A 71,661-nucleotide genomic window follows, 5' to 3' on the forward strand; every position below is an offset into this window, starting at 1 on the left:
ACATGCAGTGACCCTCTTCTTCCCTCTCTATTCGAACAGCCCCTTAATCTAGCAATCTCCTTAGCCGAAAATTTTAACAACCCAAGTAAATTTCTTCTCCCCCCTTTCCTAGCTATGGCAATGGAGGAATAAACCAACTTTGGTTTCTCCTCCCACTAACACATTATTTTTATTACCCATACTCTTTTATTCATCTTTAATTCATTTAATACATTTTTTTTATTACATATTTCTCACCACTAATAAATATAATAATATTAAACCATGCATATAATGTCCATACTTATGAGCTTGGCCGGCCACTAGCATTAAAAGTGGCAAATTTGCATGCAAACCTACTTATTTGCATCATTCAATAATTAATCACTTAAAATAAGCTACACATATATTAAAAGCTTCTCACATAAGTCCTTTTTATTTAGAAACACATTCAATTTGACAAAAATCAAAGCATTCAAATTTCACACATGCATGATCATATATTTTAGACATAAAATATTATATTCAATTATTTCTGCGACTCGATTTAGCAGTCCCGAAACCACTTCCCGACTAGGGTCAGAATAGGGCTGTTACATAACCAATATGTCATTCAAGGTACCTCAATTTCAATCATCAAAACCTACCTAACATGTATACTTTACCACTTACCAATCATCAACTACTAATTCCAAAAACTTACTAAACATACAACATAAGGTAGCTCAATGACACAAACCATCCAATGATACTAATAAACCATTCTCATCCATTATCAAAAGTGGCCAAAAGTACTTTCTAAGCAAGCATTATAACCTATTATGCATGCATGACACCAAAACACAAACACATTTAGTTATTATTTACATATTCATCAAACATCACTTAAAAAAATCCTATATACATTTCAACCACAAATTCAGCTACATAAGTTTATACATGCCACTACCTCAGGAGATACAAAAACTATCAATATTGATGGATAGTGTGAGTCGAAGGTTTGATCCATCCAAAATGTCAGCAACAATGATCGACAAAACAATCCACAAGAATGAATAAGCTTATAGATCTTATTAAGAACATAGTATATCATTTAATCTAACAATAATTGAATACGATTCATATATTATTTGATTTAGAGTTACCCGAGTCTAAACAAGGCACAAAAGTGCATTCAGGGGTACCGAAGTACAAACAGGGGCACCTATGTGCAATTCAACAATAATCTTCTAAAAAATAATAATTAAAACATCATAATATAAGTCCACAAATAGGAATTCGTTTACATATTAGGACACTAAGAACTTACCTTAACGACTAGGACGTAGAATTATGATCGAGCTAATCCGTAGCTTTCACCTTTCCTTTATTTAGATCCGGTTGAGGTTTGTCTTTATCTAAATAAATACTTATATTCAATTAAGTATTTCATTTGATCTCAAACATTCAATTTAACCCATATTTCACATTTATGTATAATTACCATTTTGCCCTAAACGTTTTAACTTTTCACAATTTAATCCTTAAGCTTATAACATAAAATCTAACCATTTCTATCAAATTCCATGTTAACCAAACATGCAAGGGACCTTGAAACTACTCATATTTATCACATTTTCACTATAAAACCCTATAATTTATACCTTTAACAATTTAATCCCTAATTCCAAAAATTCATCAAAATCACTTAACAAAACTTGTTTATTTTTTAACAAAGGTTCATAATCTATCATTTAACATAAAAAATCATTCAAGAACATTTCTGCCATAACCCTCAATCTTTAACAGTTTTACAAATTAATCCACGAGCTAGCTAGGTTCAGCTAAAACGACCTCAAAAACATAGAAATCATTAAAAATAGGCTTAAAAATCATACTATGCAAGTGAAATTAAAAGAAAAGCTTCATCCCCATTTCAATGGTGTATTCAGCCAAGAAGAAGAAGAAAATAAAAGATGATAACCTTATTTCATCTTTTCTTTAAATTTTCATTTTAATTCCTCAATTATTATTTTAGCCTTTTTACTATTTATAATTTACAATAAAACCTTGCCATGAATATCCATTAACCATAATAATGGTCTAATTACCATTTAGGCCCCCTCACTTTAAAGTTTAATAGCTACTTGATACCTTTAACTAATAGAACTCTAGTTTTACACTTTTTACGATTTAGTCCTTTTCACTTAATCATGCAAACATTAAAATTTCTCAACAAAGTTTTAATACGACCTTACTAACGTCCCATAGACATTAAAATAATAATAAAATAAAAATTTACTTGTCAGAGTTGTGGTCCCGAAACCACTATTTTGATTTATCTAAAAACGGATTGTTACACCTATGGCCGCACATGATAGCACACTTAGATGAAGCTGCAAACCAAAAGGCGATGAGGGCAAATTTAGACCTTATAGAGGAAGTCAGAGAATTAATAGAAGTTAAAAACACAACGCGTGACCAACAGGTAGCTTACTATTATAAATCCAAGGTTAGAAATAAATAGTTTCAAGTAGGTGAACTAGTGTTGAAGAATACTGAGGCAAGTTTCCATAGTAACAAGGCAAGATGGCCCCCAATTGGGGAAAACCCTATAGAATCGTATAGAAAATAGGATATGGAGCGTACAAGTTGGCAAAATGGAAGGCTCTGTCCTGCTACGAACTTGGAACGCCCATCACTTGAAAAAGTACTATGTATAGTTTTTTACACATTAATGGAAAATGTTATTTATAGATATCTATAGTTAAGTTATTTGTTTACTGAAATAGCTCGCGGACCTACACTCTCAACTAGTAAACTCCGACACAACTCATGGACCTATGCTCCCAATTGATGTTTAAAAGTTAGCTAAGTTAAGCTTGCAACTCTGAAATAGCTTGCAGACCTATGCTCCTAGCTAATGTTTAAAGGTTAGCTGAGTTATGCTCACAGCCTTTATTTATTTGAGTTAGTTAATTTAAGCTTGTAACTCTGAAACAGCTCGTAGACCTACGCTACCAACTGATAAACTCTAACAAAGCTCGTGACCTATGGTCCTAGTTGATGTTTAAAGGTTAGCTAAGTTATGCTCACAACCTTCATTTATTTTAGTTAGCTAGGTTAAGTTCACAACTTCGAAACAGCTTACAGACTTACACTCCTAGCTAATAAACTTCGACACAGCTCATGGACCTATACTTCTAGTTCATGTTTAAAGGTTAGTTGAGTTATGCTCACAACCTTCATTTATTTGAGGGAGTTGAGTTAAGCTCACAACTCTGAAATAGCTCACGGACCTACGCTCCCAACTGATAAACTCCGACACAGCTCGTGGACCTATGCTACCAACTGATGTTTAAAGGTTAGTTGAGTTATGTTTACAGCCTTCATTTATTTGAATTAAGCTTGTAACTTCGAAATTGCACGTGAACCTACATTCCTAGCCAATGTTTAAAGGTTAATTGAGTTAAGCTTCCAACCCAAGTTATTTAAGACTATTTGAGTCAAAATTGGTTAAGAATTGCATAAATGAAGCCACTAGGCCACACTAAGTCAATTGAAAGCTTATGAGAGTGTGTTCAAAATTTTGGCCAAGTCCAATCTGTCATTATTAACAACAATATAATTGTGCAACAAGATATATGGTGTTCATAAAACGGTAAAATGGTATAACATTAACAAATAAGCTTAATTTTTTTCAAAACTCAAAATTTTCATTTCATATTGAAAAAATGAGTACAACGGTACACAAATTAGGGCATATCATTAGCCCCTTCAGTGTTGCTTGAGGCTTCGTTGCCTCTCACGTTTCTTTTTCCAGTTGTGCTGTTGTCACCTTTGTTGGCAGTAGCAACACTAGTTTCACTTAGATCTTTGCCTAATTAAAAATCTTTACAATTCCTCCATTTGGATGTGAACTCTTCCCATTCAGCTCCAAAAGGGAAGCGGACATCAAATTCCATTTGATCATTGGCAACGTCACAGAGAGCATCAAGATCAACTCTGCGTGCATTAAAAGGGCCACTAGCAACTTGCGTATGCGGCAATATATTGGCCTTCAGCTCAGGCAGGAAGTTGTTAAAATTTTGAAGAGTTTCATTCTTAAAATCTTTCAAAGCTTCAATATGCCTCTGTACTAAACTCACCATTGTAGCCTTCTACTCTTTAGCCATTTTGCTCATAGTGACCTTATGTTCTTCAACCATCTTCTTCATAGTAGCATCCACGCTTTATTTTTCTGTTCTTTCAGCCGCGACCTCCTTGGATAATTTCATTACCTTGCCCTCAACGATCACCAGACGTTTAGCCAAGTCCTTATTCTTCCCCTACATGTCTTGGTTTTCTTCATTTAGTTTGGAATGGAGCTCGCAAGCTCTCTTTAAAGCTCGCATAACATTCTGGTAAGAATCATCGAGCTCCCTCTTGTTGACTTCAACTTCGCTTATACCTTCCTTGAGACCCAAACCAACCATGCTAGCCTTAGCCAAAAGAACTTGTAGGGATAGAGCTAATTCTTGCAGAAAAGGCTTCTTCACACCACTAGACAAACCAACCGAACTCATACGCTCTTTAGCTACTTCTGGCACACAAATCTTCAGGTGGTTGGTGGCATCGTTGGGACTATAAGGGAATTCCATCATGCTCATATGCTCGTGCTAAGGGAACAGTTTTCCAATCTCACCACCTATTGTAACAAATTTTATAGGTGCAGCAGCTACACCATGCTCAACGATAGTGCTAAAAACTCCTTCATTTAAAGTCCCCTTCGTAGTTGGGGGATAAGAAAAAGGATCGACAAGGGGTGAGTTAGCAGGAACAACAGGTAAGCTTACATGAGCAGCAGAAAGTGAGCTCGCAACAGGGGAAATGGGAGTGACAACAACAATAACAAAAGGTCCAGAGCGGTTTGTCCTCTTTTTTCGGCACTGTTCTAATATTTCACTATCTTCTCCTCCTCGCTACTTAGCACAACATTAACATCCCCAATGTTAGTTCTGCGCTTCTTGCGTGTATCCAACATAGAAGCTCGCACGTCCACATATTCGTCGATTTCCCGTGACAAGCTAGTAGACTCCTCCAAACTATCTTCAGTATTGCGAGTTGTGCCTGCACCACCAACAATTCTAAGATCAATAGTAATAGTAAGCAAGTTAGGGTTCACACCACTTCCACATATGGTGAAAGTAGTGAGAACCAAGGGCGATGCCTCATTTTACAGAAGCTATAAAAGTAGTTCTTTGGTTCTTTGTATCCTAACAATATTAGTCCTAGGTCATCTTTGGCTCCATGTGGCCACGTGAACCTCTCAAGTTGCACCCTAACAGCATCAACTACTTCATTATTATCACCCTATTTCCATCCGTTGGGGCTAAATTTTTCCGGATAGTATTGGAATACATTCCCCATGGTCAGGACATCCTTCATATTTCGAACACGCCCCTTACGAAGCCTCTCTAATTATGCCCAACCCCCTTCTATCATAATGTTTCATTAAGTTAAGCACACATCCTTACTCAGCGGGGACCACTCAGTGTGAAAACCGAAGCCATCGACAAGCTTACATTTCACCTGATTATACTTGCTCCGATTCAAACGGAGATTGGAGCACTTATTGAAAATGATAAATTCCACGTCTTTACAAAGGGTGAAATAATATAGACCTGATGACTTCCTTCGATTGTGGGCCTTCAATTGGTATAGACGTTGAAAAACAGCGAGCAGTGGCATCTCATCGCATCGACAACAATCGATAAAGTAGGCCATCACAATCCATCAGGAGAACTCAGATAACTCGTCAAGGGCTATCCCATAATCCTTGAGTAGGTGGCAGAAGAAACAGTATAGATGCAAGTGGAATCAAGCCTCTATTACATGGAGGGGGAGCAGAATACTGTCATCGTTGGTATCGCTCTGTCGATGCGAACCTACAGGAATAAAAAAATCGCATGTGAAATTGGGAATTTTAATTTCTCGTGTAGCTAGGGCACGAAACATTTCCTCACTTTTTGTAGTGCAGGCATAGAAATTAGCCTCAGCAGGAACCTTCGTTGTACGCTGTCACGGTGGATAACTTAGAGTTACCCGACCACTACTACCTCCCCTAGTTTAGGCATGGTCGAAACAGAGGAAAAGAATACCCAAAGAAGAAAAAGTTTACATGGGTTTACCTTTGAAAAAAATGCCTCTCGTCGATCGCAGTTGTTGAGAATTTGTAATCTGTGATTTTTAGGGCTTCTAAAACCCCCCCTTTTAAAGAGTTTCTTGCCTTTGTGCTTTAACGATTCAAATAACCGAAAAGTATGGAATGGTCAGATGCAAGCAGATGTAATCCACTCGTACACGTGGCAAACTAAACGCTATACATTAGTGATCAAAGTGTGTTTAATAAGCCATATAAATTCAAAACATTGGCTATAAGAAATGCCACTTTATAACCCTTGGAGCCAACAGGAGGGATTATATTGTTATGATATTTCTCGTTATCAACTCAGAACTCGAATATAACTTAAACTATCGACTCACGACCTGAAAGAAGGACTAGCAAGCCCAGCTTGCGAGCCCTACATTAGGGGCTCACGAGCCTAACTAGCATGTCGCTAGTTGTTCACAAGTAGAGGTTATGAAGTCAAGCGAGTAGACTAGTGAACACGTGTTAAGTCTAAAATAATATACGTGCCGACATGCATAGAGAGTATCTAGAATGTCACATTCAATGAGTAGTAATCATATTTTATAAATATCCAATTCTCCTAACCTTGAAGGCAACCAAATTATCAAAAAACTTGTGACATTTTTTTTTCTTGCATTTCAATTATTTTTGCGGAAATAAATACATAATCGTTACTCTTATGATTTCGAATCCACAATATAACATTATAATAACCCAATCTTTGCACTCATTATTTCAAGTTCACATTTAACTTACGATTTCAATTTATTAATTTATTTGTCCTAATACATCTGTATATTTCTTTTACCTTAACAGTGAGGGTAATTAATGAAAATGTAAATTGCTTCTTTTTTTTTGAAATTTCGTTGAGAATTTAGGGATTTTTTATGCTCTAAGAAGTATTTAAATACTTTTTAGGGTTAATCACTTAACAGAATCCTTTATTTTGTTCTTTTGTAATCGACTATTAATAATATGATTTTTTTGGGTTTTTTTACAGTGGCTGGATTTGGCAAAAAAAGGGACCTAACTCATCTGAGAAGTAAGAGATCTACGTAGGTGAAGAAGGCAAGAAGCCTTGTTGAAAGCTTTGATGGATTTTAAGTCTTTGATTTCTTTTGATAATGTTTTTATTATACATTACTGGTTTCAAGGATTGGATTGAACTACCATTTTGTTTGCTAGATATTATGTGATATGTTATCGATTATCTTTAACGTTCTCTCTGTTAAGCAAAATGAATGAATCATCCGAGTCTCTGAAATCGAGTCTTAGAGCTTCATATATTAATTTTGTGATATAATAATGGCAGCTATTGCTTCAATTCGACAAATTAGCGGGCAATTACATTCTTTGTCAAAAGGTTTGCTCCATTTTCTCCTTTTTTAAAATTTTCTTTTTCAAGGTTTAATTTAGTTTACTGCATGCTCAAAAATGTATCAATTGAAGGAAAAGGAATATTTTGATTCTTAACCAATTTTCTTTTGACCTTGAATCTTGCTTATGTTGATCACTTTTCTTTTTCAGTTTTTTGTTTTTGATGATTTTGTGATTTTTTTATAGTTAGTGTTAGAGAACTTGAATGCTAAGCTTTACATGAAGTTTTCTTTCATTTGCTGCAATTAAGAGACAGAAGAAAAGAATTTTGAAATTCTAAGTAATTTTACATTCTTTAGTAACATTCAAGAGATATAAATTCTAGGTTTGAAAGATTGACTATAGAGACACCTTGTGAGCCAGTACGCTTGCGAATCCAACAATTCGTGAGCACAAGACCTTGTGAACCCGAACTGATGAGCCACATGTCTGACACGGATAAGATATCTGTCATTCAGATGGTACACATATCCATTCCTCAGACATGACAGCCCATACCTATGGCAATAAGTCATTAATAGATTGGCTAAATTCCAAGGAGTTTGGAACCAATATATGAGTGAAACATGACATCTTGAGAACTATCAGAAACAACCCCTTGAAAGTTTATTGGCATCAAAAATAGGGGCTAAAAGCCTAAGACATTCTTCCCTCTAGCACTCTCAACTCTCTCCTCTCTTCTCCAATTTTTTCTTGACATCCACATTCCGATTATCTCAACTCTCTCACAGCTTTCCCCCAGTGGGTGAACCGTCACAAATTGCCGCAACCTCCTCCTTGTATCAACAATATATATAATCAGAATTTTTTTTCCTTAGATAGAAATTGTAAACTCTAATATGTCAAAGTTGGTGACAAATATTATTTTGCTTGTTATTGCAGGGAATCTTTACTCAGGTTGTGTTGTTTTTGTCCAAAATGAGTCCTTTTTTCCTAGATCATGCCTTGATTGTATCACATTTACAAGCCAGAGAAGCTACAGTGCTGTGAGGCCTTCATTACATGCACTATGTGTAACCTCTCCTCCTGCTTTTTCATTGCTGGCGAAGCAGAATGTATTTCAGCTTCACAACATACTTGGTAAATGGTTGCATGCAAGATATTTGAGTAATGCATCAATTGAGCTAAAGACAGATGAGGATGTTATCAGGTTTTCTTTTAATAAGCTGGTCGGTAGATTAGCCTCCATAAACAGAAAGAGGAAAATGTCTAGAAAGGCAAAAGTGAATGAGCTTCGTTTCTATCGTCTAAAGGCCAAAAAGAAGATGGATTCACCAAATCCAGAAGTTAGGATTAGATATAAACTCGAGAAGGTTAGATAGCTTCTCATTTTTACTATAGTTCATATTTTGGTTAAGAGTTGTTATCCTTTTCTTGGATGTGAGGTTTCTTAGTAGTCACTAATAAAGTCTAACATGTTGGGTTTTTTCCCCCCTCGTTCTCTCTTTACTAGTTCATCTTCACTTAGTTTTATGAATTTATTCCAAAAAGATTTCTTTGATTGTTATTTCTGTAAGTACTCCAGGCCAAAAGAAAGGAAGCATGGTTGATCGAAAAGTTGAGAAAATATGAGGTTCCCAAGGCCCCAGCTGAAGAATATGATCCTGAAATTTTAACTGAGGAAGAGATACATTACCTAAAGCGTACTGGTGAGAAGAAAAAAAACTATGTTCAAGTTGGAAGACGAGGAGTATTTGGAGGTGTTGTTCTCAATATGCATCTGCATTGGAAGAAACATGAAACTGTGAAGGTCATTTGCAAGCCTTGCAAGCCAGGGAAGGTTTATGAATATGCTGATGAACTTGCTCGACTTAGCAGAGTTATTATGATTGACATCAAACCTAACAATACTATAATTTTTTACCGTGGAAAGAATTATGTGCAACCAAATATTATGTCTCCAGCAGATACCCTGTCCAAAAACAAAGTAATATTTCTTGGCTTTCTTTGGTCATCTGTTTATTGCTTATATATTTGATGTTTCCTAAATTCTCCTCCTTGAGTATTATTTGGCGGTAATTTGTGATTTCTCATTTCCATTCAGTCATGCTAGCATCAATGCATGGAACTACTAATGCATCAGGGTTATTTATTTATTTATTTTATGTTTTGTGTGTGTACAAAGTAAAAAGGTAGTTCGGCTCTGTTTGTGTTTGTAGATATTTATGCTTCAAAGTTATGACTGGAATTTTAGGCTGGTTTAGCATCTTAAGACCTGTTGTAGTTGGGTGTTTATTTGTACCATAGTGGTAAACACAATTCAGTGTTACTCCCATTGTCATATTGAAATGCATCTAAATAAATATTCTCTCTTTAGAGAAGTTGTTTTCTGTTTGACAAGGATACTGTAGTTTACTTGTGGCTGACTCATTAGGTAAACAGTTCATCAGTTTTTTATTCTGATGCGTGATATCAATATAGATTACCTTTTTCTACTCAAATATTGCTGGCTCTGGAAAAATACAAGTACGAACAATCTCTCGATCATACAAGTGAATTCATTGAGAAGTTGGAGAAAGAGCTGGAAGAGTACCTTGAGCATAAAGCTCGGTACCATAAAGCAAAAGAGAGTGAACCACAGGATTTCCCAGTAAGTATATTACAACATCAATTGCAAAATAATTGCCACATTTCGGTTTCTAGAAAGCGTCCTTATGAGTAGATTTTCGACTTTTGCTTTCTAATCATTTCATGTTGTTGCAGTTATGCATTAAAAACCCCTTTTCCAAAGTTACACGATCTCAGTGTATGTGCATCAGCATCTGTTTCACTTGTGTCTCATGGGACAAGTAATAATTTTTCTGTTTATCGGTGAAACTGGGTAATAAGCAGGCATAAGGATGATAGAAGATTGCAAATAATGACCGTAAGAAAAATCATTTGGGTTTTGTTACAAAGAAAAAGAAAATTGCAAATGCATACACCTCCGATTGTTGCCACCAAAGCCTTATTGTTTTCTCATTGCTTTGACCACAAAAGGAAATTGATTGAGCTTATGGTTTCTATACTTCTAAAATAACTCCTGATTATATAGTTTGGTGATTAAGTCGGGTCATATTGTCTCTTTAGGCCTATTGGATCTCCTGGCTTAGTATTTGTTATGATATTTTCTTTCTCCCCTTTATTTTTGGATTATATCTACTTGTTATTGTTTCGAATGTGATTTCGTGAATCTGTTGGTTCAGTTCAATGCTTTCTTTTATCCCTCTTTGATCAAGGCTTGTCTATTTCAATGCAGGACGATAATGGATGCATCTCAACTTTGAGTTAAATAATCATCTTCTTGACTGGATGATACAGACCGCAAGCAAAACATTGATAAGTGTTTTATTCGGTTGATGACATCAAGTTATTTCTCATGCCGCAAGCATTCAGTCAACTTTTGACCTTATGAAGTTCCAATTTGAGAGTAATTTTATTATATAACATCAACTCTCAAATTTTTTTTTAATAAAAATGTCCAACTATACGACCTTAAATCTTACAAAATAAAAATAAAAAACTATTTATTGACATAAAATTTCGTCACTGGTTTTAAACATAAAACTACCAACAAATGGGATACAACGACGAAATGTACTGAACTAAGATTTTTCTGGGTTTGCAAAACTAAGTTTCGGTATGGGTATGTTTTCTGGGATTTGATTCCATTTTCCCAATGGGTGAATTTGACTTTGGTATGCCTTTTTGATTGGGATTCCATGTTTATTATCTGTGTAGTCTCTGCTTTGATTTTGTATTGGGATTTTGTTTGCTCCGTCCAGTACTCCTTCGATAGAAGACGCCAGCGACAAACATGAAGCTGCCGCTAAGACAGTCGACTTCTCGAACAAAGAACAAGCACTATCAACAGCAGAAGGTGAAGTATAGGAATTGAAATCAGCTATTGAAAGTAAACGTCCTCTCAGAGCAAGAAAAGGAAATTGAGAAGAAGAAAGGAAAAATGGAAAAGAAAAAGGAAAAAAAAATTGAAATAGTATAAAAACATATTTTTTATTTATTTTAATATATTATTTAGATTATGACATCATTATAGCACCATTTATGCCACGTGTTATAATTTTATTTTGTCACGTGTTTTGAACTTAGCGACGTTAGACTTGATTATCGATTTAGTTAACAGAAAAAAAGTTCGTTATCAGTCTAAGATAAAAAAAATTTTATAAAGTACCAATTTTAAAGAAGCGAATAAATTCGAGTATTAATTTTATATTTAACTTTTTTTACTACATTTATTTATTATAATTTCATCTTGTAACGAGGTTATGTATTAGTTGAATTCACTAACACTTTCCAATAAAAGAAAAGATTCACATTAGTATATTAATAAACTCTTTTTAATGATTTGGATTAAATCATAACACTAATCAATTTTACAAATTAAAATTAATAGACTAAATTTTCAAGATTTTTTAGTATTATGACATGTAACTTTTAATATTTATTTATTTTATCATCTTGGCCCTTTAGATGAAAAAGTTGAATATATCATTGATATTATGATAATAATGACGTGATAATGTGTATAATAGTTTACGTCTACTTCATAAATTTAAGAATATAATAATAATTTTAAAAACATTAACAATTGTTTATAAATTTTAAATTTTTTGAACTTTTAAAATTTGTTGCTCTTTTTTTCAAAAATTTTATGATAACATGTTAAATTTACATGATTTTTATGTTTAAATTGATTAATTCGTGAATTGATTCCCCCTACTTAGCTCATGCTTGTCCTCAAGCATATTATACTTTCAAACATTAGAAATTGTTCAATAATTTATTAAAAATCGAGCTTATTTTCCGTATCGATAATTAATGTAAACAATATAGGCAAAAAAATAAATAAATGCTCAAAATACTTAGTTTGATCTACTAGTGTCATAAAACTGAAACATGTGAACTAAATAATTTCACTAAATTGAGTTTGAACTAAAATTTGCAAGGTATTATTAATTAATCATGCAGTAAATTTTATTTTTTTTAGACGTGGTCAAACCTATTTACACGAATTAGGATGACAACTCATGCACCCTATCCTGGTTACTCAATTCAAACAGTTTCTTTTTTTTTCTTTTTTTTCTTTTTGTTATTCTTACGCATGTTTGTAAGTTTTCGGTTTGTCACTTAAACCTTTTTATAAGAGATGAGATGACAACCCAAGAACCTCATCCCAATTACTAAATTCAGTCATTTTTTCGAAACTTTCACTCATAACTTGAGTCTTTATTTATTTATTTATTTATTTATTTTTATATTGATTTATTTATGTATAAGCAAATATTTTTTTCCAAACAATCAATTTATATGAAAAATCTAGTTACATATATCAACTTTATAACACACATGTCAATTAATCTAGACACTTGAACACTTTAATTTAAAAATCACCCAATTGTGTATTAAGATTAGAGTCTCAATGTCAAATAAACTATCGAATAAATCTAGCATAAGATTGAACATATGCAAAAGAGAAACATGCAACAAAAATCGATCAATCATGCATACTTACCATATCAATCATGCATACTTACCATTTCAACCCCCCACTTAATCTATGGTTGTCCTCAAGTATGTTTTATATGCAATAAAGTACAATAACCCAAACAACAAGCAAAGAGAAAGGTTAAGAATACTCTCCATGTATTTCTAACGATGTTGTCAGCATTGGGGTGTTTATTTGGGTTAGGGATGTTGAGTTTCATTTGTAGGAAAATAAATATTAGCACGCCACCATCTAGTTGTCTCCCAAAAAGCGCTTTTGTTTAACGTCGTTAGTTCGATGACTTGAGAATTTATTCAACTGGCTTTTCGAGGACTAATTCCTCAACCATGTGGACTTGAAAATTTTCGTAGAAAGGCTTGAATTGCTATCCATTGACCTTGAAAATTTTTATGGATTCTTCGCTTTTAACCTCGACTGCACCATGTAGAAATACGTGAGTAATAACAAAATGCCTTAACCACTTAGTTCGAAGCTTACCTGCAAAAATTCTTAATGTAGGGTCATAAAGTAATACTTTTTGCCCTACCATAAATTGTTTGCGGGTTATCTTTTGATCATGGTATGTCTTGATTTTATCCTTATAAATTTAGACACTTTATTCGTTTCTCATCGAATTTCCTCAAGTTCCTGAATATGTAACTTACGGTACTTACCTGCAGCTTCCAACTCCATGCTACATTGCTTAACAGCGTAAAACGCTTTATGTTCTAGTTCTACAAGAAGATGACATGGTTTACCAAAAATTAGTTGATAAGGAGACATATCTATGGGTCATTTATAAGTTGTACGGTACGCCCACAGTACATCATTTAGTCGCGAACTCCTGTATTTCCTATCTGGCTTAACAGCATGCTCCAAAATCAACTTGATTTCTCAATTCAACACTTCCGTTTGACCGTTTGATTGAGGGTGATAAGCTATAGCGAATTATTGCATTTACCCCATATTTTTTCAAAAGTGTGTCGATTACCATATTACAAAAATGTGTTCCCTGATCACTGATCAATACTCTTGGTGTGCCAAATCTGGAAAAAAATACAACTCTTTAGAAAATTCACTACCGTTTTGGCATCAGCACAATTAGTGGCTTTAGCTTCCACCCATTTTGACACATAGTCAACTACAAGTAAAATATAAACGTTACCATAAAATCGATACCCCATATATCAAATATTTCACAGACATGTATAGGAGTTAGAGGCATTTCATTTTTTCGGCTCAAGTTTCCTACCCTTTGACACTTTTCGCATGTTTTACAGAACAAATATGCATCACAAAAAATATGTGGCCAATATAGTCCACATTCAAGTACTTTATGTGCAGTTTGTTTAGGTCTAAAATGTCTACCACATGCGTAAGAATGACAAAAAGATAGAATCGATTTTACCTCAATTTCTGCAACGCAACGTCAAATTACCTTATCAGAATAGTATTTCCAAAGGTACTGGTCGTCCCAAACATAGTATCGTGTTTAATGCTTAATCTTATCTTTTTCATATCGTGATAAATTAGAATAGACTATACTTGTAGCAAGGAAATTCACCATGTTTGCGTACCAAGGGAGAATTGTCTAAGTAGCAAGCAGACTTTCATCCAGAAAATCGTCTTTAAGTGGTGTGACATCTTTCGATAGAGGTATTCTGCTCAAATGGGCGGCTACCAAATCTTCATGTCATTTCTTATCCTTTATTTTGAGATCAAACTCTTGCAAAAGTAATACCCATCTAATAAGCCTTGGTTTTGCTTCCTTTTTCCTGATTAGATATTTAAAAGCTACATGGTCAGAGAAACAACAATCTTAGTGCCTAATAAATATAAACAAAATTTTTCCAAAGCAAATACTATAGCTAGAAACTCTTTATCGATGGTCCAATAATTGCTTTGGGCAACATCCAAGGTCTTTGATGCATAGGAGATAACGTGTGGTTCTTTCTCGATTCTTTGCCTAAGGGCTGCTCCTACGCTATGGTCACTTACGCCGTACATTATTTTGAAAGGATAGTTCCAATTTGATGATTGAATGATGGGTGTCGAAATACGCTTATGTTTGAGTGTGTCAAACGCATCCTTGCATGATTGGTCAAACTCAATCTCCTTGTCTTTATGTAAGAGATTAAAAAGTGGTTGCGCAATTTTTGAGAAGTTTTTAATGAACCGTCGTTAGAAACTTGCATGACCAAGGAAAGAATGAATCTCCCTCACAGTTGTGGGGTATGGAAGTGAGTTAATAATGTCAATTTTTACTTTATTAATGGAAATTCCCTTAGCAGAAATGATATGACCTAGAACTAATCCTTTATCTACCATAAAATGACATTTCTCATAATTTAAAACAAGGTTAAATTCTAGGCACCTTTCCAGAATTTTTGCGAGATTTAACAAACACACCTCAAAAGACTCACCATACACAGTAAAGTCATCCATGAACACCTCAATTATTTTATCTACATAGTCAAAAAATGTACTTACCACACACTTTTGAAATGTGGCTGGTGCATTGCAAAGTCCAAACAACATCCATCTGTAAGCGAATGTGCCAAATGGATATGTAAATGTCGTCTTCTGTTGATCTTCAGGTGCCACTGGAATCTAAAAAAACCTTGAGTAACCATCAAGACAACAATAATGAGATTTTCCAGCTAAACGTTCAAACATCTGGTCAATAAAAGAAAGTGGAAAATGATCTTTCCGATTTAATGAATTCAACTTCCTGTAATCGATACAAACTCTCCACCAGTTTTAGACCCAAGTGGGATGCATCTCATATGTCGAATTGTCAACTACGGTTACGCTGATTTTTTTCGGTACTACATGGACTAGGCTGACTCTATTACTATTAGAATTGGGATAGATTATCCTAGCATCAAGTAACTTTTGAACTTCTTTCCTTACCACTTCCATCACGAGCGGATTGAGACGTCTTCAACCTCTCTTTTGGGAATAACATTCTCTACAACTTGAATTTTGTGCATACAAGTAGAGGGACTCAAACTCTTACTGTTGGCTATTGTTCATCAAATTAACTCTTTATAATCTCTAAAAACTCGTACCAAGTTTTCTTCTTCTACCTTCGATAGTTTACTCGAGATTATATTCGGTAAGGTATTTCCTTTACTGAGAAAATCGTACTTCAAATGTCAGGAAGTGGTTTGAGTTCCAACTTTGGACCCTGTAAAACAGATGGTAAAAACTTAGTTTTTGAAGGGGAAAATTCAAAAATTTTATCTAGATTTTTGCGTAATTGCAGTGCCTCCATATGAGCTACTGTTTTGCAAATAGACTTTTCAAAGGTTATCCACTCCTCTATTTCTTCCATGGCATCAAATTCTAGACTTCTACAAAGAATAATTCATAATTCATCATCGCCATGATATTCTAAATGCAATTTAGTTAAAGGATCAATTATATTAATATTAGAAATATTAGAAATCATGCTAGGGTAGTACATGGCCTCATAAACATTTAATTTCACCACTTCCCCATCGAAATCCATAGTGAGTATCTCACTTTGTACGTCAATCCTCGTTTGTGTGGTACTCAATCTCGTAGATATTCTTTGATAACTACATTAAATGCTAAAGTCTTAGGGTTTGAACATATAAAAGATTTATACTTAAATGATATTGATTTTGCAAATGTTTTTTCTAATTGTGGGAATGGTGCCTTTAACAAGTTTTATCTTGTAGATGGGTTTCTTTTTCGCCTAAACAGGTTATGTGTTCCACAATGTTCAATGAGAGAGTTATTAATTCGTGAAACATATAGTGGAGGCCTCATGGGACACTTCGGTGTTGCCAAAACACTAGATATTCTACATGAACATTTTTATTGGCCGCACATGAAAAAGGACGTTGAAAAGGTCTGTTCTAATTGTATTACTTGTACACAAGCAAAATCTAAGGTAATGCCTCATGGACTTTATACTCCTTTACCGATCCCTTCTTCGCCATGGGTAGACTTATCTATGGATTTCATTCTTGGTTTACCACGAACAAAAAAGGGTCGAGATAGTATCTTTATTGTTGTTGACAGTTTTCAAAGATGGCTCACTTTATTCCTTGTCACAAAGCGGACGATGCTACACATGTGGTGACTTGTTCTTTTCGAGAGGTGGTGCGCCTACATGGGATACCTCGCACCATTGTATCAGACGAGACGTAAAGTTCCTAAGCCACTTTTGGAAAGTATTGTGGGGTAAGCTTGGTACTAAATTATTATATTCTACTACATGTCACCCCCAAACAGATGGACAAACTGAGGTAGTCAATCGAGTCTTAGGTGCTTTACTACGAACTGTTGTGGGTAAGAACCTTAAAACTTGGGAAGAATATTTACCATTTGCTGAGTTTGCATATAACCGATCTATTCACTCTACAACTGCATATTCCCCATTTGAACTTGTTTATGGTTTTAATCTACTAACTGTACTTGATCTTGCACCATTGCCTATAGAAAACATTTCTAGTTTAGACGGTGAGAAGAAAGTTGAATTGGTGAAATCCATGCATGCAAAAGCAAGACAACGAATCGCCAAAACAAATGAAACAACTGCCAACAAAGCTAACAAGGGGCGCAAGCAAATTATCTTTGAGCCCGGTGGATGGGTTTGGGTCCACATGAGAAAAGAGATTTCCAACTAAGCATAAAACAAAATTGGACCCACGTGGCGATGGACCTTTTCAAGTACTCAAGCGCATTAATGACAATGCATATCAAATCGACCTTCCGGTGAGTATAATGTTAGTGCCACTTTTAATGTCGCGACCTTTCTCCTTTTGATATTGCGATTCGAGGCTAATCTTTTTGTGGAAGAGGGAATGATACGAGTAACTCAGCCCAATTCAAAGGCCATAATAGAGATGAGTTTAGTTTTCCTCAAGGCCCAATTACGAGATCCAAATCCAAACAAATAAAGTCAAAACTCAACTTAGTGGTTCAAGACTTTATCACGAAAAAATTCAAGAAGAAGAGTTGAAGTTTCAAGACAATAAATTCGGAGTAATGATGAATTAGAAGAGACTAATTATGTTTGTGGGCCTAAACTCTCAATCTATGACGACAAGCCCATGTGGAAAATGCTAACAAGCTTAAGCATTTCACTTCAAGAACCCCAATTGATTTTACAAGCTTAGACATTTCATATTGGGTTTAAGTTTTAGGCTTAATTTTTATTATATATAAGCACAATATTTTGTTTATTAGCTCTTATTATTTTATTATTATTTTATTCCGAATTTTTATAATTATTAAGTATTTTAAGTTAATTAGAATTTTATGTTAACAAGAAAGTTTAGTTTAAAACTATTTCTTGTTTAGATTAAATTAGAGTTCTAGAATACCTACGAGTTTTATTTAGATTTATTTATCTAGCCTATATATAGGCCTTTGCATTGTACATAGGGAGAGAATTGATTATTATTCTATTTCTCTTTTGAGTTAATAAATTCTCTTTGAGTTTTTTCTTTTCAAGAATTTCTCTTGAGTTTCTTTTAGAAGAGTTTTAACAATCTTTTTAGATTGTGGGGATCATCTTCAAACTTTTTCTTGCCAAGGTTTTTATCTTGGAGGGGAAATTAGAGCCGCTTGAAGGGGGGTGTGGATTCTTCGTGTTTCCAAGGCTTCTTAGGACTTCTACACGCCACGTTCTATCTTTCTATTTATCTTCTTTATTCAATTCCTGAATCCTTGATTTATTATTTGTTTTAATTATTTTATCTAACTTGGATTTAATTTCGTTTTTGGTTGTGTCAAGAAAAATCCAAGTTTCTTTCCGAACGTCTAGAGCCCTAAGTCAAATCCGCGACTTTGACAAACTTTACGATCCGCTTTCGCGTTCATCCTTCTCAACCTTTATCATTTGGTATCAGATTTGGGCGTTTTAGGTGTTCTTTTTTTAATTGATTTCTCGAAAACAGCTTCAAAACAAAATTTCCCCCTACAGTTTTCAAAAAAAATATTTTTCAGTGGGTAAACGATTTTCAAATAATCTAAAATTTTGCATACTATTTCTTGGCACTATTTTAAAGTATAAAAAAATATTTCCCACAAAAAAAAAGTGATAAAAAAGTACAAAAAATAAAATACGAAAAAAATAAATAAATAAATAAAAATTCTGTGGGTTGAATTTTGTGCCGAAACTTTCCAGATCAAATCTATATTATTTGAGGAGGCTTCAGTTTAAATTTTGTGATTTTTGGAAATCGGGAACACCTTGAACGGAGTTTGTCAAGTTGCTTCATGATTTTTCGGTTTTCGGGTTTCAACAATTTTCATTGACTCTTAGCTTTAAGTATTCATTTGTTTTCCTTTTTATTTGTTCCTTACGCATTCTAACAGTTTCTTGTTTCTTGTGTTAGTAGGTTAAAGCACGTTGCATATTCCTTCATCCGTGCAACAAAATTCTTTGATGTCTAAGCAAATTTTGGACTCATAGTGCTATTAGGTTTGCTTTGATAGTTTGATTCTAAAACATCTTGATTGATTGATATAGACACTTTTAAAAGACTCACAAGATTAATTCTTACTTCATTGAGAATTTTTTTTTTTGAGCGCATATAGGTGAGGTTTGCTTAATTTTTTCTTTTGAAGTGTTGTGCTTTTCCAGGCTTTCACTATGACTCGTGACACTCGTGCCCGCAAAAACCATGATGAGATACCATCTGATGACAAAGAATAAGATGTTACATTGGAGAATATTGTGGGGATGGTAAAATTGCAACATCAACAATTGAACGAGGTACGTGATACATTTGAGGCCAATTTGACTACGTGTCGAACAGAACTACAAGAGAACATTAATCAGCTTTCCAATCATATTCAATTGCTCACTCAAGCTGTTGCTCATTTGGAGACTTCTTCGAATCGACGATCTCGTGCTCGTGATAGTGATCATGATAGGGATAATGAACAACTTTGTATTCGTTCTAATCCTGGTAGACACGAATATCGTCACATTGATGAAACTTTGGGTATTTCTAATCAAGGCCATCCTTCTGTCGCTAAACCAAAGTTCAACATTCCACCATTCCAAGGAAAGTATGATCCAGATGCATATTGCGATTGGGAGGATAAAATGGAGATCATGTTCTGTTGTTATAAGTGTCCGGAAGAGGAGAAAGTTCCATTAGCTATATTGGCATTTTCTGATTATGCATTGAGTTGGTGGACTCAACTTGTGTTGAACCGCTAAAGGAATCGTGAACGAGATGTTGATTCATGGGAACAGTTGACACAAATCATGCGAAAACATTTTATCCCACCTCATTATTATAGGGATATTAAACGAATACTTCAACGCCTTGTTCAAGGTAATCGATCTGTTGATGAGTACTTTAAAGAGATGGAGATGCTTATGCATAGAGCAAATATCCAAGAAGATGAAGAGACTACCATGATGCGGTTTGTAGATGGTTTGAATGTTTCGATAGCCAATGTTCTTGATCTTCAAACCTACATTGATCTTGAAGATACGGTACGTAAGGTAATTGAGATTGAGCGACAGTTTCAACAACGTCAATCTCGTTCATTTAGTACTTCACAATATTATAGAGGTACGAGTTCTAATTCTACTTTCAAGAATTCGAAATTTCCTTTTGCTACTAATAAGTTGCTGCCAAAACATGATGAGACTAAATCTTTTGAGGGGAAAAGTGGGGCTCCTACAAAACCTTCTTCTTCATCTTTTAAGCAGTTCACTTCTACTACTTCACCAAAAAAACAACAAGCTCGTGAAATTGAATGTTTTAAGTGCAAAGGGCATGGGCACTATAGCCGTGATTGTGCCAACACAAGAATTTTGTTGATCAAAGAAGATGGTGATTATACTTCTGATTCCGATAAAACAGACCCAGATATGCCCGAATTAATTGATGATATCAACGATTGCGGTAAATTTTATGGTGAAGAAGAGTTGGTGGAACCACTAACTCATCCCTGATGTTTAGTTGTGAGGCGCACACTCAACATCCAATTGAAGGATGATCATGATCTTCAACGGAGTAATATATTCCATTCGAGGTGTTTGATTAAAGGTACACTTTGCTCATTTATCATTGATAGTGGAAGTTGTGCTAAAGTTGTGAGCAGCTACCTTGTGGATTCTCTTGCTTTGCCATGTAGCAAACACCCTACACCTTACCATCTTCAATGGCTTAACGAAGGTTCGGAGGTCCGTGTGGTAAAACAGTGCTTGATCACTTTTAAACTTGGGACTTACATTGATGATGTTTGGTGTGATGTCGTTCCCATGCATGCCGCCCACTTGTTACTTGGTAGACCATGGCAGTTCGATCGTGATGTTATTCATCATGGTAAATTAAATCGATATTCTTTTATTTTCAGTGGGAAAAAGTACACTTTCACCCCTTTGAATCCGAAAGATATTCACAATGATCAAATCGACATGATGAAGTTTTGTAAGGAGGTTATGGGAAGTAAGACACAAAATTAAAAAAAGGCTAAGAGAAAAGAGGTCTCTAGTGAAAAAAGCCAAATTAATAATGACCCAATAGTGAGTACATCCTCTTGTGAGAAAAAAAGAGTGGTTCATAATTTTTATGCGAGTGGAAAAGATGTGCGACGAGCCTTACTCACTAAACAACCTTGCATCATTATTCGATTTAGGCAAAACTGTTTATCTTTGACTAACCTTCATAACTCTTTGCCTAGTGTTTTTATGTCTCTTTTGCAGGAATATGAAGATATTTTTGAAGAAGCACCTAAAGGATTGCCACCTTTGAGGGGTATTGAGCATCAAATTGACTTAATACCTGGGTCAACAATTCCAAATCGACCAGCTTATAGAAGCAATCCCGATAAGACGAAGGAGTTACAAAAGCAAGTAGATGAACTTTTGGTAAAGGGTCACATTCGTGAAAGTTTAAGTCATTGTGCAGTGCTGGTAATTCTGGTGCTAAAGAAAGATGGTACGTATAGAATGTGCGTCGATTGTCGACCAATTAACCAAATTACTATTAAGTATAGACATCCTATTCCAAGGCTTGATGATATGTTTGATGAACTTTATGGTGCTTGTATCTTTACAAAAATTGATTTAAAAAGTGGCTACCATCAAATTCGAATGAAAGAGGGGGATGAATGGAAAACAGCATTTAAAACTAAGTTTGGTTTATATGAATGGTTAGTCATGCCTTTCGGTTTGACTAATGCACCTAGTCATGCGCTTGATGAACCATGTTTTGAGACCTTATTTGGGTAAATTTGTGGTAGTATATTTTGATGATATTCTGATTTACTCAACTTCTTTAGATGACCATGTTTTTCATGTTAAATCAGTTTTGGATATTCTGCGAATGAAAAATTATTTGCCAACCTTGATAAATGCACTTTTGTTGTGATAAACTAATCTTTTTAGGTTTTATAGTAAGTGCTCAAGGTATTCATGTCGATGAGGATAAAGTAAAGGCAATTAGAGAATGGCCCACTCCTAAATCAATTACCGAGGTGAGATCTTTCCATGGTTTAGCAAGTATTTATAGACGTTTTGTGAAGGATTTCTCCACTATTGCTGCTCCATTAACTGAGATTATTAAAAAATCAGTGGGTTTTAAATGGGAAGAAGTTCAGGAAAAGGCTTTTTAAACTTTAAAGGATAAGTTATGTTCTACTCTGGTTCTTAAATTACCTAATTTTTCTAGTACTTTTGAACTTGAATGTGATGCTTCAGGTATTGGAATTAGTGCCGTGTTGATGCAAGAAAAAAGGCCAATTGCATATTTTAGTGAAAAACTGACAGGGGCACAATTAAACTACTCAACTTATGATAAGGAGTTGTTGGCGTTAGTCCGAGCTCTACAAGTTTGGCAACATTACTTGTTGCCAAATGAGTTCGTTATCCATACAGATCATGAATCCCTAAAATGGTTAAAGGGACAATGTAAGTTAAGTAAGAGACACGCTCGATGGGTGGAATTCATAGAGACATTTCCATATACAATTAAGTATAAAACAGGTAGAGAAAATGTAGTTGCTGATGCCTTATCTCGTAGATATTCTTTGATAACTACATTAAATGCTAAAGTCTTAGGGTTTGAACATATAAAAGATTTATACTTAAATGATATTGATTTTGCAAATGTTTTTCTAATTGTGGAATGGTGCCTTTAACAAGTTTTATCTTGTAGATGGGTTTCTTTTTACCTAAACAGGTTATGTGTTCCACAATGTTCAATGAGAGAGTTATTAATTCGTGAAGCACATAGTGGAGGCCTCATGGGACACTTCGGTGTTGCCAAAACACTAGATATTCTACATGAACATTTTATTGGCCGCACATGAAAAAGGGCGTTGAAAAGGTGCTGTTCTAATTGTATTACTTGTAAACAAGCAAAATCTAAGGTAATGCCTCATGGACTTTATACTCCTTTACCGATCCCTTCTTCGCCATGGGTAGACTTATCTATGGATTTCATTCTTGGTTTACCACGAACAAAAAAGGGTCGAGATAGTATCTTTGTTGTTGTTGATAGGTTTTCAAAGATGGCTCACTTTATTCCTTGTCACAAAACGGACGGTGCTACAAATGTGGCTGACTTGTTCTTTCGAGAGGTGGTGCGCCTACATGGGATACCTCGCACCATTGTATCGGACAGAGACGTAAAGTTCCTAAGCCACTTTTGGAAAGTATTGTGGGGTAAGCTTGGTACTAAATTATTATATTCTACTACATGTCACCCCCAAACAGATGGACAAACTGAGGTAGTCAATCGAGTTTTAGGTGCTTTACTACTGTTGTTGTGGGTAAGAACCTTAAAACTTGGGAAGAATATTTGCCATTTGTTGAGTTTGCATATAACCGATCTATTCACTCTACAACCGCATATTCCCCATTTGAACTTGTTTATGGTTTTAATCTACTAAGCGTACTTGATCTTGCACCATTGCCTATAGAAAACATTTCTAGTTTAGACGGTGAGAAGAAAGTGAATTGGTGAAATCCATGCATGCGAAAGCAAGACAACGAATCGCCAAAACAAATGAAACAACGCCAACAAAGCTAACAAGGGCGCAAGCAAATTATCTTTGAGCCCGGTGGTGGGTTTGGGTCCACATGAGAAAAGAGCGATTTCTAACTAAACGCAAAACAAAATTGGACCCACGTAGCGATGGACCTTTTCAAGTACTCAAGCGCATTAATGACAATGCATATCAAATCGACCTTCCCGGTGAGTATAATGTTAGTGCCACTTTTAATGTCGCTGACCTTTCTCCTTTTGATATTGCAGATTCGAGGGCGAATCCTTTTGTGGAAGAGGGGAATGATACGAGTAACTCAGCCCAATTCAAAGGCCATAATAGAGATGAGTTTAGTTTTCCTCAAGGCCCAATTACGAGATCCAAATCCAAACAAATAAAGTCAAAACTCAACTTAGTGGTTCAAGACTTTATCACGAAAAAAATTCAAGAAGAAGAGTTGAAGTTTCAAGACAATAAATTCTGGAGTAATGATGAATTAGAATAGACTAATTATGTTTGTAGGCCTAAACTCTCAATCTATGACGACAAGCCCATGTGAAAAATGCTAACAAGCTTAAGCATCTCACTTCAAGAACCCCAATTGATTTTACAAGCTTAGACATTTCATATTGGGTTTAAGTTTTAGGCTTAATTTTTATTATATATAAGCACAATATTTTGTTTATTAGCTCTTATTATTTTATTATTATTTTATTCCGAATTTTGATAATTATTAAGTATTTTAAGTTATTTAGGAATTTTATGTTAACAAGAAAGTTTAGTTTAAAACTACTTCTTGTTTAGATTAAATTAGAGTTCTAGTATACCTAGGAGTTTTATTTAGATTTATTTATCTAGCCTATATATAGGCCTTTGCATTGTACACAGGGAGAGAATTGATTATTATTCTATTTATCTTTTGAGTTAATAAATTCTCTTTGAGTTTTTTCTTTTCAAGAATTTCTCTTGAGTTTCTTTTAGAAGAGTTTTAACAATCTTTTTAGATTGTGGGGATCATTTTCAAACTTTTTCTTGCCAAGGTTTTTATCTTGGAGGGGAAATTAGAGCCGCTTGAAGGGGGTTGTGGATTCTTCGTGTTTCCAAGGCTTCTTAGGACTTCTACACGCCACGTTCTATCTTTTTATTTATCTTCTTTATTCACTTCCTGAATCCTTGATTTATTATTTGTTTTAATTATTTTATCTAACTTGGATTTAATTTCGTTTCTTTCCGAACGTCTAGAGCCCTAAGTCAAATCCGCGACTTTGACAAACTTTACGATCCACTTTCGCGTTCATCCTTCTCAACCTTTATCAAAATTAAATACTAAATAAGTATAGATTACCTAGCCCAAATATTTAATTTTGGTACGCCTATATTACCAGAAAAGGTACACATACAAATCTTATCCGAAATTCATAAAACTGGAATAAAAGCAAGCATGTCTCATAAAAAAGAGTTGACATAAACAAGTGCGTACATTAATGATTGTTTAAAGAAAAGGGGAATTTTTATTTTTATTTTTATTTTGCTAAAATTTGTAATATACTTTGGATGTAGGGTGATATCTTTCAATTTTTATATATAAATTTTATTATCTAGTGTATTTTTTTATTTCTTAAATTTAAAATGTTAATATTATATTGAATATTCATTTAAATTGAAACTTTAAAAATTAAATTTTATAGCTCAATCATTTTCAAAATAGAGATATAAGGGTGTATTATTTTATGAAGCATAGGTTTATAATTGATTTTAATATTTTTTAAACAATTAATATTTATTTTAGTTTTTTCATTTATTTCTCACCATTCTAGATACATGAATATGTCTAAATTTTAAAAAGAAGAAGAAAAACGACATTAGTTAAACAAATAGAGAACTTATTAACTTATTTAGTGGTACACGTCTAAAAGATATAATTCGAAAATTTTTATATGATTCTCCCATCCATAACCCCATTGATGTTTTCTTTGTAACTATATTTACATTGAAGAAGTATTGAGGAATTATATTTACATTTGGCCCCATCTTTGAATCAAATCTTAAATCGGTGGATGTTCATCTTACATTTAATTCGAATTGTGACCAGCGGTTAAAATGTGTTGGTTTGAAAAGATAAAGTTTCTTCTCCTCTGTTCATTTTTGTTTGCAAGAACAGAACAAATTAGTCCACTTCACAAGCGGTCCATGCCCACGTCCAAAATTTTTGTGACAAACAGAACCCCAGCCCTTATCAATTTTCCTTTGCTATATGTATACGTAGGTGCACAAGTTTCAGCACCCAAAACTCAGTTCACCGCCAATGGCACCACCACCCTCCACTACCCCAGCTTTCAACGTCCGAAGACGTAAACCAGAACTTATTGCTCCAGCTAGGCCCACCCCTCATGAGTGCAAACTGTTATCCGACATCGATGACCAGGAGAGTCTCCGGTTTTTTATCCCGGTGATCCAATTTTATAGATATAATCCTTCCATGCTAGGGAAAGACCCTGCTGCGGTTATACGGGGGGCCCTGGCACAAACTCTAGTGTATTATTATCCATTTGCTGGTAGGTTAAGGGAAGGACCTAACCGCAAGCTTAGTGTGGATTGTACTGGCGAAGGTGCCTTGTATATCGAAGCCGATGCGGATGTTGCACTCCAGGATTTTGGGGATATACTTCAACCACCATTTCCTTGCATTGACAAGCTCCTTTATGATGTTCCTAACCCTAAAAGGATGCTGAATGACCCCTTGTTTTTTCATTCAGGTATTTCTTAAATATACCTCCAATTTCTTATGAGCTTGGAGATACGCTGAGTTTCTCAGTTCTGAGTTGATTCATTGAGTAAAACTTTCTTTTTCTTTATTTAATAATTAGTTACATGCAATGATTTTATATACAGTTATCTGTATATATATATATTTTATTAAATTTGAATTTGTGTTTTTATATTAAACTATATGATAAATGAGAATTTTTGAATGAGATGTTGTATAAATTGAATAACAGGTAACAAGGTTGAGATGCGGTGGTTTCATATTAGGAATCAGTGTAAACCACGTGATGAGCGACGTTAGTGGAATGATGCAATTGATTTTAGGCATGGCGGAGATAGGGCGTGGAGCAGTCGCCCCTTCAATCCAACCCGTATGGGAGAGGCAGCTTTTAAATGCTCGAGATCGGCCACGAGCCTCATTGTTGCACCGCGAGTACGACAAAGTCGAAGAGAGCACGATCACAAGTACCCCATCGGAAAACATGGTCCACCGGTCCTTTTCCATTGGCCCCAACCAAGTTTCAACTCTTCGCAAACTTCTACCTAACACCCTTGGCCAATGTTCGAGGTTTGAAGTCTTAGCTGCTTGCTTATGGCGCTGTCGAACCATTGCCCTAAAACCCCACCCTGACGAAGAGGTCCGCTTGCTATGCATGGTTGATGTACGCTCAAAGTTGAGCCCTCCATTACCATCAGGATATTACGGTAACGCCGTGGTGTTCCCAGCTGCCATAACAACAGCTAGAAAACTTAGCCAAAACCCATTAGGGTATGCAGTAAAACTGGTGAAACAAGCCAAGGAGAGGGTGAGCGGAGAGTATGTGAAATCGGTGGCGGATTTAATGGTGATGAAGGGTCGACCCCATTACCCTATGGCCGGGTCATGCGTGGTAACAGACGTAACACGCGCAGGGTTTGAAGAAGTGGATTTTGGGTGGGGTAAGGCAGTGTATGGAGGGCTTGCAAAAGCTGGATTGGGTGCTAAATTACCTGCTGCCTCCCCATGCGTTAATTTAGTGGCAATCAAGGGTGGAATTGCTATCTCAATTTGTTTGCCAGCACTAGCCATGGATATATTTGCCAAGGAATTGGAGTTCCACAGTAAGTCCCTGTTTATTTCATCCGATTTGTAAAATAATCACTTTCATTGCTTAACCCTCTGTAATCTCCTCCCAACCACAATATTCTACAATAATTAGTTTAACATATACTACAAATTTACTATTGGTTTAACAACCAGTTTAGTAAGTAACAGGTTAAAGTTCATGTGAGCAAAACAATATTCATTGAAGTCGATTGAGAGACTGGTCTAAAAAGTAACTTTAAATTAATTAAAACAAGAACGGGTACAAACTGATTAAAGAGATTTTTAATCCAATTATGATACCAATAATAATAAATTTCTACATTATAAATCATTTTAGGACTATTTACAAGCTATCTAAATATTTAATCTAATATTTTTAGTATGATTAAAAATATATGATAACAATTCATATGATTGCAACAACACTTTCATTCGTAGATATTAGATTCAAATAACTCAACTATTCTTTTCTTATAAAAATTTGTGATAAATATTATATGAGATAATTATATATAATTAATATTATATGCATAATGTATTAAATTAAATTTAAAATTTGAAAATTTTAAATAAATTGTGTTGTGCTATGTAATACACAACTGACACTCTTTTTTTTAATAAATATACAATTGTCTTTAATTATTTTATTTCAATTTAATTGATTATGTAACTTTATTTTAATGTAATTAATTATTTTTATTTCATGTAATATAAAATGATTAAAATATGTGCAGTAATAGTAAGATAATAGTTATCTATAAATTAGAATATTTTATATTCTAATAAAAGTGCAATTTAAGATTAATATAAGACCTAATTCAATTTTATTTAGTTTTAATATGATAATAATTTCTTATGTTTGGATTTTTCTATTTAATCTTTTAATTAATAATATACTTTTAATTGTTTAATTTTTAAAAATAATAGTACGCTGTAAATGGGTGTAAATTTAATTAAATAGCAATGCTCCTCCGTACAATTTTCTCTTTTCCCTTTCATAATTCTAACAGTCGACGCGTCTTCAATGGTGTTTCTGGTCATAACGAAGCCACCTGATAACCATTAAGCCACAACTCTTTTCAACATCTTTAATCCTCTCTTTTCAACCTAAACATTAATTTCAAATGAAAAAAAAAAAAAGGTAAACATCTAGTCATTTTAAATAGGTGTATTTTAGCTTTTGACTTTGGTAAAAAATATTTTTAATTAACTTATCTTTTTATCTTGTTTTATGCTTTACAACATCATGATAAACGCTATCAAACTTTTTAAAATTACTTTTTAAAAATTTTTTCTTACCGCACATTTTAACTTCAATGCTAAATTAGCTTTAAATGGAGCCACTTAAGATTAGTTCTCCATTGTTGTTGTGATAAAAAATTACTTTTAAAAGAAATGATTTTTTTTTAATCAAATAAATTGGATCCTTTATTCAAAAAGCAAAACAACAAAGAGCTAGGCTTATTAAGCCTAGACAAAAGCAACAAACAGAAAACAACAAAAAGGCCAAAAACCCAACCCAAACAGAGAACAAAACTAAAAACCAAAAAGAATCCAGCTAAGAAAGAGACGGGGAGCTCCAGAGGCTTCTTAGCAGCCAGTTGTTACACAATACACCCCATCCCATCAACAATAGTGAAATATCTGGGGAACGTAACTATCATAATCACCCCCATTTAATGAAACTCAATTTCCAGTACTTCCCTCAGAAATTCAAAAGAGCTTCTTTCTTCCTTTTACAAAGTCTCTTCCCAACACTCTCTAGAAACATACCCAGCGTTTCACCTTCTCAAGAATCCGTCCATCGCCGATCCTTAGACAAAGCTTCCTCCACTCCAGTAGTAAACAACGAGCGTAGAAAATTCGTTTCACCCCTCTGTAAACCCTCTTTTGCAAGAATATGAGCAACGTTGTTTTCCTCTCTGGGCACAAATCAAAAATCGCAGGATTCGAAACCCATGCTCAGATTCTTTGAATCATTTATGAAGACCTCGATTTCTGACCTATCTTCATCTCTCTTTTGCAGTTTTTTATTACTGTTCGGGAGTCACCTTCAATCACTACCTTACTCAGACTTTGGTGAAGCCCGAGTTGAATAGCCTGAATGCACGCCATCGCTTCAGCAGCAAAAGCTGAAGGTATATTCTTATGAAAAACGACTTTAGCATGAATCACTTCTGCCCTTGCATTCCTTACGACTATTCTCGAACATGACTCATTCTTGTCCTTGTTAAAAGCAACGTCAAAATTGATTTTGACCCAGGAATCTGTCAGAGCAGCCCATCAACTTGTAGAAAACCGCCTCATTGGTAAGCACGAACTCAACCCATCCAGTTCTTTAATGTAATCCCTTATAAAGTCTGCCACTTGAGAACCAGATTTTGATTCACCTTCATGAATGAATCTATTTCTAGTACTCCATAGCCCCCATAAAACACATGCAATCACTCTGCACTAACATAAAGAATTTTCCTCGAAGATGATGTTAATCCAGGCATTAAAATCAGTATATTCCTCTTGAATAGGCTAGTTAAAGCCTAATCTGTCCCATGTTTCCTTCGCTATAGGGCACTCTCTGAAAACGTGTTCCTTGGATTCCGGTCCGTTTTGGCACCTTCGACAAGTTGCAAATCCCATAAGTCTCCTGTAGTGTAGATTACAGAAAGTAGGCAAAAAATTGTGAAAAATCCTCCAATTTGTAATTTTAATTTTAGGACGTAAATCTAGGTTCCATAATCTTTTGTAAAAATGGCTGTAATTTGAATGAGTTTGAGTCTGTCCCTCTTGTAAAAGAAGTTTGTGACCGCTTTGAACCGTATACTCTCCCGTCAGCTCCCCACACCAGATTATGTGGTCTTCCTGCTGGTTCGTGGACAGAGGGATACATAAAATCCGATCCGCGTCCTTTTCCAAAAAGGTATTGTAGATCAAGTCAGATTTCCATTTCCTTGTACTCGCCTCAATTAAATCTGCTACTACTAACAGATTCGTATTAACACCCAAATTTTAGACTTTAAAATCACTGTTTCCAGGGACCCATGCATCACCCCAGATAGAGACATTCTTGCCATCACCGATCCTCCACCCCATTCCTTTCATAAGGAGGTCTTTTGCAGACCATATACTCTTTAAAGTATTTAGCCTTCAACGTACGCACTAGTAATGAATTAGGATTTCGTAACAAACGCCAACCCTGCTTGGCCAGTAATGCAATATTAAAGAATTCAAATTACAAAACCCCATCCCCCCTTCAGCCTTTAGTACGCATAGCGAATTCCAATTACACCAATGCATTCCCCTCTTCCCATGACTTTTTTGCCACCAAAAAACCCTTAATATATTTTCTAACTCCACACACAAAGTTTTTGGTAAAATGAAGCAAAACATAATATAAGTAGGAATGGCCTGTAAAACTGTCTTAATGAATACCTCTTTTCCCCCTTGAGATAGATATCGTGTGCTCCAACTATCAATCTTCCGTTTCAATTTATCTTTCATAACTTGAAAAGCCTCTTTCTTCCTTCTCCCCACCATATTCGGAAGTCCCAGGTATCGTTCAGCCTCAATCTAGCACCTAACATTAAAGGCCTTAACTAGATTTTTATCTCGATCAGTAACATTCGAACTGAAAAAGGCTGACGACTTTTCAAAATTGACACACTAGCCCGAACATGATTCGTATTCTCTTAAAATATCCCTAATCACCTGAATCCCTCTATCCGAAACTTCTCCAAAAAGTATGCAATCATTTGCAAACATCAGATGCGAGATTGGTAGTGCCGACCGACAAACTTTTACCCCGACCATTTTCTTTTCCTGGTTTACTAATCTCATCAACGCAGACAGGCTTTCACTACAGAACAAAAATAAATATGGGCTTAAAGGATCTCCTTGACGTAGCCCTCATGATTGGTTAAATTTTGGTATTCCTTCTCCATTAAGCAAAATTGAGTACTGGACTGAACTAGCTTCAAAGCCATAAAACCATTTCTTCCTGATCTTTTGTTCTTAAAATAATGAAGGATCTCGTACGCCAGTAACACATTGTCTGTTATAAGTCTATCTAGAACAAAAGCACTTTGTGATCCATCAATACAACCATACAGAACTTTTTGTAATCGTTTTGCAATTGTTTTGGCAATAATTTTATAAATTATAAGACTGATTAGCAGAAAATTCTTCAGGTTGGAAGGATTCACAATTTTAAGAATTAACACCAATTTGGTTTTGTTAATTTCTTCCAGCGATTTACCATCATTCAAGATCCCCAAGCAGAAGTTGCAAGTATCTTTTCCAATGATATTCCAATACTTCTGGAAAAAAATTGTCGGAAAACCATCTGGGCCTGAAGCTTTTGTAGGTCCTATTCCATTTAAAGCCTCAATGACTTCCTCCTTAGAGTAGATAACAAGTAAGCATTGATTCATACTTTCTGAAATGCAACAAGGGACTCTCGATAGAATGTGATCCATATTGCCTGTTCCACTAGACTCAAAAAGATTTACAAAATAATCTCGAGCAATATTCCCAATTTCAATGCTATTAGTAGCCACTGAGCCATCATATCTTTGTAGGCCATGAATACGATTCATATGTCGCCTTGGAGAGGCAAATTTGTGAAAGGATGATGTATTCTTATCCCCCATTTTTAACCAATTTGCTATAGCTCTTTGCTCCTAGTATTGCTCTTCCTTCTCCATTTCCATATTTAAATGAAGTTTGACCTTTACAATCTAGGCCAAAGACTCTTCCGACCGCTCAGCGCTATTCAAAACCTCCAACCTCCTAGTTAAGCTTTTAACATCACAACCCTTTTTAGCCTTAATCATGTTTGCCCACTTTTTCAACCCTTTAGCAATAGTTAACAACCAACTCGGATAAGAACCCAAGCTACTTTCCCACAACTTTCTAATCTCTTCCCCACATGACTCTTCTAGAACCTACCACGCCTCAAAACGGAAATGATCAAGCTTAGCACCCATTCCACCGAACTTCGTTTCTATAAGCAAAGGACAGTGATCTGAAAAAGAGTGTGGTAGATGCCTCAACGAGAAAGAAAAAGTTGAAACCAAGCGTCGTTAGCAACACCTCTATCAATTCTTTCTCTTATGTTATAAAGAAATGATTTTTAAAAGTATGATGAAAAAGTATGATTCGTTTATTATAGGTGTGCTGCCAAAAATTATAGTTCAATGTTAAAATGTCATTTTAGATATGATAGTAAAAAGTAAAAAGAAAGTTAAATAATTTAATATAATGATACATAAAATATAAATTTCAAACACCTTTTGAGTAATTAATATAAATTATTTGTAAAATGAATTATATATAAATTATTTTAAAAATTAAATGTAATAATAAATAAGATTTAAACAATTTAATATAATATAAATGATATGGGTAAACTCCATTGCAGGTCACCCAATTATGCTTAGAAATTTGTTTTTAGTTATTTAACTTTTAAAAGTTTTAAAATGGTCACTCAACTAATCAGGTTTGTTCTTTTTGATCCATTTCTGTTATGTAATTATTTGACGGAAGGGTGAGGTAGCAATCCAAAACTTGGTATAATAATAAATTTAACTTCAATTTTTACATATTGTGTCAATTTAGTCATGATTTTAAAAAATTAACCATCAACATTACAAATTATCTCATATTGATTCTAATTCTTAAAAAAAAGAAAAAAGAATACACATATTTTATAAAAAAACTATATTTAATTTAACAAATATATAAAAACTACATTGTCTGTTATTTAAAATAATAAATTAATCTTAAAAAATACACATACCAAATAAAAAGTACACAAATTTTATACTAAAATCATTTAAAAAAGTATTTTTAAGATCTCCTCAGCCCCCTCTCGAATCTCAAAGACTCTACCACCATCAACATCTCTTTCACATTTCAACCTCTACATGGATCTTCAGTTTTTTTTTTCATTAATTCCAATTAAAAAAATCAAAATTTGGGGTCATAAGAGAAAATTGTAAATTTTCCTTATTCATTTGTCTGAACCTTTTGTTATTAAAAATTCAATTGGGTCCTCAAACATATCTTCAGTTCTCTATCAAACTCGAAAGTCAAACCCCCTTAAAAACATTAGTAAATATTGTTCCATAAAACAAGATTAAAATCACACGCTTGGTTTGGGATATTACCAGTTTCAGTCTAGAACTGTGTTTGGATTCTTGTTCTAATCAACGTTGTCGGGATCGGAGTTCCAGAGTTGAACAGTATTCATCCAGCTCCTCTTGTCGCCGGTGCCGCCATCGTTTTCCATGTTTACCCTTCCATTTCCTTCATTAATGGTCACTGATCCATCACCAAGTTCCTTACACAGCTTTTCTAACTCCTTCAATCTCTTAATCACTAAAATCCCATAAAAAATATCAAATTAAACCCAGAAAAAGAAAAACAAAATTTAAACAAAAAATTAAAAACTACCATCTTTCAAGAGAAGCATGCAAAGAGGAAGCCCGCGTTTAAAGGCATCGATTTTCTTCATCTCATCTTCCTATCTTTTAACATAATCACTAATCTTTCATAATCTTTGAAACCCATTTTTTATCTTTGAAACTTGTTTCAAGAACTCATATACACTTTCTTGTACATAAACCAAACCCATTATTCTTTAAGAATATTCAATTTGAGATAATTTGTAAGGTTAAGATTGTTTTTTTTTTAAATTACGACTAAATTGAAATGATACGTAAAAGTAAAAGTTAAAGTTTAAATTTATTATTATACCAAATTTTAGACGGTCACCTTCGAATATTTAGTTACACTTAATGGAAATCAACCAAAAATAACAAATTCAATTAGTTGGGTGACCAAAAAAAAGATATTGAAGCATAGTTGATGATAGAGGTGTTCATGGACCAAGTTGGACCGAATTTGGGCCGGGCTTAAACATGAGATTAACTAACTTTATACTTGTCTAAGCTTACTCAGCTCAAAATATAAGTTTAAAATTTTACTCAAACATGTTCATATTTACAAAAGACTAACACAATTTAAGCTTACCCATTTTATTTTTAAAGTTTTAAAATATATATTTATATTTATATTATTTTAATATTTAATAATTTAACACATTTTTTATTGATTAAAATTTTTAAACAAATACATTAATATTATTTTAATATTTACATTAGAGTAGTATTATATATTTAGTATAGGTTTATTTTTTAATATATTCTAAATTACATAATTTATAAAAATAATATAATATAAATTATTATAAACTTAAAAATGGGTAAGGTCGAATCGAGCCAAGCATTAAATGTTCAAGCCCAATCTCGACTCATATTTTAAACAGGCTTAATTTTTTTGCCCAATCCCATTTTTTCGGGCTTAATATTTTTACCCAACACTCCTAAATTTTGGGTCATTTTCCTTTTCTAATTTTCCATAGATGATTCATCAAAAATGTAACGCCCCAATTTTTGGGCCTAAAAGTATTGGGCCTTGAGTCTGGGTTCGGGTAGAAGACGGCCCGAATAATTTGGATGTTATCATTATTATTATTTTTATTATTATTATTTCGTATGTTTAGTTTAGTAATTAAATAAATTACGAAGGGTTTATGGTGTGGGGAAAGTTCGGGGCTCGGCCCATAGCTTTAGGAAAATTCTTAAATTTTGCCTCTTAAGGGAACCTGGGCAGTAGGCCTTATTAATAATCTGGGTCTGAGTATGTTAGTGGGCCTTTAAAAGGCCCAAGAGTAAATTTAATTCGAGGCAATTCCTGAATTTTAATTTTGGGAGAGAGAGTTCTGGCGATATGGGCTTTTAAAGTTGAGGTGGTAAAATAGGACACAAAAAGATCTGTGGTAAAGTGGCATGTGGCGCCACCTAGGTGTTTGGGGAGTGACGTGTGGATGTTTAGGGGGAGCCAGAGTTCAATTCACAAGGTAAGCATATTGTTACTTTTATTTTTTTGTGTGCATGTGCCGGGCATGTGATAGAGCTTAAGTGGAAATTCGGTTAGGGCTTTAGGAAGGGCCGTGGGTCTGAATGGCCATTAGGGCAAGCTTTTTTTTTTTTACTGAATTAAGGTTAGCCACCTAGAGCCTTCCCTTTCATTCTATTCTCTTCTCAGTATCTCAAAAAGCTGAAAAACGTAAAGTTAGATCTCTTGAATGCCGAATTCTTCCTTTTCTTTTCCTCTCTTCTTCTATTTTCTTTTCTCCTTCTTTTCTTCTCTTGCCGAAACATTCCTACCATTCTACCTATCTCCTCTTTCATTCCCATTCTTTTCTAAACCTCTATAGTCGATTGCCATAAAAGCCGAAATCTTGAAAGTTATTTCTTGTGCCGATTTCTTCTAGCCAAAATCCTCCTATTTTCTTCATCTCCTTTGGCCGATTTTCACATCCTCTAAACCTCAACCCCTGTCGATAATACCAGTGCAAAACCACCATACCAAATCATCTTTCTCTTCACAGTTCTAAAAGCCGAAAACACCATAGTTGTTAGGGACATATAGCCGAATCGTTAGATCTCTAAGATTCGATTTCTGCTAGTGTTTAAGGGCTGGATCTGCATCAGATCTGAGTAGAAACTGAAGTGGAATCGTTTTGGTTGAAAGAACCTAAGGTAGGTACTCAAATCTATTCTTTATTTCGGGTTTTAGAAAACCTGAAATCCCTAAAGGCATAGGGAGGCTGTCGATTGGAGCTTAAGGCTCTAAGGGTTGTAACAATTTGATGTACTCTTATATTTGACACTTTTTGCTTGTTAATTCCTTTGACTTATGAATTTTTCACTACTTAATTGGTTGTATTTGATTTATTTCTTGTGTAGTGAACCCAATACTGGAAATGGCAACAAAAAGACGTAATCTGTATTTTTTTTTCTTTTTATTCTGTCGCGGTTGGAGTCGTGGGCACGACGCTTATTCTGTCACGGCTGGAGTCGTGGGCACGACGCTGGGCACGACACGGATCTGACATGGAAAATCAGAAGTCAACACGGGGAATATTCTGGAAACAACTTATCTTGATCTATTGACGTGATTTGGGGGATTTTGGATTTCATTTTCATAATTTTATAGATATTATCTTATCTTTTTTTGATTAGTTTTCCTTGTTGATTTGGGAATTTGAAGCCTATAAATACCCACCTTTGGGTAAGGCTAAGTATCTCTTGTCTTTTGTTCTTATTGCTACTTTGTTTTCATTTTTAATAAAATTTTCTTCTTTGTTTTATTTCTACTTTACTTTATTTTGTGTTATGTTTTTACATTATCAAAACATGTTAAGCATGATAATCAATATCATGCTTGGCTAATTTTTCTCAAGCCAAGAGCTAGTACGAATCAATTCCTCACGTGAGAATTGAATATTGCTTAAATCCCTTCAGGATACATTTTCATCTTTCTGCTTAGATAATTTGGCAATCGGCCTTACTAAAATTTTTAAACATTTTTCAAATCAAAAAGGATCCGTTGGTCTGGAATCGTTTAATTTTACAGTTGGGAGGAAGGATCGGCCTGTGGCATTTCGACTTCCTATGAACACTCTTAGCGGTGGTCCGCTAAGGAAAGACGAGATCGGAAATGATTCTTGATAAGACAACTTCCGAGTTGGGCTTTTCCTTTTTTAAAACTAAGTATTTTAACGGCGATAGACGTGGTTGATTTACTTAAGAATCGACTTTCGAAGATAGACTTGGAAAGATTGGTTACATGAGAGAAAAGCAAGTTACGATGGGTTGGGCCTCGTAGACTGTAACCGACATGAATCTCGGAGCAAAAATTTACTTTCGATGATCGTGGAAATTGACAAAACTAGCTCGAGGCGATTCTTATACTCGTGTTTATTCAACTTAATCTTTCATCTTCTTTATTTTATTGCTTTTATTTTAATACATCTTTCTTTGCACTTTTACTTGTTTATTTTATTTTCTTGTTACTTCTCAAATCACCTTTTTTTTTTATTTTCCATTTCAGCTCCTAGGTCGAGAACAAGAAATTTAATCAAAAATTCCATTAAACTCCCTGTGGATCGACCCTCTTCAACTATTCTACCTTTTATTTATTTTTATTTTTTTTGAAAAGGTTTATTTTATTTTGATAGGCAAAACGACGCTTGTCAAAATTGGCACCGTTGCTGGGGAGTTTTATTTTCGGCAATTATTGATTATTTTGTTTGATTTTTATGACCAGGAGAAACCCGGGGACTCTAGTTCAATATAACTCGAAAATTGAAGCAAGCGCTCGTAGAAACTACGGTCAAACACTTCGACGAAAGAAGCAGCAAGAGCAAAGAGAACGACAATCCAATCTGGAATCTACTTCTACGACACCACCACGTGAACCGGAACAAACTCCCAATGAAAGACCATCTCCCAACACCATTAATCCAATAACAAATCCCACGTTTGAACTGGAGCAAATGGCGGACCAAACCATTAAAGAGCTTGCCGCCGCCCCCGCCGTACAACAACCGCTCTGCATTACCTTTCCTCAAGGCACTACCCCTTTTCAACTCAAAACAGGGTTAATTCATCTCCTCCCTATATTCAACGGTCTTCCTAGCGAAAGCCCACATAAACATCTCGCCGAATTCCACATGGTGTGTAGTAGTATAAAGCCGCAAGGAGTCTCGGAAGACCAAATCAAACTAAGGGCATTTTCTTTTTCTTTAGCCAGAATGGCTAATGAATGGTTATTTTACCTTCCGCCTAACTCAATAACCACATGGGCTGAACTATCTCGTGTTTTCCTTGATAGGTATTTTCCAGCGGCAAAGGCGAGCGAGCTTAGGCGAAGCATTTTGGGAATCCAGCAAAGGAGCGATGAATCTCTCTACGACTACTGGGAGAGGTTTAAAAAGTTATGCGCAAGTTGCCCGCAGCATGGCCTATCCGAGCAGACCCTTCTTCAGTATCTCTATGAAGGGATGCTTTCGATGGACAAAAAGATGGTGGATGCTGCAAGTAGTGGCGCACTCGTCAATATGACGCTAGAAAATACTAGAACTATAATCTCTACTATGGCCACAAACTCGCAACAGTTCGGCTCTTTAAGTGAACCTAGCCCACGGGTTCACGAAGTAAGTACCATTTTTTTAGAAAATAAAATAGACAAATTGACTGATATTGTCAATTCTCTTGTCACAGGTAAGATAGGATCCGTAAAGGTTTGTGGAATCTGCACGATGTCGAACCACCCAACCGATTCATGTCCAATGCTACAAGATGAGACGGGCGCCCAAGTCAATGCCATAAATAATTTTCCAGGACCTCCTCAAAGGCCATACAATCCCTACGGTAACACTTTCAATCCCGGTTGGAGAGATCATCCAGATATGAGCTATGGAAACAAAAACGAAAATTACCAACCGAGACCACCTCCCTTTCCAAATCAATCACCACAAAAAACCTCTCTTGAGACCATTGTTGAAAAGTTGGCCATTTCACAAGAGAAATTCCAAACCCAAACACAATCTCATCTCCAAGAAATTGACAAACAAATAAGCCAACTAGCCCAAACCGTTGGTCGCCTACAGTCTCAAGGACGATTGCCCTCTCAAACTGAAACAAATTCGAGAGAAAATGTGAGTGCGATTACTTTACGAAGTGGTACCGTAATTTCACCAGAGCCGACAAAGGAGCCCGAGAAAATCGAGAAAGACAAAGAAGACACTTCTTTGAAGAGTCAAGAAGAAAAATCCTCGCCTACCTCAGGTAAAGTCGTTCCTAGTCCTTCTTTTTCTACTTACGAGACTCCTCCTCCCTTTCTAGGAAAGCTTGCAAGGCGTGACAAAAAGGAAGAGGAGAAGGAAATTTTGGATATATTCAAAAAAGTGGAAATCAATATTCCACTTCTTGATGTCATTCGGAAGGTGCCAAAATATGCGAAGTTTTTGAAAGACTTATGCACAAATCGGAGGTGGTTATCCGGCAATGAAAGAGTTAACCTCAACGAGAATATTTCGGCCATTTTTCAAAGACGCCTACCAGTGAAATACAAGGACCAAGGGATGTTTGCAATTCTGTGCAAAATAGGAAAATTCGGAATAAAAAAGGGTAATGTGTGATCTAGGCGCATCTATTAATGTCATGCCGCTAAGCGTCTACAATAAAATTTCAACAGAACCATTAAAAGAGACGTGAGTGACAGTTCAATTAGCTGATCGGTCAGTTATCTACCCGAAAGGGGGACTAGAAAACGTGTTGGTAAAGGTAAACGATCTCATTTTCCCTGCTGATTTTTACATTATTGACATGGAAAATGACCGCAGCAACAACGGATCAGAAATTTTGCTTGGACGCCCTTTCTTGTCAACAGCGCATACAAAGATCGATGTCCGAAACGGCATCTTAACCATGGAATTTGACGGGGAAGTGGTTAAATTCGATGTGTACAAAGCTATGAAGTATCTTGATTCCATCGCAAGTTTAAATTTTGTTGATATTATAGATCCGTTAGCCGATGATTTTATCGAAACTGATTTGTTTTATGATTTTTATAGGAAATTGGAGGATCTCGATGATGAAAGCGAAATCATTTCAACTCTTTCCTCCATTTCTGATTCTCGATTAATTCCATCTAAACCTCTTCCCTCAATTTTGCAGGCGCCACAACTAGAATTGAAGCAACTTTCATCGCATCTCAAATACGAATTTTTGGGCGATAATCGAACCTTGCCAATTATCATTTCAAGTGAATTATCACGACAGAAAGAGGAAGAATTAATTGCTATTTTGCGCACCTATAAAAAGGTAATTGGATGGACATTAGCTGATATCCAAGGCTTAAGTCCATCCACTTGCATGCATAAAATTAAAACAGAGGAGAACGTAAAACCAACGAGAGAAGGCCAGCGACGTTTAAACCCGCCAATGATGGAGGTTGTGAAGGAGGAGATTCAAAAGTTGCTAGATGCTGACATTATCTACCCCATTTCTGATAGCAAGTGGGTAAGTCCGGTCCATGTTGTGCCAAAGAAGACTGGAATTACAGTGGTCGAAAATACCGAAGGAGAAATGATTCCGAAGAGAGTACAAAATGGTTGGAGAATGTGTATCGATTATAGGAAACTCAACTCACAAACCCAAAAAGACCATTTTTCTTTACCATTTATCGATCAAATAATCGAAAGACTTGTTGGAAAAACACATTACTGTTGTCTTGATGGATTTTCTGGATTTTTTCAGGTTCCGGTGGCGCCTGAAGACCAAGAAAAAACAACATTCACTTTCCCTTTCGGAACTTTCGCCTATAGAAGAATGCCTTTCGGTCTTTGCAACGCTCCGACCACATTCCAACGATGCATGTTAAGCATTTTCTCCGATCACATCGAGCGAGGAATAGAGGTATTTATGGATGATTTTACTGTTTACGGTGATTTATTCTCTCAATGCCTTTCCAATCTTTCTTATGTTCTTAATCGATGCATTGAATTTAAATTGGTTTTAAACTACGAGAAATGCCATTTCATGGTAAGTAAAGGATTGGTACTCGGTCATGTGGTTTTGGCCCAATGAATTACCGTTGATAAGGGAAAGATTGATGTAATTCGCTCACTTTCATACCCCACTTCGGTGAGGGAAATTCGTAGTTTTCTTGGCCATGCAGGTTTCTACCGACGGTTAATAAAGGACTTCTCTAAGTTGGCGCAACCTCTTTGCCGATTACTACAAAATGACGTGAATTTTACTTTTGATCAATCTTGCAAAGATTCATTTGAAGAGCTTAAGGGAAGGCTTATATCCCACCAATTGTACAACCACCAAATTTGACTTTACCATTTGAGATTATGTGTGACGCATCTGACCTTAGCGTGGGAGCCGTTCTCGGCCAAAGGAGTAAAGAATGACCACACGTGATAGCCTATGCCTCTAGGACTCTCGACTCGGCTCAACACAACTACTCGACAACGGAAAAAGAGCTTTTTGCTGTCATTTTTGCATTAGAAAAATTTCGTTCTTATTTATTAGGAGCTAAAATTTTTGTTTTTTCCGATCATGCAGCGCTGAAATACGTGATGAACAAAAAAGAAGCAAAGCCGAGGTTGATACGATGGATTCTCTTACTACAGGAGTTCAATCTTGAAACCAAGGATAAAAGGGGAAGCGAAAACTTAGTAGCTGACCACGTAAGCCGTTTACCTACTTCACCAGTCGAACCTCCCCTACGAGAACAATTTCTAGATGAAACATTGATGGAAGCACACGCATCATTCCAATGGTTCGTCGATTTGGCGAATTTTCTAGCTACGGGTAAATTTTCGAACAATCTATCTCAATCTGAGATCAAACACATAAAAAGAGAGTCTCGATACTACATTTGGGATGATCCATATTTATGGAAAAATTGCTCAGATCAAATAGTACGACGATGCGTAAGTAACAGCGAGGTAAAATTCATACTTGAGTTTTGTTATTCCTATGCTTGCGGTGGACATTTTGGCCCTAAACGAACCGCACACAAAATTCTTGAGTGCGAATTTTATGGGCCAACCTTGTTTAAGGACACTTACAACTTTTGCAAAGCATGTGACAGGTGCCAAAGAGTCGGAAATCTAAGTCGAAGGAGTGAGATGCCATTAAATCCTATACACATCTATGAAATTTTCGTTGTGTGGGGGCTCGATTATATGGGGCCATTTACCTCATCATTTGGAAATTTATACATTATTTTGGCCGTTGATTACGTTTCAAAATGGGTAGAGGCTAAAGCCACCCGAGAAAATGATGCGAAAACCACAACTAATTTTTTACGTGATTTTATTTTCTCAAGATTTGGAACTCCGAGAGCAATCATTTGCGACAGAGGAACACATTTCGTTAACCGAGTCGTCGAAGCTTTGATGAAAAAATATGGCGTGACTGAGCGGATAGCGACAGCTTATTATCCGCAAACCAACGGACAAGCAGAGGTTTCAAATCGAGAAATCAAGTCAATCCTAGAGAAGACCGTTAAACCAAACCGAAAAGATTGGAGCTTGAAGTTAGTTGATGCGTTGTGGGCATATCGCACGGCCTACAAAGGACCTATCGGGATGTCACCTTACCGACTTGTTTTCAGTAAACCTTGCCACTTGCCTGTCGAACTCGAGCATAGGGCATTTTGGGCGGTGAAGGAATGTAATATGGAGATGAACGCTGTTGGTGAAGTACGGAAACTTCATATCCAAGAGCTTGAGGAGATTCGCCGCAACGCTTACGATAGCGCACAAAATTATAAAGAGCGAACAAAAGCATTTCATGACAAGCGCATTTCATTTAAATCATTTTCCGTTGGGCAGAAAGTTCTCCTATTTAACTCAAAATTAAAAATTTTGCAGGAAAACTTAAGTCCAAGTGGAGCGGACCATTTACCGTGATCAATGTTTTTCCTCATGGAGCCGTGAAAATTGAGGATAGCTCAGGTGCACGATTTAAAGTTAATGGACAACGGCTAAAACCTTTCTTCGAGAGCACACCAATCGAACTAATTGAAGAAATCGGGTTGGAAGAGCCAAAAATCTGACAGGAAAATGTTGAGCTTAATGACGTTAAACAAAGCGCTAAATGGAAGGCAACCCATTTGTTTACTTTTCATCAATTTTAAATTTTTTTTATTTGTCGTTTGTTCAGACCCCTCCAGGCCCTAGAAGAGAACATCACGGAAATACTCTCCTTCCTTTACCTCAGCCATGGCTGCCGTCGTCATTGATCACGGGGAGTATCCTTTACCTTTCTTTGTTCTTAAATGTACTTTATATTTATTTTTCCGTATTGGGACAATACGATTAAGTGAGGGGGAGGGTAAAGGATGACATTAATTTCGCCTTGCTTGTCATATTTGTTTGATGATATGTTTGTTTGAATTGATTAGAACAACTCCTTTGTTGTTGCTTGCCGCTAAGCATGTTATGATTATTTTAGTTCATAAAGATACTTGAATTCTAGCATGCTTGATAATCGAATAATATGAGGAAGTCCAATTTGACAACCCTTACAATTTGTCTTGATGTTGTTAGTTGAATTTCTCACCTAGCTTAATTAATTAGCCCATTTTGTTAGAACTTGAACCTTTAGCATGTATGATTATATTTTCATGCTCTTTTTTCTTGCCTGAGAGTGTCAATTTGGACTTTGGAATCTAGAACTTGTGGCTTGTATGCATTTTGAGATTACATTAGAATTTGATGCATTAATATGATTTAGGCATTAGGATTCACCCTTTCTTTTCCCTTAATGAACCAAGTTGAAGCCTAATCCCGTTTTCTTTGTTTTCACCAAGATTTTAAACCCGAGCCTTTTCATTTATTCCTCTCTTCCACCCTTGACAAGACAAAGAGCATAAGTTTAAGGTTGTGAGATAATGTTCAAAAAAAAAAAAGAGACAAAAAAAAGCACAAAAAAAAGAAAAAATAATTCGGAAAAAAAAGAAAAAAAAGAAAAGTGAAAAAAAAAAAGTTTGATGATTTGTTCATTATAGCTACCTTTGTTTAGCTTGTTTATTCTTGTTGCCTATGTTTTTTAAGGTTGTGGACATGATATAGTTACTTGTTGGGAAACTCTTGTCTTGACTTTCTTTAGCCTCATTTTAGCCTTATTCCCTACCTTTACCTAAGCCCCATTACACCATTTATTAAAAGTCCTAATGATTTTTGCATCTCATTTCTTTAAAGTAGTGGAGAATTGATCTTGCCACAAGCCTATGGAGACCCTTATTCAAATTTTGACTTTGAGTGAATTTGATTTCTACACCCAAAACACTTTGAGTGATTTGAGTGCATCTTGGTAAGAATTAAGCTTAGGTTAGAATTTGATTGATAATTGATAGACAATGGTAAGGTTGAATAATTGTTCTTGCTTGCACCTATTCGTTTTTTTATTCATGTTTTATTCACGTCATTTTTTGTGCACTTGAACTCTCATAACTTTGTTTAAGACTTGCAACGGTTTAGGAGAAAGATGATGAAGCTTTTGATTAATTTATTTCAAACATACTTGAGGGCAAGTATGAGACAAGTGAGGGGGAATTTGATGTACTCTTATATTTGACACTTTTTGCTTGTTAATTCCTTTGTCTTATGAATTTTTCACTACTTAATTGGTTGTATTTGATTTATTTCTTGTGTAGTGAACCCAATACTGGAAATGGCAACAAAAAGACGTAATCTGCAGTTTTTTTTTCTTTTTATTCTGTCACGGTTGGAGTCGTGGGCACGATGCTTATTCTGTCACGGCTGGAGTCGTGGGCACAACGCTGGGCACGACACGGATCTGACGTGGCAAATCAGAAGTCAACACGGGGAATATTCTGGAAACAACTTATCTTGATCTATTGACGTGATTTGGGGGATTTTGGATTTCATTTTCATAATTTTATAGATATTATCTTATCTTTTTTTGATTAGTTTTCCTTGTTGATTTGGGAATTTGAAGCCTATAAATACCCACATTTGGGTAAGGCTAAGTATCTCTTGTCTTTTGTTCTTATTGCTACTTTGTTTTCATTTTTAATAAAATTTTCTTCTTTGTTTTATTTCTACTTTACTTTATTTTATTTTATGTTTTTACATTATCAAAACATGTTAAGCATGATAATCAAAATCATGCTTGGCTAATTTTTCTCAAGCCAAGAGCTAGTACGAATCAATTCCTCACGTGAGAATTGAATATTGCTTAAATCCCTTCGAGATACATTTTCGTCTTTTTGCTTAGATAGTTTGGCAATCGACCTTACTAAAATTTTTAAACGTTTTTCAAATCAAAAAGGATCCGTTGGTCTGGAATCGTTTAATTTTACAGTTGGGAGGAAGGATCGGCCTGTGGCATTTCGACTTCCTATGAACACTCTTAGCGGCGGTCCGCTAAGGAAAGACGAGATCGAAAATGATTCTTGATAAGACAACTTCCGAGTTGGGCTTTTCCTGTTTTAAAACTAAGTATTTTAACGGCGATAGACGTGGTTGATTTACTTAAGAATCGACTTTCGAAGATAGACTTGGGAAGATTGGTTACATGAGAGAAAAGCAAGTTACGATGGGTTGGGCCTCGTAGACTGTAACCGACATGAATCTCGGAGCAAAAATCTATTTTCGATGATCGTGGAAATTGACAAAACTAGCTCGAGGCGATTCTTATACTCGTGTTTATTCAACTTAATCTTTCATCTTCTTTATTTTATTGCTTTTATTTTAATACATCTTTCTTTGCACTTTTACTTGTTTATTTTATTTTCTTGTTACTTCTCAAATCACCTTTTTTTTATTTTCCATTTTAGCTCCTAGGTCGAGAACAAGAAATTTAATCAAAAATTCCATTAAACTCCCTGTAGATCGACCCTCTTCCACTATTCTACCTTTTTATTTATTTATTTTTTTTGAAGAGGTTTATTTTATTTTGATAGGCAAAACGACGCTTGTCACAATTGATTTGTTTTGGTGTTAGTGTGATCTAGAGGCTGCTGATCGAAGGCTTGGACAAGTGGAACGACTAGATCAAGATCTAGTCACTAGTTTTGGCAAAGGTAGGATCTCAAGGGCCATATGTATTGATGGTCGATTATGGTAAGTAAGTTTATGATGGTTACAATTGTATTTTGTATCTGATATGTCTAGTGACGATTGTAGGATATCGTGGGAGATTTCAGTAGCAGTTGTCTCAAATCAGGTGTGTAAACGACACCTACTAATAGACTAGATTGGCAAAAGTCGAAAAGTCGAAATGCCGAAAAGCCGGCATTTCGAGAACTTCTTGACGTCTGAAGCTAAATGGATTGTTTGTATTGATAATTTTGGTAACTTCAACGGTAAGATTGCAGAGTGCGCAATTTCGTGCACTTCTGTATATTTGGGCTTAATGGGCCAAAATTGGGTTAAATGGGCCAACAGGCCCAATTCGGTAAAAACGTTCGGTAAGTGTTTCTGTTAATACGTTAATAACTATAATGAGCATGAAACCCTAAAAAGACTAATAAAATTACTGAAATACCTCTGTAAGGTAGAATTACCGTAATACCCTTAAAGGGGTAAGTTTACGACTACGCCCCTCGAGGGTAAATAACTATTCTTACGCTATAATATGACTGTCTTTCTGAAACATGCCTTGTTAATTATATATATTCTGCATACATGTTATACTGCATAGCGTTGGGTTTTGTTATGGAGGAAGAACTCGTTCTGGTGGCTGTGCTACATATTCTGATATAAGCAACTTTGCTACGGATTATAGTTAGTGCCACAACCGGTGCTAACACTGTAAGTGTAGGGATGGCATGGGTGATTTATTTCCCACAGGAAGTGTAGGGATGGACGGAGGTAAGTGCAGGGTTGGATGGGGTTATCATGCATTAATCATATGAGAATGTTTTGTTATGGGCCAACTGTATTGAAATGGGCCCAACTGTGTTAATATGGGCAAGACCCAATACATCTCGACTTGTAATAGGGCTACGGCCCAGATTGATACTGATATGGGCTAGGCCTAGTATACTCTAATACTATAAGGGGCTATGGCCCAGATTGTTATTGATATGGGCTAAGGTTCAGTTAACTCTGATTTCTGAATAGGGCTTAGGCCCAGGAAGCTTGAACTGATTTAGGCTCTAGTTGGGTTTATTTTACACACTGAATTTTTCAAACTCACCCCCTTTTTCCCATCTTTACAGGTGAGCCTTAGATCGGTGGACTTGGAGCTGGAGGGATTCAGAGTGGCAATGTGGACTGTTTAAAATAAGTGTTTATGCCTTCACTTTTATTCTAGATTATTTCCTTTATGTTTTCGGGTTTTAAGTTGTAATAAGGCCGCTTTAATTATTTTTAATTGCTTTAATTATTTTTAATTGCTTTAGTATGATTATTAGCTTAGGCATGATATGGATTTAAAGGTTTCGAAATTAAATAGCTCTAGGGCGTGTTTTTAAAAGAAATTATCTGATTTCAAAATATCGTGAAACAAGACAAAGCTTCCGCAATGAAAATGTTTTAAAAAAATTAACAAGTGCTTTCAAAGGCTTAAAACGAAATGGTTGTTTCCTGAACAATCATTCAGTTAAAGTGTGGCAATGGTTGTGTGCATGTCTAGGAGTGGATCCGTGGAGAGCTTGGTAGTTAAGCAGTGTAATAGACTCACCTCCTCTTTTCCGGCATCCTACCTGGTGCACAGCTTCCATTCACTTTAATCTATAACGAAGATACTCTTTCACTAAGAAAGATTTTAGATAAAACATGACCTATACAGTAATGCTTCAATGTGACACACCGGATTCGGCCATAACGCCTGGGCTGGGTTTGGGGTGTTACAAAAAATATCTACTAACTTTTCTTAATGGTCTAATTACCATATAAGGACCTCAAGTTTTGAATTCCATAGCTAATTAATCCTTATAGCTACTAGAATTCAACTTTTACATTTTATGCAATTTGGTCCTTTCATCAAATTAGATATATAATCGGTAAAATTTCTTAAAGAAATTTTTACACGATATTTCTATAGTTCTATAGGTTTTAAGTGAGATTGGGGTTGTTTTAGCGAGAGCCAAATCAATAATAAAAAAATGGTCCTTGTGTTTAGAGAAGACCACTAAAGATGGCGTGGCATTACCGATGGCTAGAGTTATGAAAAGGAGGGGAGAGAAAAAGAAATGAGAAGAAAAAATGTAAAAAATGTAAAAAAGGAAAAAGGCAAAAAGAATAAAGTTATAAAATAAAAGAAAGTGAATTAAATTCATTCAAGGTATAATGACTAATTGTATAAATTGACCTAAATTGATAATGAGGGTGACAAAATTCATTTGAAATGATGACATTAAGGTGCTTTATCAACTTGTTATTACACTTTTAATAGGAGTTAATGATTGAGTGACCATAATATAATAAATCGATAATGCTAGTGATTATATAGTAATTTTTCAAAGTTCAATGATCAAAATGTAAACTTGATCAAACATAAGCAATTTAGTGATTGTATAATAATGTTTTGAAGTTCAATGAACAAAACATAAAAAGTGAATTTACTCAAAATATAAGTGATCCATTTTATATTTTACCATTTTAATCTAAGAAGAACAAAGGGTTAATATAATTTTTAGTCCCTAAACTTGATAATTAGTTTTACTTTGGTACTTGAAATCAATAATTATATCTATTTTGGTTCTTAAATTTGGATATAATATTAGAATGCTACATCATCAAACTTTTGTATTTGTTAAGTTTAAGAATTAAAATAAACTTCTTTTAGGTCCATTGGAGCTGTGTTTAGATCAAACACTAATCCCACCACTATCATTTAATCTCACAAAGGTGCTTAATTGCAAAATTTAGGTAAGGAAGTAAATAATAAAAGAATAAGCATCTAAGTGCACTAAATTACAAAAGTTCAGGACTAACCCAGAATAACATTCGCTCTGTCGTTATATGATTTGGCCATTGGAGAGGCCATTGGAATTTTGGGACGTCACTACAGATTTTCCATAAAGGCTACTTATGTTAATGATCCATTGATTCCCTACTCATTGAATGGAGAAAAAAAGGTAGCGTCTTTTCTTTCCTCTTGGATTTAGTATAAATTTGACTTTTCCCCTCAAGGCTAATTAGTTGTTTCTTTTTAGCTCAAGGATATTGAATACATTGTTCCTTGACTGTTGCTTAAAATTCAGTTTTTTAACGCCAATATTTTGAATATTTGTGCGAGGCTCTCAATTTGATTTGCAGGGAAGTTGATTGATTAATAGTTAATGAAATGCAATCTTTGTAGCTGCTTGAACTATGAACAGAGGCTTTCTAAACTAGTTTAATGGTATTCTTGCCTTTCTATCAAAATAATTCAAAACAAAAGGTGGACTGTGAGTATGTATAGCCACTTACTTTTCTTAGTCAAAGCTACCCATTGTATGTACCCTTTTATTTTAAGAAAGACACTAATGCAAGGTTCAGTTAATCCTTCATCCATATTATCAAGAATAGGACTTAAAAGAAAACAAAAAATGCTTTCAACTTCACCAAATGAGAAAATGTTGTTTTTTCATCAATTTAAACCTGAGGTATCAAAGGAAGAAGTCTATGCATGTTGAAGTTAAAGAAAATATTCCCTATTTGTTTCAGGGCAGTATATTTTGTTCTCAAGTGACATAACTATTTGACAAATGATGCACTTTCAATTCCAAGGAGAGTAATTAACATATTTGTAAGAGGTGGATGAGAGTCATTGTCACCCCTTATAAGCAGACACTGGTGCAGGCGTGGAATGAGTCTTTAGAATAATCAACTATTAATTGGTTTCATATCTTGGAACATCTATAAGATGATCATTTTCAGGAGAAAGCCTTATTCCTTTGCTCTTGGCAAGAAATATCCATGTTTGACCTTCACAACAACTACTTAGTTTCGATAAGCCTTTCTGTTGGACCGACTTGTCAGAATGAAAGCAAATTGTAGCATACCTAAAAGTGGTTGTATAAGAATGTGAGGACTTCTGTTTCAAAAGTAACAAAAATTTCTACAAAAGATGATGCTTGAGTGTTGCTTAGATGATCTTATCAAGTGTTAATCAGTGCTAAATGTTAGTTCACATAAATATAGGTGTTTTCCAGTTGAATGGTATTTATTATTCACTGGTTTAATTGGTTGATTGACCAAAATTACTTTAATGATTGTGTCTTCTCCATTTATTCTCTTATCAATAAGTTCTTTAAAATTCTTTCTTATATGATCAAAACAGAAGAAATGTGAATGTGGATATGGGGTAGAGCATTGGGCATGGCTGTTGTAGCGAAGCACTGAATTTTGTGTCAAAATTGAGGGTTGAAGGAAAGTCAAGCTGACTGTTTTGATAGGTTCTTTGGGGTTCTAAGAAGTCTACAATACAATGGTATAGACCTGCAGGGCATCTAACTTTGTGTAAATCATTAAACAAAGCCACTGATATGTTAGAATGCCATAAAATTGCTCTGATAAGTCCTAAGGTGCAATGACTGAAGTTCATCTGATGGGAAAATGTTAAAAATTGTAATGGAAACTATATCCAATATAAATTCTTGCAAGAACATGCTGTCACTGGACTAAAAGAGACATGGTAGCTTTCCATTATTATGAACTCTCGAACAACCAATGTTCAATTCCAGGATGCTCCTTGTTTGTTATGTGTTCTAAGGTTAACTTCCTCGCCTGTTCCATTTTGACATTATCATCTTTTACTGCTCTTATATATACTTTTATAGCTTATATTTGCAATTTTCAAAAAATAGGAAAAGTTCATACATTTTGAGTTGTCATTTTAGCAGCTTACTGGGTATTCACAATAAGTTGGGAATATGATGAAAGGAATTGAGACTGAAGGTGAACCATAAATGTTACACTGATAGCTAAACTTGGCTTTCATGCCCTTAGATGATATATTTGCATTGTCAAAACATAAGCAATTACAGAATTTCATGGAATTCTAATTTTTAAAGATGATTTGCTGGGTTTTTCCTTAATAAAGTAGTACTATAAAGATTGATTTGTTGGACTCCATGTATCTTATTTGTTAGGTCTTTCCTTAATAAACTAGTACTATAAAGATTGATTTGTTGGACTCTGTGTCTCTGAATAGCATATCACTGAGAATTATGATGTAGCACTATTATGGCAATTTCATTAATACCTTCAACACCTACTTACCAGTTACTTAAAAGCTGAAATTGCTCAGTTCAACACTCAGCAGTTGCACACATGCTTAAATGAACTCTTTTTTCTTGAGTTTCAAATCATGATCAATGAGACTTTCTTGTCCAAAGTGCAATTTACATGATTTTGGCACATAAAATGTGCTTGGCTGCATCAGTTTGCAGAGCTTCCGGACCTTCCTTATTGCAGCATCGAGCATTCAAGGGACAACCGAGGCAGGCATGGCATACAAAGCCATATGTGAGGAGGTAGAAAGTGCAGATGAAGCAGCAGCAAGACAGAAATGATAAAAAAGCATTGGCAACATTTTCAAACTGAGAAACCCAAACTCCTTTCAATAATTCTCCATAGTTTCCTTCACTTATGAAGGGTCTTCAATTAGTTTTGGCTAGTAGCAGTTGTACCCTTCCTATCCATAGTATTCCATTACCATTAAGAGTCAAATCTTTAGGTGGAATTTATAACTGCATACACTAAAAAAGGGGAAAGCCAATTAATTCACTTGCCGTGGAATTTATTGCAAGGGGCACAACCATTGGGTGTTCATATGATTCTTTCTTTGTCATTTAGTCTGCCATTTATTTCAGTTTGGGTTTTATATGACTGAATGGTTGCCAAGGTGTGGATTCTGATTGCTCACATTGTTTGTGGTAAACGTGAATTTGGCAGGACTTGTGATGTCAGACACACCCGCATGCAAAAATACAAGCAATGATTTGATGATGGATGGAATTTGTTTGGTGGGAGAGGAAATTTGAGTGGAAAGTTAAGCATGTAATGTTAAAGGGACTTCCTTGTTTTGTTTGGTTAGGAGGATTTATTGGAAGCAAAAGAAATATATACATGGAAGAGCTTTCATGCTTTCAACCCAAAATACCATTTTTTTTTTCATTAATTAAAGTGGAATTTTCTTTTTTATTAGCTTTTCTTGCAATTGAATATGAGTATTATTAAGAAATTGGATGTTGTTAAGTTTATGGTCAAATCTTATGATGGAAAAAATAGTATCAGAAAGTTTTATCTTCGTTTATAGAATTTGATTCGACTCAACTTTAGATTTGGTCAAAATTTAGTAGGATTATAAAATATCGAAAGAGTAAATAAAAAGAAAATTTTTATGCTTTCAAGACAAATTACCTCTTTTATATATATATATATATATAATTGGAGTGATTAACTAAAGTAAGTTTCCTTTATTCTCATCCTTCCTTTTTAATAAAAGCAAAAGAGTCGTAATCCCAAATAAAGTTTTATTTTTCTTATATAAAGAGATAATTTGATGATAAAAATTACAGATATTTAATTTTGAATAAAAGATTATTACACAGCATGGTTTGAAATTATTATACAATAAAATTTGAAAAATTTAAATATTTTAAAATATTATTATAAAAATAATAATAAATTCGAATAAAAACAAATTAATAGAATTAAACTTGCCTTAATTTTAACTATTACTAAAAGTGCGTCAATTCATTCCATCTTTTTAGCCATAAATTAAGCACTAAGAAATTAAAATAAAATTGAAATATATAGATAAAATAAAAAAGAAAGAGACAAGTGACAATTTATTATATTATAAAAATATTGAGGATGAATTAGATTTAATAATAAAAAAAAGGGGGTGAAAGTCACAAATTGCCCCCACCAATAAAGTGAATCCTAGAAAAACAAATCGATGGCTTGTTCAAAACGTAAGTTTTGCAGTGCTTTCTTCACTTCCTAAGATTTACTTGTGTGTGTTTTTTCTACATTGATAGTGCTATTTTTCTACTACCTTTATTTATCTTCTTCATTCACTATATTTTCAAATTAGCTTGCTTTTAAGACTAGTTGTTATTATTATTATTATCTGAATTACTCAACTTTCAAGTAAAAAAATAAATTAGAACTATCCGTACTCCCTCTCAAATTTATAAATACGAGAATAATGTACATCTTTCTGTATTGACAACAATATATATACTAAACTAACTAAAATAGAAATATAAGTGGAGAAGGAGGTAACAAATATATAAATGTGATTCCCAAACAGACTTATTTATTATTATTTTTCATTCCCCCCATTTCTCCCTTATTTTAATTCTACTCTCCATTTCTCCATAAGCATCCGTTACACTGCAACTCTTTTCATTGACATTTTCTCACATATCCTCCTCTTCCTCCTTACTTTTGCTTTTCATACAACTAATATAATACATATAGATAAATTTGATCCTAGAATCACTCCTTTGACTTGTTTCATCTCTCAACAAGACTGTACAAAATCCAAAACCATCTTTTGTTTTTATGTCAATGGGTAGCAGCAGACAGATTAGTAGTGTAACCCTCTTTCACCTCTCACTTCTTCTTCTTCTTATTGTTATTATTATCCTCCCTGTCAGCAATGGAGCCATTTACAGAATCCATGATCTAAGCCTCACCAACAAACATAAGGTGATGATGATGGACTTGAAACACTTTCCCATCAATCTTCTCACCAAAGGTGTTCCCATTCCTCCCTCTGCTCCATCGAAGAGACACAATGTCCAGCCTGATGATGCCTTCCTTGGTTCAACACCAGCCAAAGATGGCCAAAGAGACTAAGCCTATGTGCCTCCTAACCCTTTTTTTATGGGTCACAATCAACAATGGTGCTCACTGTTTTACCAGTTGTTTTTCAGTTTGCTTGAGTGGTATGTTATTTTCATGTTCTTGGGAACAAGAAATCATGATCCCAGAGTTTCTTGTCTTCTTTTTTTTTTTTTTTTTGTGATGAGCTTGAAATTTTGATATTTGTTAAAAGAAAGTTTGAAGAATTTTTGTTTATTATTATTTAATTTAGATTATGGAGCAAAAGGGATGGTGCATTAATTTACAAGTCCATTATTTCAACGCTAATAGATAACTGCTGCAATGGCTTGTGTATGTAGATTAATGATGATTACGATGATAGATTACCAAACAAAACGTAGCTACTCAACCTAAATCAGCTACTTAGATTTTCATTTCCACTTATCCTATTTTGTTTTGGGAAATTTATACATAATGTGAAATTTGATAGATAAACTATTATTTGGTGTAAATATGCACGTTAAATTTATATTGTTTTAATTTTGATTCAATTGTACATACAGACATTTTCATATTGGATTAATGTAATTATTCGTGTATGTAATATCAAACAATGATTATTTGATAATGTTATTATTGATATTTGAAAACTGAATCAAATTAAAATTTCATTTATAAAATCGTACAAAATCAAATTTTATGAATTAAAGTGCACATATAGTTTTGATATTTATCCCTTTTATTTTTGTATAAGTTTGATAAACAACATTTAAAGGACTATTTAAGTATCATTTTAAAAAGTATTGACATTTTCATGAGGGTAAATTATATAGATAGTTATTGTTAGAATTAAGTGACCCAAATTCTTATTTAAATAAAATACGATGGAAAATAAAATAAAAGTAAAATCCATATAGAACTAGACTTCTTTTATTTTATTTTAGAATAAGGTTTTAAACCTTATTAAACTCCATCTATTTTATATTGATTAGGATAAGGTGTTTCAATCCTACTAGAATATGGCTTTGCAAGCCTATAAATAGACATAGTCTATTCCTCTTGTATTTGAGTAAAAATTTTTCGACATAGTGAATTTTCTTCTCCTCTTGCCGTGGTTTTTTTCCGAAAGGGTTTCCACGTAAAATTTATGTGTTCTTTATTTTTATTTATTTTATTCTATTTTATTTTTCACAAATTGGTATCGAGCTTAGGGTTATTCATCTCGATCACGGTAATGGCGTCTTTGAAGTATGAAATTCATTGTTGATCGCAACACCAAATTTGCGTTGTGGCAAATTAAGATGCAAGCGCTTCTTGCACGATGGATCTAGAGGATGCCCGCTAGGATAGATAAGATGCCTTCGACATTAACGATGAAGAGAAGAAGCGTAAGGATCGAAAGGCATTAACACAATTACATCGCATTTGTCCAACGAAATTTTGCAGGATGTGATGAAAGAGAAAACCGCCACGCATTATGGAAGAAGCTAGAACAAATATGTATGTCGAAAACTCTAACAAGCAAGTTGCATATGAAGCGGCGTCTTTATGCTCATCGTTTGGAGGAAGGTGCGTCAGACACGAACACTTAATGTTGTTTAAAGAAATTCTCTCAAACTTGGAGGCCATGGAGGTTCAAGATGATAAGGAAGATCTAGGGTTGATTCTACTTTGTTCGTTGCCCCGTCTTATTCAACCTTTAGAGACACGATTTTATATAGCCATGAGTCTCTCACAGTTGATGAGGTTTATGATTCTTTAACCTCGTATGATAAGATGAAGCATCTTGTGGTTAAACCCAACTCTCAGGGAGAGGGTCTCATTGTTCGTGGGAGACAAGACCGGAATGTTGATGATGATCGTGGTAGAACACAGGAACGGAATCCTCGTGGTAAATCTAAGGGTAGATCGAAATCTTCAAACAGAGGTAAAACTTGCAACTTCTGCAAGAAGAAAGGGCACATTAAATCTGAGTGCTATAAGCTACAAAATAAGATTAAAAGGGAGGCTGCGAATCAAAAGGGAAAACAGCCGAAAAATTCGGTGAAGCTGATGTTGTAGAAGACTACAGCGATGGTGAACTTCTAGTTGCTTCAGTCAATGATTCTAAAGTAAGCGAGGAGTGGATACTTGATTCAGGCTGCACCTTCCACATGAGTCCCAATCGGGATTGGTTTACAACTTATGAAACAGTATCTGAAGGTGTTGTTTTGATGGGAAATAATGCTTCATGTAAAATCGCGGTGTTGGAACAATTAAAGTTAAGATGTTTGATGGAGTTGTCGAACACTTAGTGACGTGCGGCATGTTCCGAATTGAAAAGAAATTTAATTTCGTTGAGTACTCTTGATTCAAAAGGGCAGATACACAACCGAAAGTGGGGTTTTAAAGATTTCAAAGGGTCCCTTGTTGTGATGAAAGGGCAAAGAAAGATTGCCAAGTTATATGTTTTACTGAGGTTCTATCATATCGGTGATGCAATTGCCGCTTCCTCTTCCTTGTCGGATGATGATATTACTAAACTTTGGCATATCGCCTAGGGCATATGAGTGAGAATGGCATGGCGAATTAAGCAAAGAGGACTTCTTAATGGGCAAGGAATTTGCAAACCGAATTTCTGTGAGCACTGTGTTTTGGGAAGCAAAAGAGAGTTCGATTCACTAGAGGAATCCATAACACGAAGGAAACGTTGGAGTATATCCATTCGATCGTGGGGGCCGTCCAGAGTGCCTTCGAGAGGTGGAGCTAATTATATGCTAACCTTTATTGATGATTTTTCCGAAAAGTTTGGGCGTTCTTCCGAAGCGAAAAGCGATGTGTTTTCCACATTTAAGTCTTGAAAATTATGATTGAAAAACAGACGGAAAAGCAGATAAAATACCTCCGCATGCACAATGGCTTAGAGTTACGCTCGATGAGTTTAATAGATTGTGCAAGTCGGAAGGATCATGAGACACTTGACGATTCGTCATACTCCACAAAGAAAAGCGGCGTTGCGAGAGCGAATGAACGAACGATCATGGAGAAGGTTCGATGTATGTTGTCAAATGCCAACTTACCAAGTCATTTTGGGCGAAGCGACCTCTCTGCATGTTTTTGATCAACCGATCTCCATCCGCTGCCATTGAGAAAAAGACTCCACAAGAGGTATGGTCCGTAATCCCGCTAATTATTCGATTTAAAGATTTTTGGGTGTCCTGCGTATGCTCATGTTGATAATGGAAAATTGGAACCGAGATCCATTAAATGCGTTTTCTTGGTTATAAAGCTGGTGTAAAGGCTATAAGTTATGGTGTCTGAAAATAGAAAAGTTGTGATTAGCAGAGATGTTGTTTTGATGAAACCGCTATGCTACCTAACTTATCTCTTAAAGACTCTTCCAATAAAGAAAACCAAAAGCGGTGGAGCATCGATTAATATACGTAATCAACTCCTCAAGCCAAGACAAAATTGAGAATAGAGTTGCTTCTTCACCGCAATACTCTATCGCCAAAAACAGGACAAGAAGAGAAATTAAACCTCCAAAGAAGTATGCCGAGGTTGATCTAGTTGCTTATGCTTTAAATGTGGTGAAGATATAGATGCGAATCAAGAGCCATTTAATTATTCCGAGGCGATTAGTGTGAAGACTCGAAAAAGTGGATGTTTGCTATGCAAGAGGAGATGGAATCACTCCACAAAAAGTAACATGGGATCTTGTAAAACTTCCTAAAGGTAAAAAGGCATTCGTTGTAAATGGGTGTTTAAAAGAAAGAAGGGACTTGAGAGTTGAAGAACCGGATATAAAGCAAGGCTTGTTGCAAAGGGTTACTGATCAAATTCCGTGAGTGGACTTCACAGATGTGTTCTCTCCGGTTGTTAAGCATAGTTCGATTCGAGCTTTGCTTGGTATTGTTGCCATGCATGATTTGGAGCTTGAGCGGTTAGATGTAAAACGCATTTTTGCATGGAGAACTTGAGGAAGATATTTACATGCAACAACCGAGAGGGTTTTATAGTCTCGAAAAAGAGGACTATGTTTGCTTGTGAAAAAGTCCCTTTACGGTTTGAAACAGATCACCAAGACAAGGGTACAAGAGGTTTGATTCCTTTATGACTTCTCATGATTTCAAAAGAAGTAGTTTTGACAGTTGTGTCTACTTTAAGAAAAACAATGATGGTTCTTTTGTGTATCTACTTCTTTATGTTGATGATATGTTGATAGCAGCAAAAGATAAAAGAGAGATAAGAAAGGTTAAAGCCCAACTAAGTGAAGAATTTGAGATGAAAGATTTAGGACCAGCAAAGAAGATACTTGGTATGGAGATTCTCAGAGATAGAAAAGCAAGTAAATTGTACCTAAGTCGGAAGGGGTACATTGAGAAAGTTCTTTGCGGAGTTCAATATGCAGAGTGCTAAGCTGTTAGTACTCCTTTAGCGACCATTTCGGACTTTCATCGGCCTTATCTCCTCAATCGATAATGAGATTGAGTACATGTCACATGTTCCATACTCTAGTGCAAGAGGATCTCTCATGTATGCTATGGTTTGTTCACGTCCGATTTATCATATGCAATCGGTCAGATTAGCGGATACATGGCGAATCACGGTAAAGAACACTGGAAAGCGATTCAATGGATTTTAAGATACTTACGAGGCACTACTAATGTTTGCTTACGCTTTGGAAGAACTAAAGATGGAGTTATAGGGTATGTTGATGCTGATTTTGCTGGAGACCTTGATAGAAGAAGATCTCTCACAGTTACGTCTTTACAATCGGAGGTTGTGCAATTAGTTGGAAAGCCACTTTGCAAACTACGATCGCTTTGTCTACCAATCAAGTTGAGTACATGGCGATTCTTGAGGCTTGTAAAGAAGCTATTTGGTTGAAGGGACTATTTAGTGAACTCAATGAAGACCTTCAAATCAGCACATGATTTTGTGACGGTCAGTGCCATCTTTCTTACAAAAGATCAAATGTTTCATGAGAGAACAAAACACATTGATATCCGTATCATTTTGTTCGTGATATTATTGCTCGTGGTGATATTGTTGTGAGTAAAATTAGCACTCATGAAAATCCTGCAGATATGATGACTAAGTCACTTCCTATAACCAAGTTTGAGCATTGCTTAGACTTGGTTGGTGTTCATTGTTGAAGTTAAACCCTTAAGGGGTTTTTGGAAGAGGTGAAGAACTTGTTTATTGAAAGTTCGCGATGAAGAACTTGTTCATTGAGAATTTGTGTCAAGGTGGAGATTGTTAGAATTAAGTGACCCAAATTCTTATTTAAATAAAATACGATGGAAAATAAAATAAAAGTAAAATCCATATAGAACTAGACTTCTTTTATTTTATTTTAGAATAAGGTTTTAAACCTTATTAAACTCCATCTATTTTATATTGATTAGGATAAGGTGTTTCAATCCTACTAGAATATGGCTTTGCAAGCCTATAAATAGACATAGTCTATTCCTCTTGTATTTGAGTAAAAACTTTTCGACATAGTGAATTTTCTTCTCCTCTGCCCGTGGTTTTTTTCCCGAAAGGGTTTCCACGTAAAATTTATGTGTTCTTTATTTTTATTTATTTTATTCTATTTTATTTTCACAGTTACTCAACTATAAAAAAATTTCATTTTAAGCACCCAAAATAAAAAGTTTGCAATTTAAGCACCCACGTTACATAGTTCGATTATTTTGGTCACTTCCGTTAAAATCACAAACTACAAGCTGACGTGACAGTTAAAAACCTAGTATAATAACAAATTTAGCCCTCAACTTTTACATATTATATCGATTTAGTCATAATTTTAAAAAATTAACCCTCAAAATTTACAAATGTTATCAATTTGATCAAATTCTAAAAAATTCAAAGAATATACAAAACTACATGAATTTGCTATTATACCAGTTTTTTTAATTTTCATGTCAACTTGCCATTTGTGATTTTAATGAGAGTGACCAAAATGACCGAATTATATAATATAAGTGCTTAAATTGCAAACATTTTTTTTTTATTTTGAGTGCCTAAAATGAAGTTTTTTTAATAGTTGGGTGACTACTTGTATTGTTTCCTTTTCGTTATACTTAGTATTTATTAAAATTTTCTTTTCTACATTGAAGGTGGGACAAATGTCTCATAGCTTGATTTTTGGACGTGTCGTGTTAATACAAAACACTTTAATATTATATTAAATAAAATTGTTGGCTTTAATAAAATATTTGTTAATATGATAAGAATATTTTAATTTATCAAATAATATCTTTTGCCAAAAAAAATTAACTCCTCATAACTAATATTGTTTTTAAAAATTATTTTATATATTCTTCTCTTTCACCCAAATACATAATTTAATTTCAAATAAAATAATGATTTATTTTGTTGCAAACTAAAACATCAATGATTTATTGGAAGCAATGTGAATATTTAAATATTTATTTTCCTGTTAAAAACATGAATGCATCAACTAAAATATAATATTGTGTGAAATTAAAATACCAATTCCTTTCTAGTTACTTGCATGATTAAACTACAAAATTCATTTTAAATAATTTTTCTTTTAGATCTGAGATTGAAAGAAGAAAAAGGAAAATAAAACTTGAATTTAGTTATTAGTTTCAACTTAATTAGTATGAGTATTATTATCAGACAAAAAATGTAGATTTGAGTACGTTGAAACTGAAATTATGAATAGTTCTAAGTATTGGATTAAAAGAATAAATATGATTAAAATATATAATAAAATTATTAAAGCAAATAAATAATAATAAGAGATGTGACAAATAACAATTTTCTTACTAATTAGATATAAGGTATTTAATGGATCATACGTGGAATCACTGCACAAGTGCGGCCTAGAATTTTATCTGTGGAATTGTTGAATCATTCTAAGAAAATCCAGGAACAGGTACAATGTAACTTTACATCAATTCTAAATCAAATATAAAACATTTACAGTATTATAACTAAAATAGCAGTCAAATTTTCTTTTTGGGTTTTTTTTCTTTCATTGATATTATTTGCAGTTTTGAAATGTATACAAATTAGGGTTCATCAAATGTGTAGTTCTATATACAACTAAATCGAGAAGTAGCAATTTTGTTCACAAAAATGACCATCTGTACATAAATTAGTGGGAAAACAGATGCTGAAATAAATCCAGAGCATCTATTTCACAAATTGAACTTCCAAACAATCATTCATCTGAAACAAATTCAAAGCTTGGTACTTGAACCTGTTTCATGTCATGTTAACTGATGGATGGCAGCATTGGATCCATCCCGAGTCCTGATCCTCCGAAAGCACCGGGTTCAGCATGCTTCACCCTACCAACGTAGCGGATATGACGCAAGAGCCTGGCCAGGAAAGTGTTGTGGCAAATTGTTGAGCTATCGCACACAACTGCAACATGTTTACGAGCTCTTGTAATGGCTACATTCATTCGCCTACTGTCCCCCAAGAATCCAACGGCTCCTAGAGTGTTTGATCGTACCTAATTCAGCAGTAACAAAAGCATTCTAGTTAGGATTTAGTCCTGCATTTCTGCCGATAATAACTCGGTGTCAAGCAATCCGTGATTGAAGCACCGATTTAGAACACCATAATATCAAAAGAGCACGTAATTAAACTTACATGCTGTTTAAATCATTAATGGTTTTCCATAACAAAGTATCAAATGAATAACTAGCAATATTTTAACACAAAAGCAATGTTGAATTTGTAGATAAACTGAAAGATAACAATATTCTATAGGGTGTCTATAATGTGACCTTATGCAAGTAGGCCCTAACCACTATAACACTCATCACCTGCAACCTATGTTGCCTGGACTAAGATGTGAATGCTGGAAATGAGAATGTGTCTGGCACAGGAATGCTCACATTTTCTAACTTTTTTTTTCTTTCAAGTAGTTGGAGGATCGCACCCTCATATTTATGACCAATATGTGTTGAACACAAATGTCACACATGTATTTTAAGAAAAATGAAGTCCGATTAACATTGCATGCAACATAGATGCTCAAGGAAACACAAAGATCCTCGTACATTGGTGCCATATATATGTCTAGAACCTAAAGAGAACTGAAATTTTACTAGCAATGAGCAAATTCGAGTGGAATCACTAGAAATAAGCAAGACAAAGACTATAAGCATATAGCTTACAGCAGGGAAGACATGATGACATTATCAGACATTTTGAAAAATAGACATAGTAATTCACACAACAATAAATAAATAATACCATTGATATAATTACAGCATCAGCTTCTCGGCCCTGAAAGCTATCAATCGTTGCAACCTCGATGCCATCTGCCTCTGGAAACTCGTCAAGCCTGTCTCTTAAGAGCTGTACCTGAGCAACATAAGGTGATTGGACAGCAATTGCTGTTGGGCTAACACCTGCGTAAGAGATTAAAACAAAACTTAGTTTTTGACTTGGTTAAGCGAGGAAAGATCATAACACTCAGGACCTATTGATCACTAGAAGGGAACATGGAAATGATTTGAAAAGAAAAACAAACAAAAAGGTGAAGTGGGTCATGGACTTATCTTGAGAGCAGGTGTTGTTTACCAGCTGATAAGTTAGTATTATGCAGAAGTTAATAACAGACACCGCTTTAGAACTTGTACAAAGGGAATGTTGAGGATAGAAAACTTCTTGGAAGAAGCTCTAAAGAAGACAATCCAGCATGAAAGATACGAGATATAACAAGGTGGCACAATCTTATTACTTTTGTAAATTTGAGTCATCAAAAGACTACAATTCCTACATCATATACCTTCACTCTTATTCTCACAAGCCCTTCATGTTCAAAGCCAAGAGTTTATTATCATAGGTTATACAGTTGATGGATGAACCAGCAGGAGCACATCTTGGGGGAATAAAATCTTAAAGATGATTGATAATGAATGCAAAAACATTTGAAGTCTATGTCTCCTGGCACAAAGTGAAAATTTAGGGCACGCAACAAAGGCAAAATTCTTAGTTTTTAACTGAGTTTGTAGATGCATTTCAACAAAATACATGTAGGAGATATCAATGAATGCTGCTCAAAAATGCACCTAGCAAACAACAAGAGACAAAGAACAATCTCCCCAGCTGACTACAAGAAATCTATTTGAGAGCCTATACTGTTGTAGCAAACGTAACATATTCATCTATATAAAACAAAAATGAGATATAATGACAAACAACTAAAACCCAAAACGACTATAGGTTGCTATAAGCGTAAAGACAGAGCATTCTTCCTGACAAGAGTGGCAGGTTATAAACTCCCAATTGAGGTAAGGAAGAAAAATATTCACCCAGACACAATGCAAGATTGATCATGTTCATACATGTCGCTTAGCATTCTCAAATCCAATATAGTTTGACATTTTTAGTACCAAAGAGTAGTAAAACTTGAATAAAGAATGCATCAGTATATGCAATTCAACTAGTTCACCAAATACCCGCAAGATTATAAGAAAGCACCATTAAATAAGAACAAGGATATGAGCAATCACCTGCATAAATGAGATAAAGGACATGTTGGACAACAATATCCGCTTCCCCTTCATTGAAAAAGGATCCTGTGCCTGCCAGATCTAAGTGCTCTTCACAGCCAACTGACAAACTCCCATATGGCATCCTTGTATCAAGTAACAGCAAGGGGCATTTTGTTATCCATGTTGGCTGCAAAAATGCAACAATATCATCAAAACTTTGAACCTTTTTTTTCCTTCTTTTCCTTCTCTCATCACAGAAAAAGTAAATAAGGGAAACATAAACCAATGCCAAATGGAACTGGTAAAATTATACAGAGAGAGAGAGAAAGAGAGAAATAATTAATATATTACTTTTTCTTGAATCCAATAAAAATAGTGTAAAAAAAAAAACTTTCCTAATTCAATAAATGATTCTTAACTGGTGCCTAGAAGCACTGGTCAAGCGGATCCAATTAGAAGAATTCAATAAATTTGAATCCTAATGCCTTTTGAAACAAAAGCTTTAGACAAGTATAATTATTATTTTTGATGTAGATATTATTATAACCGAATGTGTGCTTTATTTTTTTTTCTTTGATATCAAAAAGGGAAAACTAGTGAATAGCAATCATACTAATGGAAAGCTAAAAGACCAGATACATGCATGGAAGTGAAGGGCAAGAGAAAAAGAGAAGAGATACATTTAAATACAAAAGAGGGTAAGAAAAAGAGAAGTTCAGATCATTAACTTAAAACAACAATTGAATAAAAGGTTCTGTTCTATTAACCTTTAATTAGTTTGAACAATTTTTTCCCTTTAGCATTTCCAGTAGCCATTACTTAATAAATAAGGAGGATTCCAGTAGCCATTACTTAATAAATAAGGAGGATTTGTCAACTGAGTGTAGCAGATAATTTTAGTGAACCAAAGGACTTGAATGTTATGGCATATGGGAAGAAACTCAAAAACAATAAGAGCTAACTCACATCTGACGATGAGATAGATCTATGCTCCATTTTATAGAATGTATCAACATGAATGGGTCTCATACCTTGACAAATGGTGAATCAACAAGAAGATGAGACGCAACCAAGGGAGAGGATTTCAGTTCTCCATCGTACATCTCCTTTGAAGCCCAACTGGCTATTGCATCATTCATTCGGTACTGAGTTGCTAACATAGTAGCAAGAACCCCTTCATGCAAAGTTGCAGCTCTCTCTAGCAAGGATACTCCAAGGCCACCTTCTAAAGCTTTACGGGACAAAATTACTGGAGCAAGTTGCCATTGATCACCGGCAAGTATACAACGTTTGCCCTGCAATATTGGGATCCAACAAGAGGGTTCAATTGCCTGCCCAGCTTCATCTATAACAACCAGGTCAAAAGTATCCAATCTTCGAATAAGTGGATCAGCTGCTCCAGTGTTGGTAGAAAGCACCACCTGTGCGTTTGATAGTACTTCCCTCACTGTTTCCTTTTCCTTTTTCTTTAATGCCTTACCAAGCTGCTTTAAAAGCTGGCGTATTCCTGCAGCTAAAGAATCATCCTTTAAACAATGTCGAAGATCTTTTCTTAGATCTGACTTCTTCCTTTCAAACTCTGCTCGGTAATCTGCAAGCTTAGAATTGACAATCTCAACCAAAGACTTGGATGCTACAGCTGAAGAAATACGTGCTGGATTTCCAACACGAACTATATTCAATCCTGTATTGGAAAGTTTCTCAACCAAGTTGTCAACAGCTGCATTAGTAGGTGCTGTTACTAGCACTCTTTCACCTTGTTGTGCAGCAAGTGCTATAACTTCCTTAAGCATGCCTGTCTTCCCAGTGCCAGGAGGTCCTTGGACAACCATCACAGGTCGTTTCTTGTTTAAGCCTAAAGTGATTGCTCTTTGCTGGGAATCATCAAATGTTCCATTTTGTAACAATCCATCCAACTCTGCTGGCCTCCAGTCGGCCAAATCATTCTCCTCCAGCCATTCCACATCTTCCTTGTCTCCAAACAGTGTGGCCACAACAGCAATTGAAGGGTTTTTCTTCTGCAAGCCATTCTTCTGAAGTAGCATCAAGGCTTCACAATTGCGCTAAAAAACACACATGAGAGGGCAGTTAGACATGGTAAGCAATATTCAAACAGAAAGCAAATATATTGAAGTAGGGTAAAGAAAAAGACTATAAGAAAGGGTTGATATATGTCTGGAATTGGTACTGATTGGCAATTCAAAAAAACTGTCCCAAGATTTAAGATGTCTTATCCATTAGCAAATTCCTTATGGCATGCTATAGACTGAATCATTCACTAGTTGCAACCTCATACCAACCTGAACCTAATTGAAGTTAAAAAAAGGGTGTAGACCAAGCCAAGAACAGCACCTTGAAACATCTAGCATCTTACCAGAAAAAAGTTCAAAACAGTCTATAGAAATTTTATTAGGTAATGTAGTAAAACCAACATATCAGTTCAGGTTTCAGGATTCTTCAAGATGTTGCTAAAGGCATTCATAAGTAATTAGCAAAGTTTGCATTGTGCCCCATTTTTGCGTTGAGATGAGGAATCAAAATCACATGTTGACCCATGTGTTAAGTCTAGACCAAAATATTACTAAGTATATTCCGTTAAAGATTGCAGTTTTCTAGCTTTTGATAATCCCTTGTACCTAAAAAAGGAAAGGTTTGCAAATGACTTTGTCACTATGATGGTTCCTTGAGGGATGCAATTATAAATAACCTAGGTTCCCTAGTCAAATGAGAAGGTATAGGTTCAACTCAGTGGTCATTACATAACAGGCGCAAACTTTCTAGAAAATTTCAGTGCCACCAGAGAGTATTCCAGAAATTAAGACATTACAAAGGATTGATATCAGAACCCTAGCAAAACCAAGCTTAATAATGTCCATGGATCTCAAAAAAGAAGAATAGCGAGAATACAAGAAGTACATAGCCCTGGCAATAACACTTTGTGCAAATATTATGAAGGAACTTCTATTTCCTTGAGTTTTGATAAAATTCTACATTTCATAATTATCATACAAAAACGTCAATACATCATACAAATTGAAAGCTATAGCCAATAAGATAGGAGTGAGCTAATCTTTGTCAAGAGGAATTTGGCAATACAACTAAGAGTTAACAAATATATCAGTGATTGTAATTTGCAAAACCACCATGTTCACCATCTAGGAAATGTAAGGGCAAAGAATGAGAAAAGAAAAGGCACTCATGAAATACCTCATATGTGAGTGCATCAGCCAGTCCATGAATACGATCAATACGCACACTCTTTCCAAAGAGCTTAGAGAAAGTTGGATCACCATGACGAGACTCCAGGGCAACACTGATGCTACAACCATCATCACCAAGGTTGTCAACAAAACCCTGGATGCAAGAAGTTGCACCTGCTCCCCTGCTGTCAGAAATTCTCACACAAACCATATCTCCAGGAGACAGGGTCGTAGGTGGCAATCGATGATTCCCTTCAACCCTAAATAACACCAAATGCATTCCACCTAATCCTGTACATAACGCAATTCTAAAGGCATTAGCAAACTAAACCACCATTTTTGTGACAAACTCCTAAATAGGCATTAAAAGGGCCAAATGGAAGCACAAACGTAGGGCTTATCAGTGTCATATAAAAGAAACAACCATTTGTAACAAAGATAAATTATTAGGTAACCTGTTGATGTGCTAACAGCATTCAAATTGCAAATGGTGTCACAAAGTTCTTGCTGAGCCTGGCCATGGCTAACCAAGAACTCAATAGGCTTTGATGAATCTGAACCCTCATCAAGTGTAGGAACAGCATCCAACTCCTCCTGAGTAAACTCCAGTTCTGCATCCCTCTCTATCCGGAGCAGCTCTGACATCTGCTTTGTAAATTCGTCAATCCTGCCTTGCATGGTCTTAGCCTTCTCCAAATCCATCCCCAAAACACCTTGAACAGGCTTTGGAGGTGTAACCTTACGGGCAATAGCTCTATGCTGGGCTGCAAATCCATCATTCCCAGGTCAAACTCATTTTCTTACCAAACAACTGAATTAATTAATTAATTAGCAATATTCCAAGCAATATATTAAAACAAGTAAGTTGTGCTATATTCAAACTACTAAATCAATTAGTTGGCATATTCCAAGCACTATGTTCAAAGAAGTACTTTGTGCTATAATCAACCTACAGGCTAGAAATAAAGTTGAACATGAAAATAGTTCCAGCAATAAAGAAAAAAAGGAACCTGAATTAGCAAGCTCCTTAAGCAGCTTCCAAGACTCAGTCTCCTTCCAATCCTGAACCATAGAGTTTTGCTGCAACTCTTGAAGAACATTCCTCAATTCCCGCTGGAAATGATCAAACAAAGTCGGGTAATGTGTACAAGCCTTCAAACAAATTGCTTCAAGTCCAAGAGGTATGGGAATGGAATTGAGATAAGGCTGTGCCTGGATTACAAAGGTCAATCCAGGTCCCATCCTTTGTCTCAACTCCAAAAACTCCCCTTGCAACTCTGCTGACGCAAAGTCTGAAGCCATTGCCTTCATACCTTCACTAATCCACTTAACAACCCTCTTCCCAAGATCTCGTCTGCCCAAAGGATCCCCATTTTGATACAAAGTTCTAACATTTAAAGCCTTAGTCTTTTGAACCTTCTGTTCCTTCTGTTTCTTAAACAACCCCAATTCTTCCACTAATATATTTGTCCTAGTGACACTATCGTTGGGCTTAGAAGTAGACTTATTCTCACTTTTGCTAATTTTTGGGTTGCTTCCAATATAGCTTTTGCTTCTAGGCTTCTTTTTTGTGGTAGTAGCAAACTTGCTGCTACCATGACTGCCACTGCTTTCTCCACCACCATTGCAAACAAGCTGCTTGGACTGAAATTTTGTTGAAGGGAAAGAATATCTACGGCCAACAAATAAACAAATAGATTTCAACGAAGAAGGAGAAGAAGAGAATGGCAAAGAACTCAAAAAGCTACTCTTTCGAACAGTCAAAGCCAAAGCTTTTGTTGTAGTTGAAGGAATATTTCCACAAAACAAGCATGAAGCTTTCTCCATTTCACTTGTGAGAAATCTGTTTTACTTTCCAAGGAAAAATACCCAAATCATAATGAAAAAAATCTAGTTTCCATTTCTTTTCTTCTCTCTTAGTCTCGGAGAAATGATTCTCAATAGAATCTTCAAATATATATGCTCAGGAGATTTGTTTTTTGTTTTTGGCTTTGTTTTCGAGTTAGAAAAAATGGGGTTTTGAATTTAAGCCTCAGAATGGATTTGAGGTGAATAATAAGAAGAAAATTGGACCTTTTTCTTCTTTAATATTAATTATATTTTCGTAACCTATGCTTTCATATGAACGTACTGCAAAAATACAGAGAGGGGCAGAAGAAAGATATTTAGGGGGGGTGTCAAAATCAAATGAAGAGATGGAAGAGAGAGTGTTGTGATTGGCTACGAGAGATTATGTGGAGAGGGAGTGTGGGGTAAACGTGTTGTATTGCTGTTCTATCTTTTTCTCTTTCATTGATTTTTGTTTTGAATCGCTGCCATTGCCGTTTGTGGTAATGAGATGGTGTGAGAAAACAGTTTCATGCGAGAGTAGACGTGTGCTTGTTTCGGCCATGGAAAATCCTTTAGTTGGTGATGCCAAAATGGCCAATTGGGAATCTTAGGTTTCACAAAAATATCACTTCTTCCAATTCTAATCACTCGTTTAGGAAGGACGAACTACCAAATCAGTTACAGCTAGAGTCGTTTTATGGGTCGGCTGATATTCCTAGGGGTGAGCAAAACTCGATTCGACTCGAAAAAATCGAAAAAAAATTCGAATTTCGAGTTAAACGAATCGAGTTATTCGAGTTATTCGAGTTATTCGAGTCAACTCGAATTTTTTTTTCGAATTTCGAGTTCGAATCGAGTTGAGTTTTCAAATTCGAATAACTCGAATAACTCGAATAATTCAATAATTCAATATCAAACTATAATATTTTACATTTTACCCCAAACTCCAAAACCTTTTACTTTTCCTCAAAACTTTTACTCCTTCCCACTTTCCCCCAAAACTTTTACTCCCTTCCATCCCAACCCCCAATCTACCCAAAATCCATTTCCCACCAAAATTTTACTCTCTCATTTACTTTTTTCAAAATTTTACTCCCAAAACCCTCAAAACTTTTTATTTTCCCTAAAATTTTATTCCTCCCACTTTCCCCTAAAATTTTTACTTCCTTCCCATCCCACCTCCCATCTACCCCAAATCCACCCCCAATTTTTTTAATATTTTCCTCCAAAATTTTACTCCCCTATTTACTTCCTTCAAACTTTTATTCCCCAAAACTTTTATATTCTCCTAAACTTTTACTTCTCACCTTTCACTCTCAAATAAAAAATCAAAATTATCCAAAAAATCACTAAAATAAATAGTAATAATTTTATTTATATCTATTATTTATATTATTAAATTAAATTTCACATTTTATATTATTTATATGATTGAATTGTTTAGTCCTATTGAATATTTATATTAAAATTGAATTATTAATTATGCCATTAAATATTCATGTTAAAATTTTATATTAGTATCAATTTCACATTTTATCTTTAAAATAACTTTTATTAAAAATCACATTTTTACATTTAATATATTTTTAATTCCAAAATACATAGTGACAAGAATTTGAAGATAATTGAAACAACTAAGTAAACAAAGAAGCTAACCCGTATATAAAAGATTAATAAATAAATTATGAGGTGATGAAAGTTAATAAAAATTTTGATTAAGGTGGAAAAATTTTATTACGATGGGTGACAGTGGTTACAAGGACCCAAAATTATTTTATAAAATTTAATTCGAACAAATATATTCGATTCGATTCGATTCGAATTCCATCTCACTCGACTCGATTCGAGAAAATTTCAAATTAAGTTAGGATGATAAAATAATATTCGAAAACTCGATTAACTCGAAAATTTTTGATTCGATTCGATTCGATTCGATCGAATGCTCACCCCTAGATATTCCATTTTTCTACATCAAAAACTTGGATTCTTTTTTATTTATTAATATTGAAAAAGTAGAACTTTTTAATTATTTTTTAAAACCCTGAGTTACGTGGGCTTTGAATTCTTTACAAATTTTATAGCCCCTCCGTATCTATGAATGGGTACATGTCAAGGATCTCGTCCCCTTTTTTATTTTATTTTATTAATTAGGTTAATAAACTTTATTCAGGTTAGGGATGACTAAAATTTGATTTGGTTCGAAAATTTTGAAAAAAATTTTAAATTTTGAATTAATCGAATCAAATTATTCGAGTTTTGAGTTCGAATCGAGTTAGATTTTATAATTTGAATAATAGATTGATATAAATACCCTTTTGCTCTCTGTCAAATTTGAAAATGAACAAATTGGTCTCCTTCTCAACAAAAATTACAGAAAAATCAAAATAATTTTAAAATTTTTGAAATAATTTTAAAATTTAAAATATTTATAAAAATTTCAAAACTTATATATTTTAAAAATTATAAAAATTTAAAAGAATACATAAAGAAAGTTAAAAATTAAAAATTTTCTAGAATAATAATTTTGGGACCTATAAGTTAATTAATGATTTAATCAGTATCATACTAAAGTACTTTATTATTATTATTTTGCTTTGAATTCTTTTTCAAATATATATGATTTCAAATTTATGTGCTCTAACATGGAATTAGTTATCTTGTAACAATATTTTAATTTAAAATTTTTTAAATCGAGTTAGGATGATAAAATAAGACTTATTAGCTCGATTAACTCAAATTTTTTTCATTCGATTCGATTGAATACTCACACCTAAATATGCGATGTCAAATGAGAAAATAATTTGACTTTTGTTGGTAGATATTGGGTAAATAGCAGCCTCTCACTCATACACAAATCTGGACCACTTTCCATTAAGACTTTCCCCTTAAAAGTTTAGTTATACAATCAAGTGGTTTATGTGAGTTTTACTTATACAAAAGAAATGCATTCTAACAAGTCTCTTACTGAACAAATGATAAATGCTACCTGTAACACCCGTACCCGTAACCCACGCTGGGGCGGAGTACAAGGAATTACCTAACATGATCTCATGTACACAAACAATCTCGAGTCACCCAGACTCGGTCCAATTTAAATATTTTTTAATTTCTACTTTAATCTTCTTATTATGGGCCTACGAGCCCCAAATCG

At 34.8% G+C, this 71,661-nt stretch overlaps 6 protein-coding genes and 3 long non-coding RNA genes across 10 annotated transcripts; 6 read left to right on the forward strand and 3 right to left on the reverse strand.

The window, feature by feature from the left end:
- Positions 1 to 3,797: 3,797 nt before the first annotated feature.
- LOC108474173 (uncharacterized) lies at positions 3,798 to 6,279 on the reverse strand. Its single transcript, XR_001869863.2, has 3 exons — positions 6,129 to 6,279; positions 5,622 to 5,885; positions 3,798 to 5,067 (listed from the first exon to the last, which is right to left on the reverse strand). It is a non-coding gene; the product is annotated as an uncharacterized LOC108474173 (long non-coding RNA).
- Positions 6,280 to 6,381: 102 nt separating this feature from the next.
- On the forward strand, positions 6,382 to 11,591 carry LOC108470685 (uncharacterized CRM domain-containing protein At3g25440, chloroplastic-like). Its single transcript, XM_053021321.1, has 8 exons — positions 6,382 to 6,439; positions 7,178 to 7,198; positions 7,443 to 7,493; positions 8,390 to 8,820; positions 9,033 to 9,434; positions 9,929 to 10,097; positions 10,746 to 10,916; positions 11,272 to 11,591. Exons 1-6 carry the CDS (start codon positions 6,382 to 6,384, stop codon positions 10,001 to 10,003), a joined length of 1,038 nt encoding a protein of 345 aa, XP_052877281.1. The 3' UTR covers positions 10,004 to 10,097; positions 10,746 to 10,916; positions 11,272 to 11,591.
- Positions 11,592 to 20,250: 8,659 nt separating this feature from the next.
- Positions 20,251 to 22,613, forward strand: LOC108471570 (uncharacterized). The gene is made up of 5 exons (XM_017773169.2): positions 20,251 to 20,921; positions 21,072 to 21,242; positions 21,354 to 21,435; positions 21,703 to 21,937; positions 22,387 to 22,613. Exons 1-5 carry the CDS (start codon positions 20,251 to 20,253, stop codon positions 22,611 to 22,613), a joined length of 1,386 nt encoding a protein of 461 aa, XP_017628658.1.
- A 3,679-nt stretch (positions 22,614 to 26,292) lies between these two features.
- Positions 26,293 to 27,966, forward strand: LOC108471569 (benzyl alcohol O-benzoyltransferase). Its single transcript, XM_017773167.2, is given in 2 exon segments — positions 26,293 to 26,729; positions 26,950 to 27,966. Coding segments are annotated over 2 exon segments (1,374 nt in total). The 3' UTR covers positions 27,887 to 27,966.
- Positions 27,967 to 29,492: 1,526 nt separating this feature from the next.
- LOC108472988 (uncharacterized) lies at positions 29,493 to 37,065 on the forward strand. Of its 2 annotated transcripts, none has more exons than XR_008274670.1 (3): positions 29,493 to 29,978; positions 30,104 to 30,149; positions 36,651 to 37,065. It is a non-coding gene; the product is annotated as an uncharacterized LOC108472988 (long non-coding RNA). The 2 variants fall into 2 exon arrangements; XR_008274671.1 differs by lacking the exon at positions 36,651 to 37,065 and adding an exon at positions 30,408 to 30,635.
- Positions 33,831 to 34,506, reverse strand: LOC128284283 (transcription factor HHO5-like). The gene is made up of 2 exons (XM_053022248.1): positions 34,291 to 34,506; positions 33,831 to 34,215 (listed from the first exon to the last, which is right to left on the reverse strand). The coding sequence occupies exons 1-2, from the start codon at positions 34,349 to 34,351 to the stop codon at positions 34,040 to 34,042; spliced, it is 237 nt and encodes a 78-aa protein (XP_052878208.1). The 5' UTR covers positions 34,352 to 34,506; the 3' UTR covers positions 33,831 to 34,039.
- Positions 37,066 to 38,005: 940 nt separating the features above from the next.
- LOC108471568 (uncharacterized) lies at positions 38,006 to 39,889 on the forward strand. The gene has a single exon (XM_017773166.1). The coding sequence runs from the start codon at positions 38,006 to 38,008 to the stop codon at positions 39,887 to 39,889; it is 1,884 nt and encodes a 627-aa protein (XP_017628655.1).
- A 7,169-nt stretch (positions 39,890 to 47,058) lies between these two features.
- On the forward strand, positions 47,059 to 47,634 carry LOC128284119 (uncharacterized). The gene is made up of 2 exons (XR_008274437.1): positions 47,059 to 47,110; positions 47,461 to 47,634. It is a non-coding gene; the product is annotated as an uncharacterized LOC128284119 (long non-coding RNA).
- Positions 47,635 to 60,974: 13,340 nt separating this feature from the next.
- Positions 60,975 to 69,076, reverse strand: LOC108470503 (uncharacterized). Its single transcript, XM_017771843.2, has 7 exons — positions 67,691 to 69,076; positions 67,136 to 67,444; positions 66,688 to 66,971; positions 64,512 to 65,543; positions 63,499 to 63,667; positions 62,234 to 62,391; positions 60,975 to 61,484 (listed from the first exon to the last, which is right to left on the reverse strand). The coding sequence occupies exons 1-7, from the start codon at positions 68,505 to 68,507 to the stop codon at positions 61,242 to 61,244; spliced, it is 3,012 nt and encodes a 1,003-aa protein (XP_017627332.2). The 5' UTR covers positions 68,508 to 69,076; the 3' UTR covers positions 60,975 to 61,241.
- Between the last annotated feature and the right edge of the window lie 2,585 nt (positions 69,077 to 71,661).

This window comes from Gossypium arboreum, chromosome 11, assembly GCF_025698485.1.
Source record: "Gossypium arboreum isolate Shixiya-1 chromosome 11, ASM2569848v2, whole genome shotgun sequence".
NCBI lineage: Eukaryota > Viridiplantae > Streptophyta > Magnoliopsida > Malvales > Malvaceae > Gossypium > Gossypium arboreum.

Excerpts from the sequence above, each read along its gene's own strand:
- LOC108471570 (XM_017773169.2), top strand. The coding sequence starts at position 20,251 with ATGCGAAAACATTTTATCCCACCTCATTATTATAGGGATATTAAACGA. Across the intron at positions 20,922-21,071 it reads AAATTTTATGGTGAAGAAGA|TGGAAGTTGTGCTAAAGTTG; the intron begins GTTGGTGGAACC and ends TATCATTGATAG. Across the intron at positions 21,243-21,353 it reads ACTTACATTGATGATGTTTG|TGGGAAAAAGTACACTTTCA; the intron begins GTGTGATGTCGT and ends TTTTATTTTCAG.
- LOC108470685 (XM_053021321.1), top strand. The coding sequence starts at position 6,382 with ATGCCACTTTATAACCCTTGGAGCCAACAGGAGGGATTATATTGTTAT. Across the intron at positions 8,821-9,032 it reads TTAGATATAAACTCGAGAAG|GCCAAAAGAAAGGAAGCATG; the intron begins GTTAGATAGCTT and ends TAAGTACTCCAG. Across the intron at positions 9,435-9,928 it reads ATACCCTGTCCAAAAACAAA|ATTACCTTTTTCTACTCAAA; the intron begins GTAATATTTCTT and ends ATATCAATATAG.
- LOC108471568 (XM_017773166.1), top strand. The coding sequence starts at position 38,006 with ATGACCAGGAGAAACCCGGGGACTCTAGTTCAATATAACTCGAAAATT.
- LOC108470503 (XM_017771843.2), bottom strand. The coding sequence starts at position 68,507 with ATGGAGAAAGCTTCATGCTTGTTTTGTGGAAATATTCCTTCAACTACA. Across the intron at positions 66,972-67,135 it reads TGCTGTTAGCACATCAACAG|GATTAGGTGGAATGCATTTG; the intron begins GTTACCTAATAA and ends CGTTATGTACAG. Across the intron at positions 61,485-62,233 it reads ATGCTGTAATTATATCAATG|GTACGATCAAACACTCTAGG; the intron begins GTATTATTTATT and ends CTGCTGAATTAG.
- LOC128284283 (XM_053022248.1), bottom strand. The coding sequence starts at position 34,351 with ATGAAGAAAATCGATGCCTTTAAACGCGGGCTTCCTCTTTGCATGCTT. Across the intron at positions 34,216-34,290 it reads CATGCTTCTCTTGAAAGATG|TGATTAAGAGATTGAAGGAG; the intron begins GTAGTTTTTAAT and ends ATGGGATTTTAG.